At 36.5% G+C, this 72,089-nt stretch overlaps 3 long non-coding RNA genes and 1 other non-coding gene across 5 annotated transcripts; 2 read left to right on the forward strand and 2 right to left on the reverse strand.

Moving 5' to 3' along the window:
* The first annotated feature begins 9,795 nt into the window (after positions 1 to 9,795).
* Positions 9,796 to 11,152, forward strand: LOC113691467 (uncharacterized). 2 transcript variants are annotated; one of them, XR_011816241.1, is made up of 3 exons: positions 9,796 to 9,810; positions 9,927 to 10,139; positions 10,706 to 11,152. It is a non-coding gene; the product is annotated as an uncharacterized lncRNA (long non-coding RNA). The 2 variants fall into 2 exon arrangements; XR_011816240.1 differs by lacking the exon at positions 9,796 to 9,810 and having other exon boundaries at positions 9,837 to 10,139.
* Positions 11,153 to 14,039: 2,887 nt separating this feature from the next.
* LOC140008925 (uncharacterized) lies at positions 14,040 to 34,527 on the reverse strand. The gene is made up of 2 exons (XR_011816242.1): positions 34,290 to 34,527; positions 14,040 to 14,291 (listed from the first exon to the last, which is right to left on the reverse strand). It is a non-coding gene; the product is annotated as an uncharacterized lncRNA (long non-coding RNA).
* Positions 30,114 to 33,176, forward strand: LOC140008927 (uncharacterized). The gene is made up of 2 exons (XR_011816243.1): positions 30,114 to 30,359; positions 32,970 to 33,176. It is a non-coding gene; the product is annotated as an uncharacterized lncRNA (long non-coding RNA).
* A 23,296-nt stretch (positions 34,528 to 57,823) lies between the features above and the next one.
* Positions 57,824 to 57,930, reverse strand: LOC113694404 (small nucleolar RNA R71). The gene has a single exon (XR_003449356.2). It is a non-coding gene; the product is annotated as a small nucleolar RNA R71 (small nucleolar RNA).
* Between the last annotated feature and the right edge of the window lie 14,159 nt (positions 57,931 to 72,089).

Consider the following 72,089-nt stretch of genomic DNA (forward strand, 5'->3'; position numbering starts at 1 on the left):
AGGAGAAAACGGGACTCAAGGAGATGTCCTTTGCAAAGTCGCGAGGTATTCGTTCAGGTTTCCCTTCTGATAGAACTCTAAGATCTATGGTGAATGCATCAACAAATTCCTTCTCTGTCTTATCTGATGATTAAGTTGCTTTTTTGGAATATAAGGGGAGTGGCTTGAGCTCCTAATTTAAAAAGACTGAGGAAACTTATCAAACTGTACTCATTACAATTGGTGATAATTGTTGAACTAAAGACCGGGTTGGAGAATATTACTGATATTAGACTAAAGTTGGGGATGGACTGTTGCATAACCAATCAATGGGGTTCTGTTTGGGTGTTTTACTGGTCTTTGTTTAACTGTCAGAGTATCGGGAAGTCGCCCCAAAATTTAACTATTCAAGTACAATCTCACCTATTTCCAACTTCCATTAGTTTGTCATGTATTCATACTAAGCACACGGACCAAGAAAGTGAATTCAATGTGATTACAAATGAGAGGGAAAAAAAGTGCGGTTTGCCATTCACACCGACGGAAAAATTGGATTTCTTGAATTTCATGTCAGTGGCGGGAGTGAGTGATGCAGGGTACTCTGGGTCGAGGTATACTTGGTATAATAATCACTCGGGTGCAGCTCGGATTTGGAAGCGCCTTGACAGACTACTAATAAGTGAGTTAGCTTTGGAGATGCAGCAACAAGTCATGGTCCAGCATTTGAGGCATGATCCATCAGATCACTCCCCATTACTACTCTCAGGGGTTACGAGGTTGGACAATAAACCTAGGCCATTTCGCTTTTTGAATGTTTGGACCACACATAAGGACTTGTTGGGGTGGTTAAAGATTGCTGGTCTCAATCGGTCAGTGGGTGTCCCCTGCATATACTGGCAACGAAGCTTCGGAATGTTAAACAATTCCTCAAATAATGGTCTAAGAATTTGTTTGGTTATATTTTTGAGGTAGCTCGATGCACAAAGTGCAAGGTAGTGGATGCCGAGATGAAATATGACCTGAATTCCACGGATCAACTGTGCTGTGAGCTGCATCATGCTCGAGGGCGGCTGCGGAGCGCGCTGACACTCGAGGAAGGTTTTTGGAGGCAGAAAGCACGGGTGAAATGGCTTTTGGACGGGGATAGGAACTCCAAATTCTTTCACTCAGTGGTAGCAGAAAGTAGACGTCGGGCGGTGATTCATCGGATTAGGAAGGCAGATGGAGAGTGGATCGAGGAGGAGCCACAGATTGGTGATGCGGCGGTAAGCTTCTTCCAGGAGCTTTTCACGACAGAGGGAGGCTCGACATCCAATGAAATTTTGAAGTTCATTCCAGAACTGGTCACTGCCCAGGACAATTCGCTGTTAATGGATTCCTTCTCTTCAAGACATCAAGGACACAATCTTTGCACTGGATGAGGAGAGCGCAGCGGGCCTAGACGGATTCACAGGGAAATTCTTCACCTCCGCATGGGAGATGGTAGCCACGGATGTGTACATGGCGGTAGTGAGCTTTTTCTGCGGTGCTGAGCTCCCTCGGAGTATCACAGCTACCTCAATTGTTCTACTGCCAAAGGTGGAAAACCCACAAGACTTTACTCAGTTTCAGCCCATAAGGCTGTGCAATTTTGCTAACAAAATCATCTCCAAGTTTCTATCGGAGAGATTGGCTAAGATATTACTCCGGATCATATCTCCACAGCAGAACGGTTTTGTGCAAGGGCGATAGATTGCGGATAATTTTTTGCTAGCTCAGGAGTTATTAACAAATATCAAGAAGACAAATCAAGGTGGTAACGTGGTGATTAAATTAAACATGATGAAAGCATACGATAGAGTCTCATGGTATTTTCTTCTGCAAGTGCTTCGTCACTTCGGGTTCAGTGAGACCTAGATAGACATGATATGGCACCTGGTCTCTAATGTCTGGTTTTAGGTATTGGTTAATGGCTCTCCACAAGATTTTTTCAAGTCTTCATGGGGCTTACGACAAGTGGATCCCATATCGCCAGCCTTATTCGTTATTGGAGCAGAAGTGTTGTCTCGAGCCCTAAATGCTTTAGTCACACAGAGGCTATTCACCCCTTTTAAACTACCTCTTCCTTGCCCTGTAGTATCGTACTTGGCGTATGATGATGATGTTATCATATTCTCCAGTGGTATGAGATCTTCTCTAAAATTGATTAAAAGGGTACTGGAGGAATATAGCGTTGCATCAGGCCAATGGATCAATCCCCAAAAAAGTTGCTTCTTGACTCATCCGCGGTTTCCGTCACAGAGAGCAGCATTGATTGGATAGGTACTTGGGTTTCCAAAGCAAGCTTTCCCGATACAATATCTAGGATGTCTGTTGTACGTAGGAAGGTGAAAAAAGGTTTACTTTGCAGATATATATAATGCAGTGGCGGCTGATATCCTATCATGGAAGAATCAGGTTTTGTTAGCCGGAGATAGAGTGGTATTGATTAAGATTGTGTTATCCTCAATGCCGAATCATTTGCTCACAGTTTCTTCTCCTCCAAAGGGGATATTCATGGCATTGGAGAAGTTATTTGGAGAAGTTCCTTGAGGGGGTCATCTGATTTTGGTACTAAATTCCACTAGATGCGGTTGAAAGATTTGTGTCGGCTGCGGGAAGAGGGGAGTATTGGTCTACGTGGTATTAGGGAGGTCTACGACTTAATTTCGATTAAACTCTGGTGGAAATTTAGACAACAGCAGTCGCTATGGGCAGAGTTTATGTCAAGAAATTATTGCGCGGGGTTGCATCCTTGTCTAGCTGAGGATAGCCATTGGAGTTCCCATACGTGGAGAAGGATGGTTGCGGTGCAGCAAGTAGGGGAGGACCACATTAGCTGGATCGTACAGCAAGGATCGATGGATTTTTGGCATGACAACTGGATGAGATCAGGAGTCTTATGCAACAAGGTGGAGATCTTTCATGACCATTTGGTGGCTGATTTTGTCGATCAGCGGGGGCTGGAATGTCGTCATGCTTAGTCAGTATTTGGATGCGGCTCTGGTAGGGTGAGTTCTGGAGGTTGCACCCCCATCCTTTCTGGGCAATGATAGAATGGTTTGGACCTTGACAAATTCTGGCACCTTTTCCACATCATCGGCCTACTCACTTGTCGAACGGGTTACTAACAGCTCATGGCTTTCTGCCTTTGTCTGGCAGCAGTCTTCCAATTAAAATCTCTTTCTTTATGCTATGACAGCTGCAGGGCGGGCTCTCTCTTACGGACCAATTGAGGAGATTTGGGATAAGCGGCCCTTCTAGGTGTTGGTATTGCCAGGATCCACAGGAGGAGGACCTGAATCATGTTTTTTGTTCAGGAGAAGGGGCAAGATTGGTTTGGCATCATTTCGAGATTAATATTGGTGAAATGAGGGAGTGAATACGGTGCGACATATGGTATGGTTTTGGTGGTTAAGGAGAGGGGATAACATATTTTTGAAGTTTTTGAATAGTGTTCTCCCGTCGGTGATTTGCTGGGAATTATGGAGGACAAAGAACAGGAGGGTTTTTGAAGGACGGAGAATGAGGGTCAGGGAGACTGTGAGTCGGATAGTCCAACTACTAAGTGACATCTTTCATGTACAGTTCCCGAGGATTCAGTGGTCAGATTCCTAGTGGGAAGGGATGCTTCGAGAGTTGGTTAACCGACAAAAGAGGATGATCATTCAGTCGGTCAGCTGGGTATCCCCGCAGGGGGGTACAAGTTAAATTCGGATGGATGTTCTCTGGGGAACCCAGGATTGAGTGGAGAAGGTGGTCTAGTGCGTGACTGTCTAGGTAATTTTGTATTTGGTTACTCGGAGCACTTTGGGACAATGACTAGTCTGCATGCGGAGCTTCGGGCACTGCTACTTGGCATTAGATACTGTATTGCTCGAGAATACTTGGAGTTACACTTAGAGGCGGATTCTCTTACCCTTATTTGGATCGTTCAAGGGGTTAGTGCTTGCCCATGGCAGTTGTAAAGGGAGCTAGATGAGTTGCTTATATTTAAACAACATTTTCAAATGATTTCACATTGTTACAGGGAAGCGAATGCTCCAGCTGACCGTCTTGCAAATTTGGGTGCTGATTCTAACGCAGGTCAGGTGTTTAATAGGTTTTCAGATCTACCACGGTTGGTCAGGGGGGATATTAGAATGGATAAGTTAAGGTTTCCATCATTTCGTAGACAGGTAATTGGTTATCTGTGAATGTATCCAGCCAGTGTAAGCATGATTACAACTTTAATGGAAAGTTCAATTTTTTCAAAAAAAAAAAAAACGGACAAAAGCACTCTTCATGTCCGGTTTGGCCATTGTATTGAATGGAGTGAGATGTGATCGTACATGAAGTATCTAAATAATTTTGGGATATGATGTATGTGAAAAAAACTATTTTTTGGAATATTATTTATATATCAATTATGTTTGGTACTTTTTTCTTTACTCTTTACTTTGTTCCATTTTACATTTTTCTTATTCTTTTCTGTCTTGTATGACTACTTATTTTAATTTTTTAGTATTATTATTCGTATAGTATTTTTAATGAACTTCAACTTATTCTCTTTTCATCTCTTTTCTATGTTCAATTATTAGTAGTAACAATAATTGCAAAGCATATTTTGTATGGTATTCAAATTATTTAGGTACATTTAAAACAAATGAGCTCATAACAAATCTAATTACTAGTAGTAAAGTGGCAATTAATAAGATTAAAATAAAAACAAAAATATTAGTAGCAGTATATTATTCGTTAACGACACTTTTTTAGAAATTTTTTACTCATTTGAGAAGATAAAATTTTTGTACTTTTTGTTTTCTTTTTGGAAAACAAAATTATTCTAAATAATATTTTGCTTACATTACAAACACAATTTGCAATCAACTTTTTATTTTTCCAATCATCTTTTTTTTTACATACATCACATCCCAAAAAATACTACAATAGTTATTTCAAATAATTTTCTTCTTGGATTGTGAATAGTCCATGAAGTGCATAGAGGTGCTATTCTTCCACACCTACATCTTGAATAGAAGTTTGTTGCTTCATATGCATTGCTTGAGCTACAACTGTTAGGATTGTGCTCCATGTGTGTAGAAGACTGTGCAGCATCTGTGAAGAAAAGGAAATAAAGGATGTGATGAAGATGATAATAAATGAGCAGAAGGGACAAGTGATGGTAGGTGGAGATAGCCATTTATACTCATTTGGAAGGAGGGCAATTTTGTCAGGAAATTTCAACAGACAGAGCTTGCAAGACACGCGCTTTGTTTGACCATGAAATTTGTGAATGATATTTTCTTAGGGTGCAAAGTGCCTATAAACATACTTTGGGATGTATTGTGCAATAGTTATAAAAGTTCATGACAGTTTTTTGCATTTAACCTTTATTTTTATCTTCTGCACAAGAACTGTATTGATCAAAACTTTAAAACATGGAGGTTTTTGACTTAATGGGAATTAGGTTGTTTGTTAGAAAGAAGATGCAAAATGGACTAGAGAAAGGTGGAGGCGGTTTGGGATGTTAAGATTGGTCGTTGATGGAAATTTGTTTTGAGAAAGCATTGAGGTTGAATTTCTTTGAAAGATTAGTGTCTGTTTAGGGTGATAGTTTTGGGGCAAGGTGAAGAGCCCTGGTTGGGATTTTTTGGCCGCTGGATTGGTTTGATTATATTGGATCGAATTTGGGTTTTCTATACCGGCAGAAGTGTGGGCCTTCCAACCTACTTACTTTAATCCTTAAAGGATTCCCTTGATTGGGAATATATTATAATTAAGATTTAATATTAGCAATTAGGAGTGATCTTTACCTATAACTATCCATTTAATAATAGAAGAAAAGGGCAGCTTCCACACCACATTAAAAAAAAATGCAAGCTTTAGTTGGCGAAGCGCTTGAGCACTTATGAAGCTTGGGTTGACAATTGGATATCCAGCACTGAAAACCGTCTTTACATTGGATGGTTTGATCTTTTGATGATCTGTAGGTTGTTTGGAACATAAATGGTTCAAGGAGTCGAGGAAGGAATTAGGAAAATTTGTTTTCTCCTTTTTTCTTTTCAATGTAAAAAAGGTAATTTATGATATTTGAAAAAAATTTTAGTTTGACATTAAAAGTCAGGGAGGTTTGTGCAATTTTAAAAATTTGAGATGAGCAACATGAAATTTTTAGAAACCACAAGGAAGGTTCTGAAATTATTCCCTAATAATAAGCTTGTGGTCTGTACTTTTTGAGAAATTTTATTCAATGTAGTAGGGGGCAGGGTCAGAGCTATTTACATTTGAGGGTGGGTAATTGCTCCCTCAAATTTTTAAAATTCCCTTTTATACCTTACAATTATTGTCAATTGTATTTTTATTTAGTTATAGTTTAACAGTTTGTACCCTCTCAAACTACAGAAATTGTGTATTGCACCCCCACAAACAAAATAATAGTGGGTACTTACTAAAATTTAAATTAATCAAAACCCCATTATAATAAGAAACAAGTGAAGCAAAATCCAAAAAATATGAAATAAGATAATACATGTATAAAAAGTCAAATGATATGATATTAGATTGAAAGAAATATTAAAGGGATAGCCAATTATATTTATTGTATTGAAGAGATAAAAGAGCTAATTATGGGGAAAGAAGAACAAAAAAAAATACACGTAGAATATTTCTACGTTACAAAAGATTTCTCAGAATATTTCTTTGTTTGCTAAATTTGAATTATGCTATACTATTACTTCTTTATTTGGTTGATTTATTAACTCACTCTCTGATTATTTGTAATTGTATAACTTATTTGGGTATTAAATACACTGCAATTTAATACTCACTGATTGTGCATATAATTTTGTAAAACACAAATACTAGTTATTCAACTAACTAATAAAACACGAAGAAATGCTAATTCTAATTTTGCTTTTCAAGAAAACATTTCTTAAGATTAGTCGCATTATGCTAACTATCAATTAATAGTACAATATATTACCCATCATATAAGAAATTAGGCGTTTTCGCATCTTGTAGTTGTCCATACCATCAAGATAGTTGTTTTGAGCCTTGACCAATTCCAACTACCATCAATATTGTTGGCTCTCAATTCAATCCTTATATTGACCAACAACAAACAATTGTCCCTCGTGATTTTGGTCATGACTCCACCATTTTGGTCGTGACTCCGCCATGCTTTGTTTCACTTACGAGTTACAAAGGAGGAAACAAAGAAAGGAAATACAAAAAATTTCTCATCCTTTTGTTTTTTATGCATGCATACGTACAATCGTGCCATTCCTTGGAAATTTGCTCATACCACACTATTGTGCTATTTTCTCTGAAATTTTCAACAATCATGCGAGCAGTAAGAAACTATTTCTAAAGAAATGGCACTATCAAAGATATATTGACTTATATATTATAATCATGCTGAAGCTCCAAGGAAGATTACTTGACAAAGAAACGTTGGGGAAGAATAATTTTATCTGAACGACTTTTTTAGTGGCATATATTATGTCTTGCACACAGGCAATTAAAATTTGAATATGGAAGTTGAAGATTAATACCTAATTACCCCGTGTGCTTTTGAATTAAAAGGATGAAAGTTTTGTTTCCAAGAATGGCATTTACACAAGGAGGCGTCACCTAATATTTACATCCAGCTACAATATTTCAGTTTTACTCTAATAGTATCTCGAGGCATCCTTTTAGAGCAAAACTAGAGAAAGTATTTTTTTATATATAAAATATCATCATTCATTAAATCTGTACTAATAATAGAAATTACATCAACTATACACAGATACAAATAGATTTGAAGAAGAAAATTAGATACTACAGATGTGAAAAGTCAAGAGAATATTATAGGGTGAAATTCAGAAAATCTTTAAAAGATAAAGGGCTTGTACTCCCATGATCATCTATCTGTGCTTCCAATTGCACCACTTACTTTCTCCTAAATCTGCTAATAAACTGATTCAAATTCAAATGTTAATGTGAAATCTGACAAGATTAATTAAGGAATCTCAATTCGACAATAGAATCTGAGAAAATTTAGATCAATAAGAGAAATATAAACTAACAAAACTCTCATTAGAAATTCTTAGAAAAGAATAGACTTCGTTAGAAAACTCTACGAGAGAAAGTGTCTGTTTCTTGTTGTAAATGTTTCACGCAACTTGATAATTTGACTCTCATTTATTATAACAGCCTGATGTGTGTTGCGTATTGGTGTTGTGTGAACATTACTATGGATGCAAAGTTTGATTTGGTAGAGCTAATATAATACATGCGTGGATCGAAATGAAGGACACTATATTACCATTAGTCAACTATCCAAACTTATTACTAATTAGCGTACAGGTTTGGTGTAGTTGGCAGGCTACCTCTAATATTATATTGTCTGCGACTTTGTCTCCTCAAGATAATCGAGACGGGATCAAATAATAGTTATTATATCAGGGTTAAGAACTATTTCCAATTATTTACCAAACTAGGTTTTCAAGATTACCAGTGAATACTATTTCTTTTTTCTTTTTCTTTTGCATTGGAGAGCTAAAATCCATAATGACGTAACCAAACTCTTAGAGTCAGAATCAACTAATTAAAAAAAAAATATTCAAAGTTCCAAAAACTCTAATACATGTCAAAGTTACACAAGATTTTTTTTCCATCTCTCTCCACACCTTTTCCATCTCCAATTGGCAGGCATGATATTTGAACCCTGAATCTAACAGTAGAAAAGATTTTGAGTGCAGTGAGTAGACTAATCTCTCAAACAATCGATCAAAACAAGATTCTTCAGTGGTAAGCCTTCAAGTAATTGATGAAATAAGCACCAGATCTCACAAGATCTTTCTCAAGAAACAAAATTTTAAAGAGTTTTTCCTGTAGTTTAATTTTTAGTAACAAGTAATGGCATATTTTACGAACACAAGGCGTTTGAAGAAGTGAAAGACATTGAACTAAAGTAATTACGTGCAATAAACTGTGAAAATTAGGGGCTGAAATTAGAAAACGATTCTTTCGAAGGAAGACAAAAGTATGCGTTAATCCTTAACAGGACACTGACAGCGATTTAGAATAACACTATGCGGCGAAGGATGTCCAAATTTAGTTCCCCACAATTATTAAGACGGTAGGAAATTAAGCTATCTTTTGATCTGTTCAAATTTTGTACCGGTCCTAATGCTATTAATTATGTCCTTGGATAAGTGATGTTTGCTGAATGTACCGGTCCTTATTCTATTCGTACATTTCCTTTTGTTTGATCTTCCACGGATATGAATGATTCAAATTTCAACGTATATCAAGTTGTTGAAAAGCTCGCTATATGTGCCCTGCTATAAATTCTTATCATCCTTGATTTTTTTATTCCACGCGCTTGGTAAAATACAAATAATGGACATGGTTAAATCTCAAGAAAACTTAAATAGATCATAGGTAAAAAGAATTCTAAAAGCTTATATTTCATCTTCCTTTACTAGATAGTCTTGGTTGTCAGAAAATAAAGCACAAGAATGTCCATTGAAAACTTGAGGGATATGGGGTTCAAGTTTCAATCCTCAATATAAATTTTGGACAATGTACATATGTATGTATACATTTATATGTGTGTGCAAACTGTATATGTATCATGCATGCAATAGCTCAATTATCAGCATTCCATTGCTGCCGTCCTTCCTGCCTTGTGGCTTCTACATTCGAAATTGATGTACCAAAATTCGGCATGCGTCCATCGATTGTATGTGAAAATGATGTAACCGTCGATCCCGCAACCAGATGAGTTTATACTTAAGCTTTGCGACATTATGCTAATGTTCATTATCTTTTCCACTAAAAGAGGTTAGAAATTGCTGGACTTAAAAATTTCAAATCTTAATGATGTTGATGCTCTATTTAAACTCCTTTCGTAAGCTAATTCTGACTTAGACTTTGTCTTAATTCTTTGATATTTGTAGCTTTCTCTTAACAACTCAGCGATAAGAAGTTTCAACACAACTACCGATTAGGTTTTGGCAAATTGCACCATCTCTTGCTATAAATAGTTATCATCATTAACTTGTGTTCTCACAAGCATAGCTAACATAAGATATCGGAGATGGCTAAATCTCAATTCAGCTGCGCAACCTTCTTTGCCCTGCTCATCTGCTTCCTCCTCCTCGTACCAAATAGTAAGTTGTAGCTAGTCTTTAGTAAGAGAGTTTACACTTCTATAGTCTTAAATGGTGAACACGTGCATAGAATGGCGTATATTTGTACATTCCCAAAGTTTTAATTATTTGTCTCTACCTCTCTCTTAGTTAGAGAACTTCGAGTAGAACAAACAGAAATGGTTGTCACTAGCAACGAATTAGAATAGTTATAAGTGTGTATCATGTATATGTACACTCACAATCAAAATTTTACGAACTAATTTGTATTACATATGCGCCGTATGCTTTTCAATAAATGTTTTTGCTTAAAGTTTAGCCCTGTACTCTGCTTTTGAATTTTCTCTCGCGCTTTCTAATTTCTCGTGACATGTAATTATACTGCAAGTATACATGTATAGTGTTGCGAATAACAATACATGTGGCATAAAAATAGAAAATGGGATAAAGATTGACACAAAAAATGACATAGAGGAACCATGCCCTGTAATACTAACAAACACCTATCCCTTAGGTGGACGGGCTAGATCCCTGATATATACCATACACTTTGGACTAACTCTAATGTTTTGCTTTGTTTCATGCAGAGATGCCAATGGCTGAAGCTTCATTTTGCAAGAGGCTTGCCAAGAACTGGTCCGGGGATTGTTCCTCTGACAGGTGCTACAATTATTGCAAGTATACAGAGCATGTTTACTCCGGAGAATGTAATTGGAATGGCAATGGTCAGCATCGTTATTATGCTTGCTACTGTGTCTACAACTGTTGAAAGCCTACTATTTTCTGCAATTTGCAACGTACTTTGTATTCAAATAAAGGCGAACAATTCACTAGAATTGCATATGTGCCGCCAATAGTTGTTGTTCCTATGTCAGTTGCTAATAACGTACGGTGCTGTCTGTGTTATCATTGAAAAATCACTGCTCAGTGATAACTTAATCAGTCTATCCATGTGTGTCTGTTGCGATCTGTCTTGTATTCATTTAAATATAAATGGACTACCTCTGTCCAAGTATAAGGGTCATCTTCTGTGATTTCAACTTGTTATGAGTACATGTGATTATTATGTTTGGACTCTGATAAACACCAAAAATATCTGCTAAAGAATTGGATGCAAAAAAAAAAGTCTAATGAAAAAAAAAAGAAAGAAAGTCATATGCACAACCAATATTCTCCATGAAAAACAAAAAATAAACACTGATTGAAATATAAAAATTGGCCTTGAAAATCTTGCACTCCCTATGTGCCATATTTGAGGTTTTTTTTTTTGTTTTTTGAAAATCAAACTTTTTAAGAAAAAAAATGTAATTATTAAGTTTGAATGTACTGATTTTGGATGAACCTTAAACATGGCCCTCACATGGAGTGTAGTGGCACGCAAAAGGTAATTTTTTCAAATGGTAAAATGGAAAGTTGTGTTGATTTTGAAAAGATGACCCTTTGTTTGGAATATCCAAAAGGCGAAAACATGACACTAAAAAAGGATGGTTATTTTACCATTTTACTGCTTTATTTTCCTTTTTTTTTTTTTTTTGAAGGTTTCCGTTGACTCTGACTTAGCTTCCTATAGTTTAGTTGAATAGGAAACCGAAGACCATGTACTTTATTTGTTTTCCATTAATTGACATCAATAGGGTGGGACACATTATAAAAATTCATAATTTTTTCAAAGAGTGAGTTTGTAGGAGTTTTTGGTGAGGCACGGGCCCCAAGTGTGATTTTTTTTAAAAACTGGAAGTTGGGAAAATGTAAGGGAATAATAAATATTACTGCATGCTAAAGAAATACAAAATAAAAATTAATCAAAGCCATAAATAGGTATAATTATTCTATAATTAAAAGATTGTATTGTCTTGGTTATAGGGACTGTTTTCATTTTCTTTTACATCTAGATTTTAAATTTTTTTTTAAACCAAAAAGGTCAAAATCTAGAATATACCTAGGACTTAACTTAATTGATTCTGAATTTTTTTCTCCATAATTACATTCTATGATCAACTATTGCAAAATTTACAACAAACAAGAATAAGCTAAAAGAAGCATGAATACCAAAAAAATAAAATGCGGAAAATTTTTCTATATTGGGAATAAAAGTTGAAACATCTTAACTGACTCCATAAAGTTTTGATTCCAAATTACTCCCTAAAAAGATGCTTATCTTAAGTGAATATCAGCTCATAACAATAGGTAACATTGAAGATGTGCGATTGGTTTTATTAGAACAAATTTATGTTGATGTTCAACGGATTCCTAGAGAAGCAAATAAGGTTACACAAACTTTAGCAAACTATGCTAAATCTACCAATCTAATTGAATCTTTTTGGAATTCCCCCTGACTTTGTCAAATAAATTGTGTTGTATGATTTTCGGCTAACTTATTAATAACGTTGGTTTTGCATTTTCTATATATATATATATATATACACACACACGCGCGCAATCCTCCCCACATATATATTCCGTGTAGATATGGGTCTTTATGAAATTATTGAAATTGTTATGGCCAGGCTGAATTCCTAATTTCAACCTAAGCTGATATCATATCCTATCCAATGAAGGAAAAAAATCCTGAAAATGACAATAGCTGACTTATGAATTAATGAAAAGAACACTTAAGAAATTAATTAATCTCCACCAAAATTAATGACGTGGAATCTATATTAATTTTTGTAAAGAATTCAATCCTGTGTTTTTGTTATGAGAAAGCAACAATAGCTGACTTATTCATATGTTGTACGGATATTCTTGAGAAATACTTGTTGCTTTTCTGGCCAAAGAGTCTTTTGGCTGAACAAGAAAAGAAATTAAATCCCACCACAAAGCCGTACCACTGTAAAGCTGATCCGTGTTGAATTGCCCAAGTTGGGATGGACGAGCGGCCAATGACAATGACCAAGTCACCGGCAAATGAAAGAGACACCGTCAATTAACGCCAGACTTGATTGATCCTCCAGTTAATTTCACGGACAAATAAATCTTGTCATTTCTTTGAATACTCAAGTAGAAATTTTGTAAGCATGTGTCTTGGCATATCGAAGAGATGGTTGCTGTTGGTTGTTAGTAGAATTTCAAGTACTTTCACCTGTTAAAGGTCATATAGCTGCGCAAGTATCTTTGAGTGACAAATTGGGATTTAATGTCTCCATATAGACTCAAGGCTCCAAAATTGGTTCAGCCCAATGTTGTCCTTCGGTTCGATAAATTTTTGAGAATTAAGAGTCAAGCCACTTTATTTTCAAGTTGGGCAGTAGGTTCGAAAACTCTCTCACGTTACAGCATTAATATTTCATATTTGTGTCACCAAACAGAGCAATTGATTATTGAATTTTTCATTTGGCATTCGTTAAAACATTTAAATCATACCTAAGTTATTATGTAAATACATACATCATATTTATTATACCTCTGAATTGGGATACTTTCATATTCATACCTAAGTTATTATGTAAATACATACATCATATTTATTATACCTCTGAATTGGGATACTTTCAGATTGCCAAGGAAAGATCCTTTAAACTCTCCTGTGCACTAGGTCAAAAGTTCAAACACCCGTTTAGTGTATCACACAAGAAATATAGTACTTCTTGTTTTAAAAAATTCAGAGAGTGCAACAGTGTACTTGTCCGGTTTGATTCTTCGCGTTCCTAACTCCCACACATGCCTCTTTAGACTCCGCCCAATAAAGTAGGAGTAGGAGTAAGTTAAATATTTTAGCAGATAAAAAAAGAAAAAAAAATTGTAATACTTTTTCAAATTAATTATACTTTTCCAAAAAACTAACACTTGAGCCCCCTTTAATCAATTGCCAATAGGTATCCATTACCCAAATTGTGATGGCCCGGTCTCCTCCTAGGGCATATCCTAGAAGTTAGCGGACCACCCGCCTGGCTCTCGCAAGGACTCATTCACTAACATTAATTTCAGAGATAACAATTCTCATTAATCATCCAAGCATCCATTCTTAATACTTCTTAGTAAGACAAAAGCTTTATCCACTACAAATTACAAAAGTGAATCATCCAAACGTTCATTTTTAAGTACATCACCAAGTAGCATGAAATATAAATCTATCCGTTAAGAGATACAAAATGCAGGTCTTAACATCAATATATAACATTAGGCCTCTCAAAACACTCTAACTCTACTTGATCATCCTTCAGACTCCAACCCCTGTAAGAAAAACAAAACTAAAGGGCTGAGCTAAAACTCAGTGAGGTTTGCCCAGCAAGTTACATTTAATAAACACTTAAATCAGTACAATTAAGCAAGTAGTGCACATTTCACTGTGCAATCACTTTCATTAAGTAATTGAGAAAACACATCAGTAAACAATCACTTTTAAAAGGATACGGTTCTCGCATTAGAGCTACTTCAATGTCATTGAGCATTCATTTCTGTGTCAAGAGACACTCATTTCATTGTTATTGTACATTCATTTCAATATCACTGCAAATTCCGCCAATTCGCCTCCTTATGTCCTCCAAAACAATAAACAATCCACTACATTCAATAATCAGTTCAATAATCTCCCAACCTCATGGTAATACTCAAGTATATTGAAACATTTACCCAAAGCTACCGTCCTACCCGACCAAGCCCTTTGCTGGCTCGAATAGTCCGTTGAATAGAGGGTTTTGGGGCCCAGTTCAGCCGATGCGGCGAGGCACACATACGGCTTACATTCATGCACACTTACAGTAACATTCAGTCAATTATCGACCTTCAAGCTCAACTAAGTCGAGTGCGATAAAGTACACCCTCGACTTAGAAGACAAGGGACAATTGAGATACACTTCACAAGGAATCATTTAGTAATAATTCATAATAAGCACATTTGTCACATAATTTCATTTAGATACACATAAACAGTTAAACACATAAATTCGAAAAGCACTCACAAATTATCCAAATAATTTACTCTCAAGTCTCGGGTTTGTTTCCTGACTCGCAGCTACTTCCTAAGATAAATATATAATTCCATGGTAAATTTATAATTTGTAGATGTTCAACTATTATTTAAATCATTTGAATTAGGTTTGACTTTAAAATAAAAAATATAACATATTCAATATTTATTCTACCTTATTGTTTAAACTATTAAAATCAAGTCTGACCTTAAAATACAAAATATACGCAATATTTATTCCCCAATTTATTTCGAGACTTATTGACTTTATTATCTTAAATCAAGAAATATACATACTTTCCAAAATTAATAATTTATAAAATGTTTACATTAGGATTAAATCATTTTCTACTCCAGATTCTAAGTTTAAAACTTAGGAATATTCCATTGGTTCCCTTTTTAAATTAGTTAAACTCTAAGTTATTTGTAAATTAAATTTTATTCCACTACAGTCGGCCCTCAAATTTATAGTTTTTAACATATGTGTAAAGACAATATTAAGTGATTAGAAGCCAATTTAGGTATATAACTATCATGAGTTTTCTTCTCATTTGCTTTAATTTAACTCTACTCGTGGAACTAGATATAGTCGTTAAATCTCAGAGCAACCTTAGCTATCATTTATGAAAGCTTACAGGGTTGGAAATTAGATGAAATACTGTTCAAAAATAGGTTTCCTCACGGCCACCATTGTGAGGACCCGAAAATTTTCTTATTTTTATAGAATATTACTGGAATATTTAAATGATTATTCACTCATTTTCTTCGAATTATTTATTTCGACCATTTTAAATCCATTTATATGGAATGACGCCTCTTTATAATTTTAAAGCGTTTTGTTGAAAAATTCGCTTTTCGAAAATTTGATTAGTCCGGAACGACGGGTGCATGTTTTTCTAGGCTATACTTGAATAGGGAGTGTATTAATATTGAAGAATTAAGAACGATCAATAATAGATTAAGAAAGGTTAATGGAGGAATTAATACTCAATTCACGTGAGAACTCGTAAAATTATTATTGTTAAAACCCCTAATTTTGGCTCAATTAATTATCTATTTGGATTTTTGCCCCGAATATTATTTTCTATTCTTATTAGACCTAAGTACATGGTTTTATAGCTTCGTTATATTTTTAAAGTATCTCGTTTCAAAAAAAAATTATTTTCTTAGAAACTTGTTTAGTGAAAAAGGGAAAACGTGTCTGAAAACTTTAGCCATTTGGGAGTACAATAAGCTCAAATATTTGAGACATATACAATGGTCCTAAAATACGCAATTTTAGGCTTAAAGACTCAAGTGATAGTTAGTGGTATGATCGTTACAAGAATTTCTCAAAGGTTTCATTTTATTGCGCCTAAATTGGAAATACGTGTGCGCGCTTAATTGAGGGACTTTGAACCATTATTTTGGGACAATTAAGAATGAATAATATTTATATGAATAAATGTGCCCTAGAGGTTTAGTGCTATGTTTTCAGACTCGGACCGGATATTGACTCGGCTGAGCTCAGGGGTCAGGGGTCAATGGGTTCGACCGGGTTCAACCGGGGTCAAATTAAATGACATCATAAATATGTCATAAATATTTATTAATAATATTTAATCAAAATAAGATATAAAATTTATCTTTAAATTGGTGGTTTACAACTTCATAAGTTTAGATTTGTCATAACTTCAATGTTATTAATAAAAATTATTTTGAAATTAAAATATTATGTAAAATATCTAAAAGCATGCTAATATCAATAAAGGTGTATACATATGTGTTTGATGTTTCAAAGCTGTTTAACAAGAAAGTGCAAAGAAATTAGAACAATCAAATAGTAATTCATATAATTTAATGCATATTTACAAGTTCAAAGTTAAATTTGTGGAGAATATTTATAGACTATGAAACATTTTTAGGTATGTTAATAGTTTTTCAATATCCAAGGGGTTAGAATACAATATTGAAAAAGCTTTTTGAACCCTACATTAATATTCCCCCAATTCCTTCCTCCTTTACCTCTAACCGCCGACAAAGGCTTTTCTAAACTAGTGCAACCTTTTCTTGTTCCTGTTCTCCGTTCATTCCACTCTTCCTTTTTCTTTTTCTTTTTTTTTTAAAAAAAAAATCCAAAGAAGGATAGAACATAGAAGGCCGCATAAGCTCTCAAGTCTCAAGGCCATCGGTGGCAAAAGCTCTTAGGCAGCCACTCCGAATGTTTTGAGAAACATTTCCCCTGTGTTTTGAGATGGACGAATTCGAAGAGGTTGAGCAATCTTTAAGTTTTTCCAGCGAATTTTTGACAATGCTGTTGATTTTTTAGTTCTCTTGATATGGATTCAGTGCAAGAGTAAGCTTTACAATAGACATTGAAGTCTTGTCTGTTCTGGGTTCTGACTACAACTTCAAGAACAAAGTGGACAAGCTAGTCTTGTCCATTCTTTCTGCTTTTCGTTTTTTTTTTTGAGTTTTTTTTTCCATTCTTATTTCTTATTTCTTTTCAGGATTTCCATTCTTATATCCTTAGGTATTTATTTTCAAAACTAACAAATAATCAAACTTTTATCTTTTTTCTTCAATCTGCTCTTTTCTTCATCTCTCTTTTTTTTTTTTTTTGGTATTTTCCCCATATCTAAGATTAAATCTTATTTAGAAAACGATATCAAGCACTGATTGTGGTGGCTAAATTGAAGGAGCTGAGGAGGTGAAAATGGGTTTTAGAGAGGTGAGAGATCAGGAGGATTTTAGATGGGCAAAGAAAAAAAAAAAAAAGGCAACAAAAAGGGCAAACAAAAAAACCGGGTTCTTATCGGTTTTACCGGTTTCCGGTCAAACCCGGTTTTGACCCGGGCTTGACCGAGTTTCTGTCATCCGAGTTTTTAGAGCAGCTCGGACCGGACACTTGACCGGTTCCCGGTTGAACCGGTCGGACCGGCCGGTCCGGTCCGAGTTTAAAAACATGGGTTTAGTGCACTAGTGCAACAAACTTAAGAGAAATCGAGTACAAAACGCGCGCGTAGGCGCACTAGTTGCAATCGATTTTACGTACTTAAAATATTTGACGGCAAGCTTTCTTTATACGCAAAGGAATCAGATCAAAACATTCCTCTTTTCTTCTCATTCTGGCCGAGCTGCAGCTGAGGCAAAACATCTTCAAATTTCACAAACTTCACCTCAAAAATCTTGCTCAAACCTCCATAGATTCACACCAAATTTCACATACACTTAGCTCTACACTTGGACAACACTTTGAGCTGTAAAAGGGAGGAGCTTTCACGGTTTTCTTCAGGCTTCAAAGGGACCGAAAATTCTGTTTAGACAAACCATCAAAGTAGGTAATGATCTAATACCTTAAACTTGTCCTATGGAAGTTAAATTACACTTATGAGCTTGAATTTGCATATAGATTGTGGTTGTTGTTGGAGAAATTGGAAAAGTGGACTCTATGAATTCCCATTCTTGGGTTGCTGCTGATTTTGTTCTTAATGATGTTTATAATGTGGAATTAGTGTTTAAATCAGTGGTTTGTTGATGGAAAAGTGATAGAAACTCACGTTAGGTGCAAAAGGCCAAATCTGACCATTTTACCCCTGCTCTGTTCAGTCACTTTAATGCCGAAATTTGAGAATTTAATGGCTTGATTGTGTTGTTTATATGTTGTAGTAGTTGTGTAAAAATTTTCATTGAAAAATACTGAGTTTTGGTTGGTCAAACGAATTTATTCCCAAAGCTAGTAATCTGGAAAACAGTTTCGTCGTAATCCAGACCAGTGTTCGTATTTCGTCCATAACTCCGTACTCCGACGTCGAAATCAAGTGCCGTTAGCGGCATTTGAAACTATACATTCCCATTTTTCCAACGGTATATAATGAACGTTCTGGTTCCATGTGTGTGAACCGCACCACTCATCTGAATTCAGCTGCCCTGTTTCGCCGTTCTGCCGAAATGATTTGATGATACTGCAACTTTAGGCTTAATTTCGAGCTTGTTGCATGCTGAAACTTAAAATGATTTCTTCTGTGAAATTATAGTCCTATGCATGTATTTTCTAACACTATCAACCATGCTCAAATCCGAGTTAAATTGAGTGAGTTATGATCAAAATACGGTGACTGTTTTGTTCTTGAAAGCCTTGGATTTGGACAGATTTGACGTGACATTTGTGGTGGTCTTACTAAATGAATTTCTTGATACTAAATGTAAGGCCCAAAACAACCAATGCAAAGATCATAAACGAAACAATAAGTAAATAAAAAGGAAAGGATTGCAAACCAATTAACTACCCAACTCCTCTTGAGCTTGTAGATTAATTGAAACAAGCTACTTCAAGTTGATGAATTACAATCACTCTTGTGTACAATGGAAGGTTCACCTCCTCCTTGCCCCAAGCAGCACTCGGTCAAGCCAGGACGTTTTACTATCCCTCAGGACAACCCTCACAAAGTTACACTCATGAAAGATTCACTCACAAATGAAAAGCTTACAATGAACCTCACACCACTAAAACTACAAATATTCTTTTTGGAGTATTTTCTCACTAAAATCTCTCTAGATCTTTTGTATCTTCAGTGTGCCAAAGTTGTTTTAAGTGTCTGACCAACCACTATTTATATAGGACCAAAAAAGTGCCTCATTAATGCTTCCAACGGATAGAAAGTAGCTGAACAGTCAACTAGCCGTTGGCAGTGTCGGACGTCCGATAGCTCTGTTTTATGCGTCCGACAGCAGGCAGAGAGTTTAAGACTTTTTCTTCAATTCTTTCGGACGTCCGATAGGCTGGTTTTCTGCGTCCGAAGGTATGATGTAGAACTGGAAATTTTTCTTCAATTCCTTAGGACGTCCGATAGGCTAGTTTTCTGCGTCCGAAGATACTCAATGGTTGTCGGACGTCCGATGCAGTCTTTTTGAGCGTCCGACAGTTTCAGCATACTTTGTCTTCTTCCAATTGCACTTGTTCATGGAATCAAATAATTTCATAACTGAAAATATATCTTGAAGAAATATTAGTATCATCCATTTGTTTTGTAAACATCAAAAGATAGGGATCAAAATCAACAATCTCCCCCTTTTTGATGATGACAAAACAATGGATGGAAAGAAACAAAAATAAGTATAAGCTCCCCCTCAATCATTGCAACCAAAACTTTTAAGAGCCAAACTCATAATCTCAAAATAACTTCCCCTTACAAATTGCATCCATTTCTCCCCCTTTTTGTCATCATAAGACTAAAAATCAACTACTATAATCCAGCAACAATAACAGAGAATTCAATATTCCAAGAAAAAATAGAGAAATGACAGCAATCACAGCAAATCATCATGAGATCAGCATTATTCTTTTATCTCTCTTTTTGACATCATATAGATTCAGTAGTATTCAAAGATATCAGCGAAAACTCAGATCAAAGTATCAAAAGAAAAAATATTCTGAACAAGAATCACTGCAATGATTAGACAAAACCTCCTACTTGTTAAAATTAGCATCATGTCTAACTATCCGCATGCATTTCATGCCTTTTTTTATATTCTTTCTCACATAGCAATCACTTTTCATATGACCTTTTTGACAACAGAAATTACACATAATCAGGGAATTATTCATATGAACAGGTTTAATAAATCTTACTTGTCTTCTCCTATGGAAAGCAAACTCATTTGCAGCAGAATTTATCTTAAAATGAGGTTTTGATTTATTACTTTGAAAACAGTCCTGTTTTTTATGTTGAAGCAACTCATTTAAATCATCCATTCTTCTTTTCAAATCATCTTGTCCCCTTTTGAACATTTCACAAAAACTTGTTTTTCTATCAAGATCCAAGTGTAAAGCAGTCTCACTTTTTTTGAAGTAATCATTTTCAGCTTTCAACTTTTTGTTTTGTTGAAAAAGATTTGCATTATCTCGAAGCAAAAAACTAATTTTCTATTTTAATTCCTTGTTTCTAACATAAGATTCTTTCAAACTATCATGCAATTTTATAATGAAAGATTCAAGATCATCATCATCTTCATCATCACTTTCAAATTGAGAGCTAGAAGATGTTACCTCATCATCTCCAATGGCCATGAAAGCCAATTGAGCAGATTGATCTTCCTCTTCAATTTCACCATCGGAATTGCATTCATTCCATGTGAATTGAAATTTGTTTATTCTTGGTTTTCTTCCTTCTTGCTTCTTCATCACTGGACAGTCACTTGCATAGTGTCCAGATTGGCCGCATTCAAAGCACTGATCAGTTTGCTTTTTGTTGAACTCTAGCTTCCCTTTGTTTCTCGAGTTGTTGAACTGATTTGGGAATGAATTGCTAGGTCCACCATTTCTGAATCTCCTCTTGTTGAGTATTCGTTTGAAACTTTTTGTGATGAGAGTGATATCATTGTCATCACCTTCCACATCTTCTTCATCTAGGGAGGCAGAATCATCTTCATCTTGTGAGGCTTTTAGAGCAATATTCTTTCGCACTTTTGCATCCTCTTCCTCTTGCACCTTAGTCTTAAGTTTCAACTCATAAGAGGTAAGAGAATTAATAAGAGATTCAATAGGCATAGTATTCAAATCTCTAGCCTCCTCAATAGCAGTCACTTTATTTTCCCAATCATTGGACAAGGCATTCAGGATTTTTCTATTTTTCTCACCAAGAGAATATTCTTTTTCCAGCACCTCTAAATCTTTAATGAGATCATTGAATCTACAATACATTTGATCAACATTTTCATGAGGTTCCATCTTGAAAGATTCATACTTTGTAACTAGAATGGACTTCTTTTGTTCTCTAACATTCTCACTACCTTCATGAATTTCTTTCAGTTTGTCCCATATTTCTTTAGCTGACTTGCAACCCTTGACTCTAATAGATTCATTTGAGTCTAATGCACAATATAACACATTCATGGCTTTTGCATTTAAGGTGAGATGAGCTCTATCCACAGCAGTCAGTTCACTTCTTGTTTTCGGTCTAGATGCATGAGTATTTTCATCTATAAGAGATGGCATCATATGGACCTTCACTAACAATAAACCACAATTCGATATCAATAGATTGCAAAAAGATAATCATTCTTTCTTTCCAACTCATATAATTTGACCCATTAAACACAGGTGGTCTAATAACAGAATGTCCTTCAAAAAATATAGCATTATTGGTTGTCATCTTTACTCCAAAGCCGATTGAGCTTAATCTCTAGGAGACCAAGCTCTGATACCAATTGTAAGGCCCAAAACAACCAATGCAAAGATCATAAACGAAACAATAAGTAAATAAAAAGGAAAGGATTGCAAACCAATTAACTACCCAACTCCTCTTGAGCTTGTAGATTAATTGAAACAAGCTACTTCAAGTTGATGAATTACAATCACTCTTGTGTACAAAGGAAGGTTCACCTCCTCCTTGCCCCAAGCAGCACTCGGTCAAGCCAGGACGTTTTACTATCCCTCAGGACAACCCTCACAAAGCTACACTCATGAAAGATTCACTCACAAATGAAAAGCTTACAATGAACCTCACACCACTAAAACTACAAATATTCTTTTTGGAGTATTTTCTCACTAAAATCTCTCTAGATCTTTTGTATCTTCAGTGTGCCAAAGTTGTTTTAAGTGTCTGACCAACCACTATTTATATAGGACCAAGAAAGTGCCTCATTAATGCTTCCAACGGATAGAAAGTAGCTGAACAGTCAACTAGCCGTTGGCAGTGTCGGACGTCCGATAGCTCTGTTTTATGCGTCCGACAGCAGGCAGAGAGTTTAAGACTTTTTCTTCAATTCTTTCGGACGTCCGATAGGCTGGTTTTCTGCGTCCGAAGGTATGATATAGAACTGGAAATTTTTCTTCAATTCCTTAGGACGTCCGATAGGCTAGTTTTCTGCGTCCGAAGATACTCAATGGTTGTCGGACGTCCGATGCAGTCTTTTTGAGCGTCCGACAGTTTCAGCATACTTTGTTTTCTTCCAATTGCACTTGTTCATGGAATCAAATAATTTCATAACTGAAAATATATCTTGAAGAAATATTAGTATCATCCATTTGTTTTGTAAACATCAAAAGATAGGGATCAAGATCAACACTAAACACCTACCAAATGTACCATGAATGTTTCTTAAACTTTCCTTTCACATATGAACCATGATTGGAGGATTTTCTTAGCCAAACGATTGGATTTGGGAAGAAAAGGATTAAGGGCAGATTGCCTTGAGAATTTTTCCAAACTTTGGTTGATTGGTTAACCACCTTTCCGAAGGTATTTTTTCACGAAATTTGATAGAGAGATATCCTTCATATACGAGTACCATACTACAAAATTTGGTGTCAATTCAAGTCCGTTTCGACACTTAACAAAAGGTCCAAAGTCGGAACCAAATCTGAAAATTTTGTAACAGTCTTGAATTTTTCCCAAGTTTGAGCTATCATATCTTGGTGCTCGAAACTCCGATTCTTGATCCGTTTGTTCTGCCCTAAACCTTACTTGTACCTCTAATTGATCTATAAATTTCAAGGGCTGGTTTGCAACGAGTGAATTCTGCCAAATTTCCAAAGTTAGCGAAAAATCAACCCGACTCAATCCTGGGTGATCTGGGACAGCAACTTTAAACTCATTTTTGAATACCTTCCATTTAGATTCGTGGAACAGTGTCTTCTAAGAACTTTTAGTAATTTCCAAGAGGTTTCTAACGGTATAAATTTTTCCAATTGTAGACTTGTATCGAGTAAGATACGATTTTTCAAAGATCCATATCAAAACTGAAATTTTCCAACTTTCAAGGAAATAGAGATTTCCAAGAACTTTTTATTCTTTCGACATTATGCAAACATTTTAACCTCGATTTCCAAGATAAAAACCCAAATGCTCCTGTACTTGAAGAAACTCTAATTGAACCTCGATTTACAAGTAATTGAGGTTCGATTTCGTGGAATTTCCTTAGATTGTACTAGTGTACAATCTTCCTTGATAATTGGGATATATGAATGATAATACGTTATTATTTGTCCAGGCGCACACGAGGACCTTCAAGAGGATCCTACCGTGCACACTTGAACTTCTAGAAAATATTTCTTCTTGATTTGCTCGGTGAGTGTCAAGTGTATGACTACTTGAACTCTATGGACTTGATTCATGCTTGGCTTACCTGATTACATGCTTAGCCTACTTGGTTTTGAAAAATGGAGTCGAGTGTGTACTTTATCGCACTCGTTCTCATTTGAAACAAATAACTCATGCTTAACATGGTTTGCCTGATTTACATGACCTGAAATACATGCTTAGACCTTTCAAATGCTTGAATACATGATATGGTATGCTATGGCTGCATACGTCGTTGGAGTGAATCTCCTCGACACTTACATGACACATGGGGGACGCCCAAACTCATAGGCCGACCTTGGAACTCGAGCCAGCATTGGCTTGGTCGGGAACCTCGGTGAGCCATGAGATTCATATGATAAGCTTGATCTATTGGAGAGATCTTGCTTGGCATACTTGTGGAGTATCGCCTCATAAATGTCGTGCGGGTCCGAAGCGGTGTATGGTGGATGGATGAGAAGTAAGTGGTGAACTACGGATATGAAATATCAACCCGGTTGACGGAGAGTCATCGCGGGAAGATATACGAATGACATCGGCAAAATGTGGAACTTAGCTCCTGAGAGCTACCATATCCTTGAATTGTTTCTGGTTACATTTTTATTGGCGTTATTAATTACTTGCAAGCTATTACTTGAATTGTTATTTGGGTTTGTTACCTGAACTATGTGCCTGCATGTGTGTTCTTGGCCTCACGAGCGTTTTTGCTCACCCTATAGATTTGTTTTCCTTAACAGGTTTGAACCCGGAGGCGTACTGGAGAAACCCTCCTGATGAGCTTTTGTTTAGGATTTCTATTATATTTTGGCTATGCCCTTGGTTTTAGGTGGTACTTTTGGAATTGAAATGTAACTTTTGGGGCGTGATGTATATTTGGGGATTATGATGTACTTTGAACACCCAACGTGCGGGCTGGATAATGGATGACTATTGTTAAGTTTGAACGCTTTCGCATTTACTGTATTTAAATTATTTACGTGTGCTGTGAAGATCGTTAATAAGTTTGAATGGAATTACTTGAGTCCTGGCGAGAGCTAGGCAAGCGTCCCGCGGATACCCTTTGGTTCACCTTAGGGAGAAGTGGGGGCGTCACAGTTGGTATTAGAGCATAGGCTTTAGATCTTGTAGTGTATCCTAGGATTAAAGTTTAGGATGCCTGACTGTGGGATGAATTTGAATATTATGTGAACTAGAGGGTCTATTGTATCCTACGGGTTAAAGAAATTGGTTACTTGAGAGTTTCTTACTTGGGACTTGTAGAAATAAAAATTGAGGAATTAGCTGATGTTATATTGAAGGAAAATATGGGATGAGAGATTAGTAATGAAAGATTGGACGAATTTGAATTATTATTATACTTGTAAGTATGGAAAGAAGTGAGACAATTATTAGTGCTGGCTAAAGCAGATAAGAGACCGAGATTTGATGGTCAAACTCCATGTATCGTGATTGTGAACCCAGATGAAAGAGTTTCAAAGGTATAAAATGCATTTTCCTGCTCATTTACCTCCTAGAGAAATTATGCTTTGAAATTCTAAAAGAAAAATGGGGATGTACTAGTTTTATTTTCAAACGATAATTGGAAATAATATATATATGCTTTAAGTATGTGTAATTCTTCGATTTTGGTAAATATGTGAATTTTACTTGAATTTCAATTTAAAAATTTGTGAATAACTGATGAGTTTGTTGAAATTTTGTATGTGATGGGTTGATACAAGGTTAAAATTTTCTAAACTAGATTTTCCCCCTTGATTGTATACTGGTGTATTCTCACACTTGAATTCATCTATGCTTTACAAAATAATAATAATAATAATAATAATAATAAAAATATCTTGAATTTTCGGAAGAACGGCGAACTTATGTTTTTATAATGAAAATCTTGAACTTGATAAGATTTTTGTTACTTTAAATACTCTTCTTATCTTTTAAAATTCTTGGTTTTCAAGAAGGGTGAGCCTATCTTTAGGTGTACGGATTGAGGGAACTTTGAGATATAGAGTAACCGCATTCAAGAACACGCAGTTAGTGTGAATTGACTTGGTTTCCATTTGACACGTAAGTTAGCAAGTTGTACTTATTTCTTGGGTTTGAACTTGGAGCTTGAGGCTTTAACTATAAAACCCTAAGACTAGTTATTCTTGGAGATGATGGTGCTCTGGTTGGTGGCTTGCTTATTAAAGATTTTGAACTTCGAATGGATAACCTTTGGTTTCCACTTGTGTTATGGTTTGATTGGATCTAATTTCATAAAGGCATGTGATCTGATTGGAATTAGTGATATTCGGACCCATTGGTTTAATTAAGGACTTAGGAAGGGTGGTGCACGCCATGAGACCTTTTGTATCCCGCTTGCATATACTTCTACATTTTGTGACCCTTAATTGCCTATATACAGTATTTGACATATTGGTCTTGTTTTGTGACTTCTTAACTCGTACTATAACCTTCGATACATGTAAAGAATCATGTCTTGATTCTAAATATTTTTGCAACTTGTATATGCATTAAGTTCTTTTATGATTAATTATTCCTTTTCTTGCGCTTATAGACTCCTATTAAGTATGGTAGCAGGAATAGGAAAAAGGGGTCGTGGCCGAGAGCTTAGACAACCCTGTACTCGTGAGAAAAATTGATGGATGGCCTTATATAATTTAATGAGATCCTAGTACTGAATATGAATCGAGAATAAACCAGAAGATTAGATCTACCAGTGTATAATGGATTAACCTAGTTGGGAACTTAGTGAGATTTTCCTGTGTGAAATTTTAATAACTGCTTTATACGTATATTATGATTGGTCCTGTGGCCATATTTCAACTTTTGTCAAAGTTTGAACTCCAAAAGTATTTCGTGGGTTTGGTGAGATGACCTGAACTCATTACCAATTTGTTCTACTTGAACAAAAGCGCTTTCAATTTTACTTGACTAATACTATACCCAGATTCACTTGTTTTACTTTTCACAAAATTTATATATATATATATATATATATATATATATATATGTATGTATACAAATTTTGAACTCGTTTGAGACTCGAAATCAGATAGAGTTCAAGTTCGAATCTTTCTTAGGAACATGAATGCCTATTTGTTATGAATCAGATATTAGAAATGATCGGGTTTTATGTACCAGTAGAGTTAACTCTTGGTTGGATAAAAGGGTGGTAAAGGTATTGGATCACAGGTTATGCGAAAATGAACCTACATGTTTACCTATCTTTCTTAAAGGTATTTTCTAAAATATACGCCTTACTCGAACATAGATTTAACTCGAAACTTTGAGAAAAAGTGTTGGAACACCCTTCATGTATATGTTATGATTATTATGTATATGTTTTAAAAATCATGCATTAAGTTGCATGATTAATATTCTTAAATCTATTTGAGAGATTTTAAATATGTATTGATGATTGTGGTTAAACATTATTTGAAATCTCTTACTAAGAAAATTTAGTTTTGGGTCATGAAGAAAAATTTGTATCTTTAACTCTAATTTTGAAAATTTTGAATCGTATTTTGCCACAGATACATTCAAAATAGATCAAAAGTCTTGACCTTATCTTGTAAGTCATGATTGGTTTGATTTAGACAAAATTTTGAGGAAACGGATTTTGGTCCTGCTAGTGCGTAACAGTTTTTTTGTTAGGATTTGGAACTTGTTTCATATGGCGTATAATTTATGGTTTTTTGGTTTCACTACACACGGGAGTAAGACCTTAGAATGGAAGTACATATCATTATATCAAGAGGTATTACTTTAGTCGTGTGTGTGGATTTTCTTAAGTATCATTCGAGGAGAGGGAAGAGTAAATATACCTGGATGACTTAGATGCGTGAGAATTTACAGGTTGTGGATAGTTGAGTTTCAAATTCTGATTTGCTACTTATTTAGATGCTTGAGCTGATAGGCTAACAGTCAGGATTAAGAAAATGGATGAATGAAAAGTTTGGAAGAGATGCGAATAGAAATAGAAATTTTTCACAAGGAGTTGGAATTCCAAACTAAATTGGCTGAATTCTGGGAAGAAAAAAAAAAGTCGAGAACTTAGGGTTGAGATGGGATCCAATGTTTAATCGCCAATTTGAGATATTAAAAGTTGTGAGATTTGGGTGAGTGAAAGGAAATATTTGATGGCTTGAATGAGCCTAACGATTAGGGACCGGATGGTATATTTGGAATGGACGCTTGAGGCTATATATACATAGATTATTGAGAGTTGAACGATGAGACTATTAAGAACAAATGCTCCATAACCTCACATAAACGAGAATTATAATCAAGGGTCAGGAGCAGCGAATAAGGGATTTAAAGTAGAGTTACTACCAACCGGGAATCCTAGAAACTGATGTGCTTAACCACTTCCAATTTAAGATGGGGATGCTTGAATTTTCAGTTATGCCAATTGGGTTGACTAATGTATTAGCAGCAATTATTGCATTAATGCATCAAGGTTTTAAATCGTAATAGGATTAATCTGTGATGGCATTTATTGATGATGTATTGATATACCCTAAAGTTTGAGAAGATCATGAAAAAATACCTGATGGTAGTTTTACAAACCCCGAGAGAACGCTAACTTTTGTTAAGTCCAATAAAGGTGAGATCGATGGGAAGAAATAGCCTTTCTAAGTTATATAATATCTAAGGAAGAAATTGTTGTTAACTCAGCTTAAGTGGAAGCTGTTTAAGAGGAAATGACTAGAAAATCCTACCGAAATTTGAAGTTCTTAGAGGTAGTCGAATATTACCTTGGTTTGATCAGGGACTTCTAAGGATACGAAACTTGGCAAGTTATTTGAGATTTTAAATGTGAGGAAGAATTTGAAGGTGAAAATCGTTTAACCAGTGCACTTGTGTTGGCTTTACCGAGCGGATAAGGTGATTTTGTGATTTATACAGATGGTTCAAAGGATGGTTTAGAATGTATATTAATAATATATGATGAGGTGATTGTATATGCCTTCTGAAAGTTAAAATCTTCCGGAAGAAAGCAATCAACTCATGATTTGGGGTGAGTTGGAAAACGTAAGTCAATGATTGATCTGATAGGCTTAACCATGAAGGGAATGATATTGTTCTAAGTATGAATTTCAAGGACGAAATTCCTTTCAAGAAGGGGAGGATGTGAGGATCCGAAAATTTTCTTATTTTTATAGAATATTACTGGAATATTTAAATGATTATTCACTCATTTTCTTCGAATTATTTATTTCGACCATTTTAAATCCATTTATATGGAATGACGCCTCTTTATAATTTTAAAGCGTTTTGTTGAAAAATTCGCTTTTCGAAAATTTGATTAGTCCGGAACGACGGGTGCATGTTTTTCTAGGCTATACTTGAATAGGGAGTGTATTAATATTGAAGAATTAAGAACAATCAATAATAGATTAAGAAAGGTTAATGGAGGAATTAATACTCAATTCACGTGAGGACTCGTAAAATTATTATTGTTAAAACCCCTAATTTTGGCTCAATTAATTATCTATTTGGATTTTTGCCCCGAATATTATTTTCTATTCTTATTAGACCTAAGTACATGGTTTTATAGCTTCGTTATATTTTTAAAGTATCTCGTTTCAAAAAAAAATTATTTTCTTAGAAACTTGTTTAGTGAAAAAGGGAAAACGTGTCTGAAAACTTTAGCCATTTGGGAGTACAATAAGCTCAAATATTTGAGACATATACAATGGTCCTAAAATACGCAATTTTAGGCTTAAAGACTCAAGTGATAGTTAGTGGTATGATCGTTACAAGAATTTCTCAAAGGTTTCATTTTATTGCGCCTAAATTGGAAATACGTGTGCGCGCTTAATTGAGGGACTTTGAACCATTATTTTGGGACAATTAAGAATGAATAATATTTATATGAATAAATGTGCCCTAGAGGTTTAGTGCACTAGTGCAACAAACTTAAGAGAAATCGAGTACAAAACGCGCGCGTAGGCGCACTAGTTGCAATCGATTTTACGTACTTAAAATATTTGACGGCAAGCTTTCTTTATACGCAAAGGAATCAGATCAAAACATTCCTCTTTTCTTCTCATTCTGGCCGAGCTGCAGCTGAGGCAAAACATCTTCAAATTTCACAAACTTCACCTCAAAAATCTTGCTCAAACCTCCATAGATTCACACCAAATTTCACATACACTTAGCTCTACACTTGGACAACACTTTGAGCTGTAAAAGGGAGGAGCTTTCACGGTTTTCTTCAGGCTTCAAAGGGACCGAAAATTCTGTTTAGACAAACCATCAAAGTAGGTAATGATCTAATACCTTAAACTTGTCCTATGGAAGTTAAATTACACTTATGAGCTTGAATTTGCATATAGATTGTGGTTGTTGTTGGAGAAATTGGAAAAGTGGACTCTATGAATTCCCACTCTTGGGTTGCTGCTGATTTTGTTCTTAATGATGTTTATAATGTGGAATTAGTGTTTAAATCAGTGGTTTGTTGATGGAAAAGTGATAGAAACTCACGTTAGGTGCAAAAGGCCAAATCTGACCATTTTACCCCTGCTCTGTTCGGTCACTTTAATGCCGAAATTTGAGGATTTAATGGCTTGATTGTGTTGTTTATATGTTGTAGTAGTTGTGTAAAAATTTTCATTGAAAAATACTGAGTTTTGGTTGGTCAAACGAATTTATTCCCAAAGCTAGTAATCTGGAAAACGGTTTCGTCGTAATCCAGACCAGTGTTCGTATTTCATCCATAACTCCGTACTCCGACGTCGAAATCAAGTTCCGTTAGCTGCATTTGAAACTAGACGTTCCAATCTTTCCAACGGTGTATAATGAACGTTCTGGTTCTATGTGTGTGAACCGGACCACTCATCTGAATTCAGCTGCCCTGTTTCGCCATTCTGCCGAAATGATTTGATGATACTGCAACTTTAGGCTTAATTTCAAGCTAGTTGCATGCTGAAACTTAGAACGATTTCTTCTGTGAAATTATAGTCCTATGCATGTATTTTCTAACACTATCAACCATGCTCAAATCCGAGTTAAATTGAGTGAGTTATGATCAAAATACGGTGACTGTTTTGTTCTTGAAAGCCTTGGATTTGGACAGATTTGACGTGACATTTGTGGTGGTCTTACTAAATGAATTTCTTGATACTAAACACCTACCAAATGTACCATGAATGTTTCTTAAACTTTCCTTTCACATATGAACCATGATTGGAGGATTTTCTTAGCCAAACGATTGGATTTGGGAAGAAAAGGATTAAGGGCATATTGCCTTGAGAATTTTTCCAAACTTTGGTTGATTGGTTAACCACCTTTCCGAAGGTATTTTTCCACGAAATTTGATAGAGAAATACCCTTCATATAGGAGTACCATACTACAAAATTTGGTATCAATTCAAGTCCGTTTCGACACTTAACAAAAGGTCCAAATTCGGAACCAAATCTGGAAATTTTGTAACAGTCTTGAATTTTTCCCAACTTTGAGCTATCATATCTTGGTTCTCGAAACTCCGATTCTTGATCCGTTTGTTCTGCCCTAAACCTTACTTGCACCTCTAATTGATCTATAAATTTCAAGGGCTGGTTTGCAACGAGTGAATTCTGCCAAATTTCCAAAGTTAGCGAAAAACCAACCCCGGCTCAATCCTGGGTGATCTGGGACAGCAACTTTAAACTCATTTTTGAATACCTTCCATTTAGATTCGTGGAATAGTGTCTTGTAAGAACTTTTAGTAATTTTCAAGAGGTTTCCAACGGTATAAAGTTTTCCAATTTTAGACTTGTATCGAGTGAGATACGATTTTTCAAAGATCCATATCAAAACTGAAATTTTCCAACTTTCAAGGAAATAGAGATTTCCAAGAACTTTTTATTCTTTCGACATTATGCAAACATTTTAACCTCGATTTCCAAGATAAAAATCCAAATGCTCCTGTACTTGAAGAAACTCTAATTGAACCTCGATTTACGAGTAATTGAGGTTCGATTTCGTGGAATTTCCTTAGATTGTACTAGTGTACAATCTTCCTTGATAATTGGGATATATGAATGATAATACGTTATTATTTGCCCAGGCGCACACGAGAACCTTCAAGAGGATTCTACCGTGCACACTTGAACTTCCAGAAAATATTTCTTCTTGATTTGCTCGGTGAGTGTCAAGTGTATGACTACTTGAACTCTATGGACTTGATTCATGCTTGGCTTACCTGATTACATGCTTAGCCTACTTGGTTTTGAAAAATGGAGTCGAGTGTGTACTTTCTCGCACTCGTTCTCATTTGAAACAAATGACTCATGCTTAACATGGTTTGCCTGATTTACATGACCTGAAATACATGCTTAGACCTGTCAAATGCTTGAATACATGATATGGTATGCTATGGCTGCATACGTCGTTGGAGTGAATCTCCTCGACACTTACATGACACATGGGGGACGCCCAAACTCATAGGCCGACCTTGGAACTCGAGCCGGCATTGGCTTGGTCGGGAACCTCGGTGAGCCATGAGATTCATATGATAAGCTTGATCTATTGGAGAGATCTTGCTTGGCATACTCGTGGAGTATCGCCTCATAAATGTCGTGCGAGTCCGAAGCGGTGTATGGTGGATGGATGAGAAGTAAGTGGTGAACTACGGATATGAAATATCAACCCGGTTGACGGAGAGTCATCGCGGGAAGATATAGGAATGACATCGGCAAAATGTGGAACTTAGCTCCTGAGAACTACCATATCCTTGAATTGTTTCTGGTTACATTTTTGTTGGCGTTATTAATTACTTGCAAGCTATTATTTGAATTGTTATTTGGGTTTGTTACCTGAACTATGTGCCTGCATGTGTGTTCTTGGCCTCACGAGCGTTTTTGCTCACCCTATAGATTTGTTTTTCTTAACAGGTTTGAACCCGGAGGCGTACTGGAGAAACCCTCCTGATGAGCTTTTGTTTAGGATTTCTATTATATTTTGGCTATGCCCTTGGTTTTGGGTGGTACTTTTGGAATTGAAATGTAACTTTTGGGGTGTGATGTATATTTGGGGATTATGATGTACTTTGAACACCCGACGTGCGGGCTGGATAATGGATGACTATTGTTAAGCTTGAACGCTTTCGCATTTACTGTATTTAAGTTATTTACGTGTGCTGTGAAGATCGTTAATAAGTTTGAATGGAATTACTTGAGTCCTGGCGAGAGCTAGGCAAGCGTCCCGCGGATATCCTTTGGTTCGCCATAGGGAGAAGTGGGTGCGTCACAACCATCAAGTAGAATGCATTCGGAAAAACAAGAGAGAGGCAACGAGAAATGTAGCTTTGCCAATCTCTGGTGTTTTGATCATAACTGAAGCTACACTTATGGGATTGAGGTGAATTTTATAGCGTCAACCATTCTTATGAAGACATCGACACCCAGTTCTCACATTTTCAGGATCAAAAATGGCCGGACAAAAGCACATTCTGCTTCACTCCCTCGGCCAACCAACCTGCACTCATTTCTACTTTAGCATTTAGTTGAGTTTCTACTGGTTCCAATCTTCCTTGTTGAGGTTTAAGGTCCGTATGACATGTTACATTTACTGCACAGGTTTAGAAGTTAAAGTTTATAGAGGATCACCAAAGTTTCTTTCTTCCCCCCCCCCCCCCTCGGTTGCAGCAAATACTTTTTCCAGTAAAACAGTGGCTTATCTTTTGACATTTTCTCGCCTTTACTTCCTCAGTTTCTGGTCTCAATCACTTATGCAGAGGACACTCAATCTACTGCAGGTTATCTTAAGCTAAGCAGAGTCGTTCATGACCAAAATTCAGAGGAATGCTGGGCTAAATCCCGTGCCTGAGCTTAGCAGCAAAACCTGATGCATGGCAGCATGCATCAGACTCCATCGAATTCAGTTTTATGTCCCAACTGAACGTATAGAGGGTAATGACTTAGCTAAAAATTATCCTAAAGAAAGGATGACAGCTTATGATTAGAATTCACGAGAATACTGAAGAAATATCTGTTGCATGCACTTCTTAATGTTATCATCCCAAGAAAAATTTGATAACAGTTGCAGGTTCAGGCTTTAATCTCAGTTTTCTGCAATTTCCCTTTTCCTGCAATTTTACAGTTGCTGCCCGACATTTACTTCAGCCACAAGCTCAAATTCCTAGCTAAATTCGACATGCAGCTGGTGTTTATCCATTTATACCAACTAAACAGCGAGTTGTTATAAAATCTTACCTGTTCCCCTTAAAGTTCGATGTTGCAGGCTGCTCAAGTTTCGGTTTCAGCTCCTCAATTCCTAGCACTCGATTCTCCCGTTCCTTGCAGTCCCTTCCTCAGCTCTGGCTAATTGATTATGATGCTTACCTAAGTTGTAACTGGTTTCTCTTAACCGTGCTCTCTCTCTTTTCTCACTCACTCGAGTCTGTTTTTGAAAGAAAGTAAGAAAGGACGACAGCTTTGGTTTTGCTCTCAGCCACCGCCAATTTTTGTTTCTTTACGCTGTTCTCATCCGGTTATTGCTTATTCAGCAATTTGGTGATGCATTCCCTCCTGACAGCTTTCTCAATTCACCACCCAATCTCAGTTAGATCCTAACCTCCCACCGCTTGGATTTAGCAGATAATTGCCTAGCTTCCATTCGGTTCCATTTGTTATTGTGAAATTCTGATAGCTCAAGTGATGGCCGCATGGTAATTAGTCTAGAATTTTAAGGTTAGTTTGGTCTTTTGGTTGTAGTTTAATTACTCTCTAAGTCCTGAAATTTTTATGATTTTATGCATGAACTCCTAACTTCATTTGTATTTTCGTGGGAAATTTCTTACATTGATTTTTAACACATTTAGCTTTAAGAAAAACTTATTAGACATGTTCTTGTTACACTTTTAGTATAGGTTACGTGTCTAATAATATTTGTAATTAACACAATTTATGATATGCATGTCATATATTTATTTAATTCGTAAAATTTTCTACACTTCTAGACATGTACTTATTGAATTTATTTTCAAAATTCTCAATTTATAGGGATTCAATTAGACATTTAAGTTAACCGTTTATTCGTTATATAATTTTTCTCATATCAATGTAAATAAAATAAAATAATTTCAAGGTATACACATAATTTTCTCGGGTTCTCACATCCTTCCCCCCTTAAAGAAATTTCGCCCTCGAAATTCATACCTTCCATTATAAAGAGTTTCAAATATTCTTTTCGCATCTTATCTTCTAGTTCCTGGATTGCTTCCTATATCTCTTAAATGCAACCCTTCTATAATTCGTAAGGAAAAATCGTTCAAAACGTCCCTCACATTTTGTAAAATGACTTTTTTCGTCCCTTACTTTTAAAAGTGTACTTTTACATCCCTTACAAATTCACGTTGGTCAAATTTGGTCTCTATCTAGGTTTCCGACTAGTTTTGGCTGGAATTCATCACATGACTTGCATGTGATCATTTTTTAGGGGCAAAATTTACATAATCCATCTATAGTCCCTTACATTTCACAAAATGAATCGTTTCGTTCCTTACATTTCACAAAATTAATTTTTTCGTCCCTCAGATTTCTCAAAATGAATTTTTTTTATCTCTCATTGACCACGTGTACGAATAGTTTTTATTTTTTTTAAATTCATGAATATATCTATTTGATTTTATCTAAACAGTACAAATAATATATAAATATCTCTATTTGATTGCACCTAAACAGATCAATATGTACATGGGTTTAAATCTAATAATTTTGTTTTAAACCTATATATATAAATATATATATATATGTGATTTCACTATGTGAATCTATTCAATATTTGTAATCTTTTCTATTTTAGTAATAATTCATTTATTGAATTGTTTAATAAGAGTATCTAATTAATTGGTGTTAATTTGAATTCTATAGTCATGCTAACAAATTACAATTTAAATCTAAAATTTTTACTCGCTACCTTTAAGTCCAACAATTGAATTTCTTACCTTATGATTATTTTAAAATTTGAAAGTGTCAATTACTTACTTCTTTTTGTGATACTTTTGCTTTGTTTATTTTTTCTGTCTAAATTTAATTCGATATAAATACTTGATAATGTTTAGAATTAAATGTCTTCTTGGTTTTTAATTTTCGAGTAAAAGGATTGAATATGAGTGAAAAACTAACAATTTTTTTAAACCCCTACATATATATATATATATATATCTATTTTAATTTCACATAAACAGTATGTTTAAGCAAAAATTAAATAGATGTTTATTCAGGGGAAGATTAGATGTCCTTGGCGATTGCAGAAGGAGCTACGAGAACTGCAACAATATGGACGGTATGTTGAAGCCGTGTCTCATTGCTATCGGGAGGCAAACAAGTCGGCGGACAGGTTGTCTAACGCTGGAGTGGAGGATGGGCATACTATCATTTATGAGGGTTATAGTGCTTTACCGAGGTTGGTGAGGGGGGACATTACCTTGGATGTGTATGGGTTCCCAAGCTTTCATAGGTGCCGGTGGTAGGGGGTGGTGGGTTTGGTCAGGGTTTTGAATTTGTACTCCTGGAAATGGGTTGGACCCGATCTGGGTATGTTTGTTGGTTGCAGCAATAAAATTTTTATTTTAAAAAAAATAGAGATATATTACATGCTATTTGTATTGTCCATATAAGATCAAATAGATATATAAATTAGTTTAAAAAAAAGTTATTCATACACATGAACAATGAGAAATGAAAAAATTTATTTTGTAAAATATGAGGGATGAAAAAATTCATTTTTGTGAAATGTGAGGGACAAAATAATTCATATTGTGAAATGTGAGAGACTATGGATTGAATTATGTAAATTTTGATTTGACAATTTTGCCCTTAAAAAATGATCATGTGCAAGGCACGTGGTGGATTCCGATAAAAAACTAGTCAGAAACCTAGATAGGGACCAAATTTAATCAATATAAATTTGTAAGGGACGTAAAAGTACACTTTTAAAAGTAAGGGACAAAAAAAGTCATTTTGTAAAATGTGAGGGATATTTTGAACGATTTTCCCAATTCGTAATGGATAATTTTACCTCCCATTCCCTAGGTTGATTTACAATCCCAACCCCTTGATCCTGTCGGGGTGCTATACACTCTAAAAGGTCGGTCATCCGATTTAAAGCAGTAGCTACTAGATCACTTATATGGGTTCCTTGTTCCTGGTTCTAGTTAACTGCAGATTCCTGCTCTTCCCCTTGCTCTTGGGTTTGCCTATGTTTACGGCTTCGTCGTCGTGGTCCGACTTCTATATCTCACTACCAATTTATATACATAATTGAAAATTAACAACATATACTTAGGTTAACAAGCAATCTCAATCCAAAAGCTAGCAAATCCATCAAAGCAATCCAAAAGCTACATATACATATCCATCCGTCAAGTTAATTTGGGATTTTTTTTTCATGGGGTGATTTAGACAAAGTTGAAAGATAAATTACTCAATACTTGAATCGAAATCCGATTGGTAAAAATTCGTTCGATCTTAGTTTCCCAATTAATCAAGCTAAATTTGAACAGCGTTTTATGTTCTATAACAGTCAAATTTGATATAAAACTTGTTCAAACTCGATTTGACAAATAAACAAACCAAACTCTAAGGATAATAGCCAATATAATTTTGGAATGATAGTGGACTCTAATTAAAATCCATCCTTCAAGTTAATCTAGGATGTTTCTTTCCATGGAGTGATTTAGGAACTCTAGGATCCAACCGCAAACGCGATATCAAACTTTGAGAGACAAACTTCACTAAACGCAACCAATAATTGAATAAAAAAACAAATGCGTTGGATATATTTAAGAAAAACTTATTAATTAGGATTTCCAGTCACAGAGCTGCAACTATTTCCGCCATAACATTAGTGTCTTTCCCTTATATATGATGTATTTATTTCATCATTGCTTTCAGCATCTATTTCATCTTTGTTTCCTACTTTTCTTTCAAAATATTTTACCATATGTCGCGCCCCACTTTTTGAAATGAGTGTGGAAGTAGTGTGTGTAGTGTGTGTGAACGTGTGTAGAAGTGAAAGCAAAGACCGTGGGATTGTAAAATGCGACGGTTTTGGTCAAGTAAAGTTCAAAAGGGTTTTATGTATGTAAAATGGAGTCGCCACTTGGTATAGAGTTAGGGTGTACCAAGTCACCCAAAAATGATTTTTGTTTTTGAATGAAAAAGTAAACAAACCCTTTTTGAAAACTTTTAGGTCTACGTAACCAAAGAAAGGGATCGGGGGTCACGTTTGGTAAGGGAGAAGGCAAAGGCGGAGCCTAAGGCACTCCCTTACCCTAGCCAAAGCTAGTTGCGTGAATTAGCCCCACTTTTCCTAATTTTCTACCAAAGGCATGTATCGCATGTTGGATATGACTAGATGAATGCGAAATGGAAAGGAAAATGTAAACCTAAATCTAAATGTCTCTTATGAGATTTTTGGTCCCAATCACATGGGTTTGTGATGGCCAATAGGAAGAATCTCATAGAGGTCATAGGAAAATGCAAATGAAGACTCAAATATGTGCAAGTGTGAAAATGTATGAAGGATGCGAAATGTAAAAAAAAGGTAAGTGCAAGTGTGAAAATGTGATAAAATAAAGGTGTTCGTGTGTAAATGGATGAAAAATAGAATAGTAGATACATATAAGTGTAATTTTCAGTGCCATTTGTGAGGAGAGAAATAAATAAGTGATAAAAAGATGTTGAGAAAGTGTGGATTGAGAAAAATGAGAAAATGTGGTTAAAAGGTGAAGAGGTGATATAAAAAGAATTCAAGTGTATGACCCTAAGGGGATACATCAAGTCGGGCACGGGAAGGACTCCTAATTTTACGACTTCGATTTTTCCTTGGATTAGAAGGAAGAACTAGCGTGCTAAGGCTATTTTGTAGTCAAACTCGCTCGTTTCCCTTATCGAAAGGGGACTCTCAAGCAAATGTACCCTATAACTAGCATGAGATGCAAAAATCTAAAGTAAAGGGAAAAGGGTTCGAGGAGCATGCCAAATGATAAAAACTAAGAAAAATGCATGAAATGTAATGAAACATGCAAGTATGGACTCACGATAGGAGATGGCCTATTGGGTCTAGCATTGGACTAGCCCATTCTATGAATTCCTAACGGATTAATGAGCCACAATTAGCATTGGACTAGTGTGGTGACGTACATTCATCCATCACATTCATCTACGACTATAGAAAGCAAGTAGACATGCCAAACACTCATAAACACATAGCACATAACACTTAGCATGCTCGACTAGATGCAAGAACCTAATAAAGCAAGTTAACACGTAGCAACAAAAGCAAACAATCAATCTAATGAACCTATTATATTTGCTAGCTAGGCACACGTCTTCAATAGGTCTTCATCGAATGCTCTCCAAACCCTATCTATTACAAGCCAAGAGGTGTACACATACCCCATAAGAAATAACTTAATGAAAGTAAAAGTAAATGAAGTAAATGAAAGGAATTAAAGAAAAACAAAGGAAACAAGTAGACATGCAATTCTCACGTAGCACGTTGGATCACATAAGAGAGACAAAAAAAGATAAAAGAAATTATACCTCCCTTGAAATGGAGTTCCAATGGGGTGAAGTCACTTATTTATCCTCCAAAATAAAAGAAATGGTCAAGGTACCAATTTATTTGGGAAAATAAAAGAAAATGTGCAAAACAAATCTCACTTGGTCATGAACCCCCTAAAGTCATGACTTAAGTGCAATTAAAACAAAGCATAGTAGTTAATTGAAGCAAACAAGCAATGAAGTTGTAAAATTGAAACTACCAAGGACCAAATTGAGGAGATTATTCAATTGGTTGGGTCATAGTGGCATAAAGGGAAACTTGAGGGGTTAAAGTGCAAACTTTAGAACACATTTCATGCATGCTACGTAAAAACCATCTTTATCATTGTTGGTTTCTGCAATTTCCGCTGCTGTGACTTCCATATCAGAATGCGAATGATAAAGTCCCAACAACAACAATCTTTTGAACCCCAAAACAATATTTCATGCATCCTATCATCAAAAAACAACTGTATACTATGCATTCCCCAAAGATTTTCTTATCCAGATCATGCACAAAAGAAACCGAAGGACACGGCCTTCTACAAATTCTGGGTTCATGCAACTTTATTGCAGGATTGAAGCAAAGGAAATGAAGCTGATCATCAAGGATATAAGCAAACAGCAAAACAGCAATAGAGGAAAAAAGGAAAAAGTGCCGCAAGTTTTTTGCCACCTAAAGTGAGGCCTGCTACATTCTTGTTTTCCACTCAGACCTTGGACCCATATACGCAGCTGTGCGCGAAGATTTCTCGACCAAAAATCACAACTTTGAGGCTAATCAACAAGGCACATCACTCCAGCATCCAACAAGCAAGAAACATAGAAAGATTTGATACAAATTCTTGGAAAAATCATGCATAAGAGTACAGCAGCAAGCTCACAACACAGCTTTCACAGTTTCTGATGTAATTTCTTTTCATTCGAATACCGCTAATGATTTAAACAACAAAAACTTGAATTAAAGCAACAAGATTCATGGGCAAAGAAAATCATCTGGAAGCCAGCATAGCAAAGGAATGATATAATGCAGTTCCCAATTTGTCCAAGGCCAGAAATGAGAGAATATGAGGCAAAGGAGAGGGGAAGGCACCCAACAAACACCCTCGGACACAAAATGCAGCAAAGTAATGGGAACTTGCTGCTCAAATATGCAAATTTCGAAACCAGAAAGGCCAACCCATCTCCAAACCAACAACAACCATGTTATCTAAGTCTTTCATTGCTAAAGCCCATCAACATCGCAAAAACATAAAAGACACAGCGACCAGGGAAACATTAAGAATCAAAACATGATGAAAATCATGAAATCAAAACAGCAGCAAAAGGTTTGACAGTTCATACAAGAAAGCTCTGATTTTTACCCAAAGAAAAATGTTGAATCGACACAAATAGGGAGGAAGAGATTACCTGAGAAAGCCTTTTGGATCAAAATCAGGGTAGGAAAACGCGTGAAGAAGAGACTGCTGGAATCGTTTGCGGCTTCGAACATGTAACAGGGAGTTGAGACCGACCAATTCAGGGCCAAATTCGAGGGTCTTTCTAATGTTTTCTCTCCGAGATTTCTGAACAAGAATTCTTCCCCTGACTTCGTAATTTGTGCAGAAACCAAAATCCAATCGGATTGAACAACAAGACAGGAGATAATCATGCCGCAAGGTGTGCCGAAAATCAGCCCATTCTGTCGAAAATTTTGCAGAAATTTCTTCTTCCTTTTCTTGTTTTCTGTCCGCCGCCCCCAGCTCTTCACTCAACCGTGGCTCCTCCTCTCCATCTTTTTATCTCCCGTTCAGCTGTCAGCAATCTCTCCTCAGCCCGTAGGTTCTAGTTCCTTACTCTCAGCCGCCACTCAGCCGTAACTCTCTCTCTCGGTTGTTTTCAGCCGTCGTTTTTCTGGTTCCTCTCTATCCCTCCGCCGTATCCTTTCTTCCCTCTAGCCGTTCCAGATTTTTCAATTCTTCTCAGCCGCCCCCTTTGAACCCTTAGCCTCTCCCCGTAACCTTTTTCTTTCCTCAGCCTGTTTTCTTCCTTTTTTCTCCTCTAGATTTTGCGGCCGTCTATCACTTCCTTTTCCTTATGGTCACTCTTTTCTCAGCCCTCAAGCTCTCGCTCGCTCTCGGCTCTCTCTCTTTCACTCTCAATCTCTCTCAGTCTTGGTTTCGCTCTTCCCGTTTCCGTTTTCCAGCCCTCCTTAGCCGTCACTGGATTCTACCTCTTCTCCCAAAACTCCCTCTCTTGCGGCTGCTGCCCCAAAATGCAACCTCTCTCGTTGGTTTTTTCCTAGCCGTCATTCTCCCTCCCCAGCTGCGGCTGTTTCTTTTCCCTTTTATATGGGGACCTCCATCCCCTAAACCCTCATCTCAACGTTGAGGATGAGGGGCTTGTTACTACCGTAAAATCTAGCCCTCCAATCCACCTGAAAAAACCATGAAAATGATATCATTTCCTACGCTGCATGCGCGGCCTATATATATATATTTTTTAATAATTTAACAAAATTGATAATAAAACTAAATAAAACAACAATTTTAAGTAAAATAAAAAATAAACAAACTAAAACAACAAAGTTGCCATTTTCAATCTTTTTCTTCCATTTTCATTTTTCATCATTTTCTTCTCTTTTTTTTTTCAAGAAAACATTGAATTTAAATAAAAAACAACTAAAGTATATTTTTGAATGCTTTTTTTCTTTTCTTTCTTTTCGAGAAATTTTATGCTAGAAACCTAAAAAATAAAAATAATAAAACACTAAAAAACTAAAAAGCTAAAAAGTGAATAAAACTTATCACGACAAATAAAAACTAAGAAATAAATAGCAAATGAAATTACGCTAAAAATTGGTGTCTACAGTTTGCCCCTCTTTGTCTGAGTTTTGAAAAAACTTGAGACAAAGAAGTAGACACCAAATACTCACCTGTGTTATTTGGCTGTGAACGACTCGAATGATGGGGACTGACCCCTTTTGATGAGATTAACTGGGACGAGAAATTTTTAATGGACTATATGAACAAGAAATTTAAAATGGGACTGACCCGAACAAGAATTTAAAACGGGACTGGCCCGAACAGGAATTTTAAAATGGGACTGGCCCGAACAGGAAATTTAAAACGGGATAGACCCGAATAGGAAATTTAAAACGGGACTGACCCGAACAGGAAATTAAAACGGGACTGACCCGAACAAGAAATTTAAAATCATGGGACTGGCCCAAATAAAATAAAATCATGGAATGCTCACTAGTGGGACTGACCCACGGCTAGTGGCGGTGCAAAAAGGAAATGCTCACTAGTGGGACTGACCCACGGCTAGCGGCGAAATAAAAGAAAATGCTCACTGGCGGGACTAACCCACGCTCCAGTAGCGATGTAAATGAAATGTCTTGACAATCAGACAGTGGGATCAAACCCGAACCTACCGTGATGAACTTGATTTGATTTTTGATTTTTTGATTTTTTGATTTTTTTTATTTTTTGATTTTTTTGATTTTTTTGATTTTTTGATTTTTTGATTTTTGATTTTTCTTGACTGAGAGAGACTTGTCGAAATAATTTGCCCCAGTATGATGAATTGGTCAGTGGGATTAAACCCGAACCTGTCTTGAAAATCGGAAATAGAAAGGCACGTTAGTGGGATGAACCCAATGCTAACGGAGATAGACTAAAAAATAACACACACGTTAGTGAGATAGACTCGATGCTAACGGTGGTGGAATGAAAACGCACGCGTTAGTGAGATAGACTCAATGCTAACGGTGGTGAAAGAAAAACGCACGCGTTAGTGAGATAGACTCGATGCGTTAGTGAGATAGACTCGATGCTAACGGTGGTGGAATTAAAACACAGGCGTTAGTGAGATAGACTCGATGCTAACGGTGGTGGGGTGAAAACGCACGCGTTAGTGAGATAGACTCGATGCTAACGGTGGTTGCTAACGGTGGTGGGGTGAAAACGCACGCGTTAGTGAGATAGACTCGATGCTAACGGTGGTGAAAGAAAAACGCACGCGTTAGTGAGATAGACTCGATGCTAACGGTGGTGAAAGAGAAACGCACGCGTTAGTGAGATAGACTCGATGCTAATAGACTCGATGCTAACGGTAGTGAAAGAAAAACGCACGCGTTAGTGAGATAGACTCGATGCTAACGGTGATAGGGTGAAAATGCACGCGTTAGTGAGATAGACTCGATGCTAACGGTGGTGAAATGAAAACGCACGCGTTAGTGAGATAGAGTCGATGCTAACGGTGGTTAAAGTTAGTGAATTAAAAGTGGTTGTCAAAAATAGGGAAATGGAAGGGTGCGCGGCGGGCGTTGAGACTCGCCAACAAGAAATTAAAATCTGACATTGAAAATGATTTTTATTTTTCCCGTTTTTTCCTTTTCGTTTGGGAGAAACTTTTCAAGAAATAATTTTTGCCCCAGTCTCCACCAATTATTAAACTGATCAATTGATTTACCTTACGGCGTGGTTGCTCCTCCTTGAGGCCTTGATTCATAAGATTTTGACTTACGCTCCTTCGTCGATTTTAACCATGGATACCTGCACAGGGGCTTACCAAAGTACACATGCACTTAAATTATTTTAAAAATTAATGCAACTACTACTCATAGAAAGAGTAGCGTGATTGATTTGAAAGTCTTGCTTGAATCTTTGACGAAATCCTCAAATGGACTATAAAAAATTTGCCCCTGTGTGGGCTTATTCTCACGAAATCTCATAAACAAAAATTTGCCCCAGTATGGGCCATTTAATTGCAAAAACTTGTTTGGATGACTTTCCATTTATTCGAACACTGTAAGAAACTATGTTTCCAAAAAGAAAATTTCATGATGAATTTCTTGAAATAATACCAAATTACAGAAGATTTCTTCCTCACTTTTAGCATCTGTGTTTTGGGTAATGGGTCACCATTTCCAGTTGGCTCATCTTCAGGACCAATCAAGTGACTTTATTTCTGATTTTGAGGTGGCTAAGGAAAATGAGAGGTCAGGATTTGTCTTATTTTTGTGCTCAAATTGTATGTAATCCCTTCAATACCACATCTTACTGAAAGCAAAGAGTTTGTCACCCTTATTTCTTAAGAAAACTTAGTCAACGCATAAGCTTTATAGGCTTGCAACAAAATGGGTAGAAGCGATAACTAAACCTGTGAAAACTGGTTATACCCCCATCATCACAAATGATTGATGGATTTCTTACGAGTATAATCCTCACTTTGGATTGTCATGAAGGAATAAGTCAACGATGGACTTTATTAGCTTGTAATGTGGCTTGAAACGATTGTTGAATGATAAGACTTTCAAGGACATTGCACCGTAGATCGCCTTTTTCCCAAAATTGCCCCTATTTTGAACTCAAAGATCTTAGACTTGGTTTGCATTTTTCTCATCATTCACAAGGGACTTCAGCGTCGAATTTTTGTGCATTTTCTTGCATTTACTTCTCTTGCTTTGCTTTTTGCCTCTTTTCCTTTCCCTCAACTTGGTGGGTTTTCACATGGTGAGTAGCGTCAACCCCATACCCAAGCAATTCAGAAATACAGCTAAAATTTTCCGGCATCAGAAATTTTCTTGACAGGGCCATTGCAAAGAACAGAAGTCAGGACTTTCGGCTTTCGTAATGGGGTCAGGTGGGGTGCTTAGAAAAAGTTAAGGCTTGAAAGCAGATTTCAAAAGTGGTTTAAAGAATCTGAGATCGCATTGTTGCGCCATCCCTATTTTAGGGCTAAATCAGAATTTGCCCCAGTTTATGCTCAATTGAGGCTTTTTCTCTTTCATTTTCTTTCTTTTTTTTTTGATTTTTCTGCCTTCTGCCATTCTTTTGAACCTTCACAAAATTTGCCCCAGTTTATTTCTGAACTGAGGTTCTCTTTTCTCTTTTTTTTTTGATTTTGCGGCATTATCACTTTTCACCTCTTGAAATTTTTCCTTTTTCAACTCAAACTTGCCCCCAGTGTGGGGTTTGCGATTCTCAGGGGTTGCCAAACGAAATAATTTATTCTGATGGCTCAAAAGGGAAAACTAAGGATAGAACGTTTGATTGGAAAAGAAGAGGGCCTGACTTTTATTCCATTCCTTACAATAACTCTGAAAGGAAACTTTCATTAATGAAAAATTTCTGGCATGTATCTGAATTAACTGACTGAGGAAGATCCTTGTTCATCCATATTTGTGAAACATAGGCGGTCCGTGCGGACAAATCTCCTCTTTTTTTTTTTTTAAGAAAAAATTGGACCCTAAGTGGAATCAAATTACCCCAATTTGCGGTTCCCTCCTTATTCTAGCATTTTTGCTTTTCCCCTTTTTGGAAAATTCTCCAATCTCCCTCTCCAATGTGGGGTACGATCGTAAGTGCTTTGAAAAGAACCACCAATTTTAGCTCAAATGAGGATGCAAGGGATGATCAGTGTTTAGGTTTTAGAAATGACGGTCAAAGTATCATTCTTACACCTCATGACAACCAAGGTAACGAAATGTCATTGAAAATCCATTCCCTTTTTGATATTTGAAAATTTTCCAATGAAGGGTAGTGATCATTAGGGCTCTTATTTGAAACGAAATTATTCGTTTAAAGGCTCAAATGGGAGAGCAAATGATAAAATGTGTATAGGTAGAGAAAAGAATGCTCAAAATATCATTCCAAATTTTCAAAACAAACAAGAATAATGCACATTTTTGCTTTCACTTAGATGTGAATTGAATCGGTTAAACACAATGGATATTTTCAAGCAAAGATGACCCCAATTTGCAATTTATCAATCAATGTGACTGATTTTATTCTGGGGTTAAGTGAAGGAGAAAAGGTATTTCATTGGGTCTTTTGAGTGACTGTTCACCCTTTTCTGAGCACTCTTATTGTATAGCTCGGATCACCAATCTAGTGTACATGAGGATTTTAGAGAGTATACACTTGCGAAATTCAGGCTATAGGTTGAAAAAATCTCAATTTGGTCTTATTTCTCAAAATTCATCATGAAATCTCTAATGAGTAAGAATAAAGAATGAAATGTACATATACACAAGACAATAATTGTCCAAAAATTTTATTGCTGAAAAAGTTTGAAACAAAAATTCCTGTTCAATTACGATACAAATGAGAAGGGAGAAACTTGTAAAGAGCTCCACATATACACTTTTTGTCTCATTTTCTTTTGGAACAAAATGTATTAACAAATCAAATATACAAAATTTTCCTTTGAAACAATTATGAAATCTCTTAGAAGCTCTTAGCCTAGAGCTTTCAGATGGATCTTTCAGGTTTCCATTGTTGGATCTGCCCAAGAATCAAATAATACTTTCCAAACTTTATCGGATCAAAAATTGTTATCCAATATAGGGAAATATTTTCATCTTATTGAAACCTTTTTTGTGAATGCAGGGGAGAGGGGAAACAAAAGAAAAACACCCCGAGTTAGTAAACAAGAATATAAAATCGGTATGCATGTCCTATGGGGGAACCCTTTTATGCCAAGGGTAGGCCTATCATGAAAATACAATCTTTTAGAGTAGGCACTATACCATACCTGATGGATCTGATCAACTTATTGAGTGAAAAAAATAATTTTTGAAAAATTTGGTCAATTGGAGTGACGAGAGACATTTGTCAAAATAAGGTCAACGTCCGAATGGATTGATCACTTTTGATCGATATAAGAACTTGCAAAAACGCTCGGGTTTGACCTTGACGAACTTCCTATCGAAGAGATTGGAATTCGTTTTGACAACTTTTCTCAGTGAAGCACGGGTCAAAACTCCAACTGATCAAATGGCTGGATGCAATGGATGTTTTTCTCAAAATCGACTAGGTTTTCCATTTTGAAATTCGACATTGAAATCCTAATTGGTCAAATGAAATTGACAATTTATTAAAAATCGACCGAATTACCCTAAAAAGGGAAACAGGTCAAATGAATTGAATGAAATTTAATTTATCCAAAATTAATCAGATCACCCTAAAAAGGGTAAATTGATCAAATAGATTGAACGAAACTTGATTTATTCAAAATCGGCTCGGTTGCCCTAAAATGGGTAAATTGGCCAAATGAATGAAATTGAATTAGTGATTTATTAAAAAATCGGCCGAATGACCCTAAAAAGGGTAAATTGGTCAAATAAATTGACGATTTATTCACAATCGACCGGATGACCCTAAAATGGGTAAATTTGACAATTTATTCAAAAATCGACCGGATGACCCTAAAATGGGTAAATTGGTCAAATGAATTGATGATTTATTCAAAAATCGACCAGGTGACCCTAAAAAGGGTAAATTGATCAAATGAATTGATGATTTATTGAATGAATTGGCAAAATGGATTGGTTGAATTGTCCGGCCATTGGTTATTTCAAAATTATTGAGGTGCATTAGTCTATGACCTTCTAAAAATCAAATTTTGGTCTCAATTTATTTATCGTCTCAATATGAGGAATCATTTGTGAATTTCTTCAAATTAATGTCCTTCACGCAAGGGATTTTTACCAATTTTTGATAAAATGGCCAAAAAATGATTATTAGATGCTCATATTCCAAAGATCACTCTATGAAAATGATCGGATCCTACCTTACTTTGTGTACTACCCCTTTGGATGGTACAAAATGTAAACGTGCAAGTCTCACTGGATTAAGTATCCGAGACACAAGGTGGCTTATTCCTAAACACGGGATTCCCTAAATGGCATTCCCTTTCTAGGGTTTAATGTATGATGCCATTTATTAAAGCGATGTAAATATGTGACAAGTATGGCCTAAAGGACATAAATAATGCATCGAGGGGAAAAGGTCTAAAATGAAATGTACTTATTGAAAATTAAGTGCAATAACTGAAATTTAAACATGCGAGTTATCTAGTGGGTAAGTCACTAAAAGAGTGCCAAAGAGGCCTCTTATTGCAAAGGCATATGGATGCAAGCCAAGAAAACAAAAGAATGGTTAGTGCAATTGATAGTACACATAACATATTGGGAGCAATTAAGAAAAGAAATACAATAAAAGCAAGTAAAAGGGGTGGAACCCCTTCCCTCGTGCCTAATGTGCTTAAAAAGGGTGAGGCTGACTCTAACCTAGGAAAATTCTAACATGGATGCATGAAGCTGGGGCTCATTAATGCAACTAGACTCGATAAGGCTTAAAAGGTCCCCAAGCCTTCAGACCTAAAGGCAAAGGGTCATCACTCCCAAGGCCTTCGATCGGTGGCTCGAGTGATCCCTTAGGTAGCGCTATGGGCGCAGTGCACAACATCTGCCTGCCCAAGACAATCGATCCTAATCCTACAAGGCGGTGTGGGATAGCGCCCACGAAAAATAAAATAAAATGGGATAACAATAAGTAAACGTGCACGTATGAAGTGTTCCCTATTTTGAGGGAAAGGGTTGAGAACCACGCGAGACTCTAAAGGTGATACACCCCCCCCAAAATGCAATGCAAAGCGCGAGATAAGTAAGTAAAACATACATCCAAACAACCAATCATACATTCGTGAGCGAGGAAGTAGTTTGATGCGTACGTGAGACAAAAGGTCCTAAAAAGGGAAAATGCAACCCTAATATCCAAATGCTATGCATAAAAAGGGTAGAAAAGGAAAAGAATGGCTAAATCAAATGCTTGGACCCACTTAGGAAGTCCAAAGTGGAGTCGCCAAGTTGTCGCGCCCCACTTTTTGAACTGAGTGTGGAAGTAGTGTGTGTAGTGTGTGTGAACGTGTGTAGAAGTGAAAGCAAACACCGTGGGATTGTAAAATGCGACGGTTTTGGTCAAGTAAAGTTCAAAAGAGTTTTATGCATGAAAAATGGAGTCGCCACTTGGTATAGAGTTAGGGTGTACCAAGTCACCCAAAAATGATTTTTGTTTTTGAATGAAAAAGTAAACAAACCCTTTTTGAAAACTTTTAGATCTACGTAACCAAAGAAAGGGATCGGGGGTCACGTTTGGTAAGGGAGAAGGCAAAGGCGGAGCCTAAGGTACTCCCTTACCCTAGCCAAAGCTAGTTGCGTGAATTAGCCCCACTTTTCCTAATTTTCTACCCAAGGCATGTATCGCATGTTGGATATGACTAGATGAATGCGAAATGGAAAGGAAAATGTAAACCTAAATCTAAATGTCTCTTATGAGATTTTTGGTCCCAATCACATGGGTTTGTGATGGCCAATAAGAAGAATCTCATAGAGGTCATAGCAAAATGCAAATGAAGACTCAAATATGTGCAAGTGTGAAAATGTATGAAGGATGCGAAATGTAAAAAAAAGGTAAGTGCAAGTGTGAAAATGTGATAAAATAAAGGTGTTCGTGTGTAAATGGATGAAAAATAGAATAGTAGATACATATAAGTGTAATTTTGAGTGCCATTTGTGAGGTGAGAAATAAATAAGTGATAAAAAGATGTTGAGAAAGTGTGGATTGAGAAAAATGAGAAAATATGGTTAAAAGGTGAAGAGGTGATATAAAAAAGAATGCAAGTGTATGACCCTAAGGGGATACATCAAATCGGGCACGGGAAGGACTCCTAATTTTACGACTTCGATTTTCCCTTGGATTAGAAGGAAGAACTAGCGTGCTAAGGCTATTTTGTAGTCAAACTCGCTCGTTTCCCTTATCGAAAGGGGACTCTCAAACAAATGTACCCTATAACTAGAATGAGATGCAAAAACCTAAAGTGAAGGGAAAAGGGTTCGAGGAGCATGCCAACTGATAAAAACTAAGAAAAATGCATGAAATGTAATGAAACAAGCAAGTATGGACTCACGATAGGAGATGGCCTATTGGGCCTAGCATTGGACTAGCACATTCTATGAATTTCTAACGGATTAATGAGCCACAACTAGCATTGGACTAGTGTGGTGACGTACATTCATCCATCACATTCATCTACAACTATAGAAAGCAAGTAGACATGCCAAACACTCATAAACACATAACACATAACACTTAGCATGCTCGACTAGATGCAAGAACCTAATAAAGCAAGTTAACACGTAGCAACAAAAGCAAACAATCAATCTAATGAACCTATTACATTTGCTAGCTAGGCACACGTCTTCAATAGGTCTTCATCGAATGCTCTCCAAACCCTATCTATTACTAGCCAAGAGGTGTACACATACCCCATAAGAAATAACTTAATGAAAGTAAAAGTAAATGAAGTAAATGAAAGGAATTAAAGAAAAACAAAGGAAACAAGTAGACATGCAATTCTCACGTAGCACGTTGGATCACATAAGAGAGACAAAAAAAGATAAAAGAAATTATACTTCCCTTGAAATGGAGTTCCAATGGGGTGAAGTCACTTATTTATCCTCCAAAATAAAAGAAATGGTCAAGGTACCAATTTATTTGAGAAAATTAAAGAAAATGTGCAAAACAAATCTCACTTGGTCATGAACCCCCTAAAGTCATGACTTAAGTGCAATTAAAACAAAGCATAGTAGTTAATTGAAGCAAACAAGCAATGAAGTTGTAAAATTGAAACTACCAAGGACCAAATTGAGGAGATTATTCAATTGGTTGGGTCATAGTGGCATAAAGGGAAACTTGAGGGGTTAAAGTGCAAACTTTAGAACACATTTCATGCATGCTACGTAAAAACCATCTTTATCATTGTTGGTTTCTGCAATTTCCGCTGCTGTGACTTCCATATCAGAATGCGAATGATAAAGTCCCAACAACAACAATCTTTTGAACCCCAAAACAATATTTCATGCATCCTATCATCAAAAAACAACTGTATACTATGCATTCCCCAAAGATTTTCTTATCCAGATCATGCACAAAAGAAACCGAAGGACACGGCCTTCTACAAATTCTGGGTTCATGCAACTTTATTGCAGGATTGAAGCAAAGGAAATGAAGCTGATCATCAAGGATATAAGCAAACAGCAAAACAGCAATAGAGGAAAAAAGGAAAAAGTGCCGCAAGTTTTTTGCCACCTAAAGTGAGGCCTGCTACATTCTTGTTTTCCACTCAGACCTTGGACCCATATACGCAGCTGTGCGCGAAGATTTCTCGACCAAAAATCACAACTTTGAGGCTAATCAACAAGGCACATCACTCCAGCATCCAACAAGCAAGAAACATAGAAAGATTTGATACAAATTCTTGGAAAAATCATGCATAAGAGTACAGCAGCAAGCTCACAACACAGCTTTCACAGTTTCTGATGTAATTTCTTTTCATTCGAATACCGCTAATGATTTAAACAACAAAAACTTGAATTAAAGCAACAAGATTCATGGGCAAAGAAAATCATCTGGAAGCCAGCATAGCAAAGGAATGATATAATGCAGTTCCCAATTTGTCCAAGGCCAGAAATGAGAGAATATGAGGCAAAGGAGAGGGGAAGGCACCCAACAAACACCCTCGGACACAAAATGCAGCAAAGTAATGGGAACTTGCTGCTCAAATATGCAAATTTCGAAACCAGAAAGGCCAACCCATCTCCAAACCAACAACAACCATGTTATCTAAGTCTTTCATTGCTAAAGCCCATCAACATCGCAAAAACATAAAAGACACAGCGACCAGGGAAACATTAAGAATCAAAACATGATGAAAATCATGAAATCAAAACAGCAGCAAAAGGTTTGACAGTTCATACAAGAAAGCTCTGATTTTTACCCAAAGAAAAATGTTGAATCGACACAAATAGGGAGGAAGAGATTACCTGAGAAAGCCTTTTGGATCAAAATCAGGGTAGGAAAACGCGTGAAGAAGAGACTGCTGGAATCGTTTGCGGCTTCGAACATGTAACAGGGATTTGAGACCGACCAATTCAGGGCCAAATTCGAGGGTCTTTCTAATGTTTTCTCTCCGAGATTTCTGAACAAGAATTCTTCCCCTGACTTCGTAATTTGTGCAGAAACCAAAATCCAATCGGATTGAACAACAAGACAGGAGATAATCATGCCGCAAGGTGTGCCGAAAATCAGCCCATTCTGCCGAAAATTTTGCAGAAATTTCTTCTTCCTTTTCTTGTTTTCTGTCCGCCGCCCCCAGCTCTTCACTCAACCGTGGCTCCTCCTCTCCATCTTTTTATCTCCCGTTCAGCTGTCAGCAATCTCTCCTCAGCCCGTAGGTTCTAGTTCCTTACTCTCAGCCGCCACTCAGCCGTAACTCTCTCTCTCGGTTGTTTTCAGCCGTCGTTTTTCTGGTTCCTCTCTATCCCTCCGCCGTATCCTTTCTTCCCTCTAGCCGTTCCAGATTTTTCTTCTCAGCCGCCCCCTTTGAACCCTTAGCCTCTCCCCGTAACCTTTTTCTTTCCTCAGCCTGTTTTCTTCCTTTTTTTCTCCTCTAGATTTTGCGGCCGTCCATCACTTCCTTTTCCTTTTGGTCTCTCTTTTCTCAGCCCTCAAGCTCTCGCTCGCTCTCGGCTCTCTCTCTTTCACTCTCAATCTCTCTCAGTCTCGGTTTCGCTCTTCCCGTTTCCTTTTTCCAGCCCTCCTTAGCCGTCACTGGATTCTACCTCTTCTCCCAAAACTCCCTCTCTTGCGGCTGCTGCCCCAAAATGCAACCTCTCTCGTTGGTTTTTTCCTAGCCGTCATTCTCCCTCCCCAGCTGCGGCTGTTTCTTTTCCCTTTTATATGGGGACCTCCATCCCCTAAACCCTCATCTCAACGTTGAGGATGAGGGGCTTGTTACTACCGTAAAATCTAGCCCTCCAATCCACCAGAAAAAACCATGAAAATGATATCATTTCCTACGCTGCATGCGCGGCCTTTTTTTTTTTTTTAATAATTTAACAAAATTGATAATAAAACTAAATAAAACAACAATTTTAAGTAAAATAAAAAATAAACAAACTAAAACAACAAAGTTGCCATTTTCAATCTTTTTCTTTCATTTTCATTTTTCATCATTTTCTTCTCTTTTTTTTTTCAAGAAAACATTGAATTTAAATAAAAAAACAACTAAAGTATATTTTTGAATGCTTTTTTCTTTTCTTTCTTTTCGAGAAATTTTATGCTAGAAACCTAAAAAATAAAAATAAAAAAAAATAAAAAACTAAAAAGCTAAAAAGTGAATAAAACTTATCACGACAAATAAAAACTAAGAAATAAATAGCAAATGAAATTACGCTAAAAATTGGTGTCTACACCATACAAAAATTTCTTTATTCATACTACAAAATCCATCCTAACTTGAAAAAATATTTGAATTAGGGTTCACACTTTGCGAAAACCTAATAAGCAAAAGATAGTGTATGATCGAAATAACGTAGAAGGAGAAAAGATTAAACAAATCAAATCTGTCTTCCAATTAATTTTGCAGCAAATCAGTGGGGAACCACCAATTTCAGCACAAAATATAATGATAAACAGAGGGAGAAAAGAAGATGAAGTACTTTTTATGATGATTTTGTTACAAACTAAATATTTGTTAATTAAATATTTTGATAATCAATACAGGCTTCAATAAGCTACTCATTTCTAGCAATGAAATGGCACAATATGGTAAGCCATCAATTTAAACTCAGTTTATACTGAAAGTATATAGAAGATTTACTCTTTTAGCTCATTGCATTTGGTGTCATTTGCTCCGTAAAAGAGTTAAAGTGTTTTAGTGTGAACATGTATGCAATTGAAGCAGTCAATAGTAGTTCTATACTTCTCATAATGGCTCCAACCCTCACCTCCAATGTGTTTTCCTTTTCCTTTTCTTTTTGTGCTTTTTATGTGTCTCTATGGCACCCAATTTTTTTTAAAAAAAAACCAAGCACATATTTTAATACTACCAAAAAGAAGGGAAAAAATGCTTGGGTAGAAATAGTTTGTCGACTCATTTGTAGACCATATTGGTATTCAAGAATAATTACTTTTGACATACGATGACATACAAAAAGTGGTAGTTATCATGTCTGAAGATGCAGGAAAATTAATGTATCTCTTAAAAATGTATATGATTCACAAGTAAACTCATATACCAAGAACCTACTAAAGTGTTTTTCAAAGAGAAAAAAAATGAAGAAATAAGTGTCCTGCCAATATAGGACCTAACACTCTACCGACACAACCCCCCCAAAAAAAAAAGGAGAGATTGAAACTTGATTTGCCGATATGTCCAAAATTGTATCCCTCATTTATGCTTGTGTGAGGAACCAAAAAACATTTATAACAAAGAATGTTGATTGAAAAGGAACTAACAAATAAGATATGGAGCACTTTGACATTCAATCAGTAGCAACCATGTCAACTTGTTGCATAATGCGCGCAGTTTTTTGACTTCCAATCCATTGTATTTTGCTTCTTTTGCTCATGACCCTACGCACGTGGTATATTGAACAATCTGACTTGCTTAATCTAGCAAGTGGTGCCTGTCCATATGCATCAATGTCTACTACTTGACCTGTACCACTGAGCACCACTCACTGAGTTCATATTATTGATTGATAAAGTTGATCTCAGAAAAATATTAAAAATAAATCATTAATTTAGGGATCGAGACCTCATAAGTTGAATTTCTATCTAGTTTATGTAGTTCAAACTGACTATTATAATTCTTATAATATTTATTGTAAACTCACGTAGTTTAGATGTAAACTTGAATCTATCAGCTTATACAACTAAATTGATGCGCAGTTTATAATTACTTCAAAATTGAACTAAGTTTATACCAGAAGTTATACAAATTATAATAATCAGTTTGAACTCGACGTATTTCAACTTGTGAGGTCAGATCCCTAACATAGAATGATTTTTTGCTATATATACATGTCATCTTTACTCTTTTCAAACACGAATTGCAAAGAGATTAAAGATTGGAAATGGCTAAATCTCAACTGATCAGCTACAAGACCTTGGTTGCAGTCCTCTTCTGCTTTCTCCTCATTGCTTCAATCGGTTAGTTGTCAAAAACTTCTGATAAGTGAATATTAAACGTACATTTTGTACAAATTTGGCATGAATTTTTGGTATGTTTTTAGAAGATTAAAGCCATATTTGAACTCTTTTGGTGATAATTGCTTAAATATTGTTTAAGGGTTCAAAAATTGATAAATGAGTGGATTAATGCGTTAATTTTGTGAAATTGTGAAGGTAATTGATGTATGAAATTCATGCACAAGCTGAAAGAAATGTAAGGGTCATCCAGAGGACAAAGTACACAAGAAATTGGGAGCAAAAATGTAGAAAAAAGGGAAGAAGTGAAAAAATGGAAAATTGCTCAACACGGATCCGAGCTCGGATCCGTGTGTACAAGAAAGATCCGAGCCCTCGTCTGTACTTCTGGCGAAGTGTATCCGAGGTCAGGAAGATCTGACCTCGGATCAATCATGGAGAGTCCTCGGATCCACAGATCCGAGCTCGGATCAATTTTCACTCCTCGGATCAGTGGCACAGATCTGCCTCTCTCCTCAGCAAATGGCACAGCGTTTTTCTTTACCTTTTTCACAACTTTTCCAGCTATTTTGAGGGACAGAAATCGGTGGCACATGCTTCTGCAACCAAAGAGAAGACTAAATGAGTGTAGACAAAAAGAAACATCATATCTTTGATTTCTTTTTACAAAATTTGAGTGGAGGAAATTATGAAGGAGAAGAATAGACTTTCTACCACCTTTTATGCAGAAACACAGGGGAGAAGCCTGACACACCATATGTAGCTAGTTTTCCTTCTTGTAACTAGTTTTCTCTCTAGCTAGGAGTTCTTGGAGAAGCAATTTTTGGAGTTTTCACTTGTAATCATATTGTACAAGAGCATAGCAGGAATTTGAGAGCTTCACCTTCAATTGGCTAAGCTTTCTTTTATCTTTCTTATACTTGTACTTTATGATGTTTTGCAATAATAAACTTGCGAGTTTGATTGTTAAATCATTCATGAGTAGCTAATTTTCTTTATCTAGGGAGTAGATGAAACTTATGGCTAAATAATATGAATTGAATATGATTTACACTTGTTATATCTTGAATTAACTTGCCTACTTGTGTAGCTGTGATTACTTGTTATTGATTGATCACCAATAGCTTGGTTATAGTTGTTATTGTTCGATGAGAATTGGTAATAACAATGGAAACACATGAGTAGCGCTTGAGTTGTATGTTCATGAAAATAGAGATACACTTAGGTGGATTATTTAGCATTTCATGAAAGAAAACAGAGTAGTAGTAGTATTTCACCATGAAAATAGGGAAATCTATATTGCCTTAGGCCATTTCATCATGAAAATGAGATTTGGAAACTTGGGAAATGAATCTCTGGTTAAACAAAAATAATAGCAAGAAGTAAATCCATTATTTGTGTTGTTTACGCCATAAGTGGAATCTACATCCCTAGAATCTTCCTTAAGTGAAATTTCTCTATTTGCATTCAGCATTTGTTAAACTAGATTTGTATATCAAATTTGTAGACTACAGCATTATATTTTCTCTGCTCAAATTAATTGTAAGTCTAAATAATAGAGAAAACAAGGGCTTAATAATTGTTTAAATTGCTCCTCGTGAGATCGACCCGATACACATCTTGTACTACAATTGCGACCTGTATACTTGCGGTCCAACGGGTGTAAAATCGGAATTAAACTTGCATTGATATAAAAATTCCGTCAAGTTTTTGGCGCCGTTGCCGGGGAGCAGCAATATTAGGGCCTAATCATCTCTATTAATTTAGATATTTTCATTATTTTTTATTCAAGTTGTTGAATTAAAACTGCAAAATTTCTCTTGTTTTTGTTTGTAGTGTATGCACTGATCAAATCGAGAAGTTGCACATTTCGATCCTGAAATTGAAAGAACATTACACAGAAAAAGGAGGAGTACATCACATCAAGAGGAACAAGAGGTTTGGCAGCCAATAGAAGATATCTTGATAGAATTACAATTTGAAGAAGATATGGCAGAAAACGAAGCAAATAGGCGAGTTCTACGAGATTTTGCTCTACCAGGAACACAAGGATCTCAAACGAGTATAGCAAGGCCTTCGGTAAATGCTAACAACTTTGAGATTAAACCATCACTTATCCAAATGGTTCAACAATCTCAATTTGGAGGTAATGCAGTAGAAGATCCTAATATACACTTAGCTACATTCTTGAAAATTTGTGATACAATTAAAATGAATGGAGTTAGTGATGATGCTATAAGGCTAAGATTGTTCCCATTTTCATTGAGAGATAAGGCCAAACTTTAGCTACACTCTCATGCTGCTAATACTTTCACCGGATGGGATGATTTATCAAGAGTATTCTTAAATAAGTATTTTCCACCAAGTAAGACTGCTAAGCTTAGAATGGATATCACTAGTTTTAGCCAATTAGAAGGTGAATCATTATATGAGGCATGGGAAAGGTTTAGAGATTTGGTTCGAAAATGTCCACATCATGGATTGCCGGAGTGGTTAATCATACAAATCTTCTATAATGGTTTAGTTTTTTCTACTAAAACTATGATCGATGCAGCTGCAGGTGGAGCTTTAATGGGTAAATCACCCCAAGAAGCTCATAATTTGATAGAAGAAATGACAGCAAATAACTACTAATGGGCCAATGAGAGAGGTAATACAAGACGTCACGCAGGTATGATAGAAATGGACACTCTCAATATGCTGAGTGCTCAAATGAATAATGTGATGAAGTTGTTAAGTAGACAAGGTGGAGTTGGTCCAAGTTCATCTAATGCACATGTAGCATGTTGTTCTATATGTGGAGGTGAACATGATACTAATGAGTGTGTTGATTCTGAGCAGGTACAATTCGTCAATAATTACAATCGTAATGCTCAAAATAACCCCTACTCGAATACTTACAATCTGGGGTGGAGAAATCATCCAAACTTTGGATGGAAGGATCAAGGAAATCAACCAAGACCAACCAATCCACCGGGATTTCAATCAAGGCAACAACAAGCTGAACTAAACCTGGTTGGGAGATGGCAGTGGAAAAACTCGCAAAAGTTACTTCGGACAGATTTGAGCGAGTAGAAGGAAGATTGGACCAACTCACTACAATGTACAGGAATGTAGAGGTCCAAATTGGTCAAATTGTTAGTTCTTTGAATAATTGTAATCAAGGAGAATTACCTAGCAAAACGGAGGTAAATCCTAAGGAGTATGTCAAAGCCATTACTCTTCGTAGTGGTAGGCAATTAGAAGATCCTCCAGTGATGGAAGTTGAGAAAGATGAGAATGAAAAATAAGAAGAAAAGCAGAGGAACCAAGAGGCGATAGTGGAAGAAAATAGCCGGGAGAAATCAAGAGAAAATCAACCATCATCTTCCGCTACCATTCCAATAGCTCCTGCGGTTCCATTTCCACAAAGATTAAAGCAGAATAAATTTGATAGGGATTTTGAAAAATTTGTTAAACTTTTCAAACAATTGCACATTAACATTCTTTTTGCCGATGCTATTTTGCAGATTCCATCTTATGCAAAATTTCTCAAGGAAATCATGACTAGAAAAAGGAAGTTGGAAGACTGTGAAACAATAGCATTAACTGAGGAGTGTAGTGCAATTATACAAAATAAGCTACCACCGAAATTGAAGGATCCAGGAAGTTTCTCTATACCTTGCACCATAGGTAACATTGATTTTTCTAAAGCATTGTGTGATCTTGGTGCTAGCGTATCATTGATTCCTCTAACGGTGGCTAGACAATTGGGTTTGAAGGAGGTTAAAAGCACTAATATTACTTTGCAACTAGCGGACAGGTCTATTAGATATCCACTGGGAGTGTTGGAAAATGTATTGATAAAAGTTCAAAAATTTATCATTCCAGTGGATTTTGTGGTGTTAGATATGGAAGAAGATGTATCTATGCCAATTATTCTTGGTAGACCATTTTTAACTACTGCAGGTACTATTATTGATGTTAAAAATGGCAAGCTGAAGTTTCAAGTAGGTGAAGAAGAGGTAGAGTTTAATTTGCATGAAATGGGAAAATACCCTTCTTTTACCGATCATGCATATTCTATTGGCACAATTGATAAACTAACTCAAGAAATGAGCCAAGTCAATTTTGACTTTGATCCTCTTGAATATTGTTTAATGAATTTAGGAATGCAAGAAGGGGATTGTGGGGAGATTGAAGAATTGGCCAAATATTTGGATTTTCAAGCACCTTATAAATGGGGTAATTTGTATGAAAGTCTTGGCCAAGGAAAAGGGCTTTTCACCACCTTCAGAAATTGAACCTCCAAAACTAGAGCTCAAACCACTTCCAACTCATCTAAGGTATGAATTTCTTGGAGAAAATAGTACTTTACCTGTAATTGTTAGTGCTGACCTTGATGATGAGCAGTGTACAAAATTGCTAAGAGTTCTAAGGAAGCATAAGAAGGCAATGAGATGGACAATTGCAGACATTAAAGGTACAAGTCCTTCTATATGCATGCATCGTATTTTATTGGAGGACAATTGCAAACCAGTGGTGGAAACACAAAGAAGACTCAATCCAAACATGAAAGAGGTGGTAAGAAATGAAATTCTTAAGTGGCTTGATGCAGGTATAGTCTTTCCTATCTCCGATAGTGTTTGGATTAGTCCAATTCATGTGGTACCAAAGAAAGGTGGAATAACTACAATCGTAGGTAAAAATGATGAATGGATTCCATCTAAACTTGTGGTAGGGTAGAGAGTGTGTATTGATTATCATAAGTTAAATACGGTAACAAGAAAAGATCATTTTTCCCTATCATTTCTTGATCAATTATTGGAGCGAATAGCCGGATATGAATTTTACTGTTTTCTTGATGGTTTTTCAGGATATAATCAAATAGCTATAGCTCCAGAGGATCAAGAGAAGGCCACATTTACATGTCCTTATGGCACTTTTGCCTTTAGAAGGATGCCATTTGGTTTATGCAATGCACCTGCAACTTTTCAACGTTGCATGATGGCTATATTTTCAGATTATATTGAGAAAATTATGGAGATATTTATGGATGATTTTTCTGTGTATGGTTCATCTTTTGACCATTGTCTTCATAATTTGGAATTGATTTTGCAGAGATACGAGGAAACAAATCTTGTACTGAATTGGGAGAAATGCCATTTTATGGTAAAAGAAGGAATTGTCTTAGGACACAAGATTTCCTCCATGGGAATTGAGGTGGATAAAGCAAAAATAGAAGTTATCGAAAAATTACCACCTCCAAGCAATGTCAAGGGGATAAGGAGTTTTTTAGGACATGCTGGCTTTTATAGACGTTTTATTAAAGATTTTTCTAAAATAATAAAGCCATTATGTGATTTATTATGTAAAGATACCCCTTTTCAATTTGATGACAATTGTTTGGTTGCATTTGAAAGGTTGAAGAAGGAATTGATTTCGGCCCCAATTATAACTTCACCCGATTGGTCACTACCATTTGAATTGATGTGTGATGCAAGTGATTATGCGGTTGGAGCAGTTTTGGGACAAAAGAAAGAAGGACGATTGCACGTCATTTACTATGCTAGCAAGTTGCTAAATGAGGCACAACTCAATTATGCAACGACAGAAAAAGAGCTATTGGCAGTGATATTTGCTTTGGATAAATTTAGATCCTATTTAGTAGGATCTAAAGTTATTATATATACTGACCATTCAGCTCTTAAATATTTGCTACATAAGAAGGATGCAAAACCTAGACTAATTCGGTGGATTCTTTTATTGCAGGAATTTGATGTGGAGATAAAAGACAAAAAGGGATCGGAGAATCTAGTTGCAGATCATTTATCATGTTTGGAATATATCCCAATCAAAGATCAGGTTCCAATTCAAGAGAATTTTCCGGATGAGTTTGTCCTAGCACTTAGAAATTCTCTATGGTATGCAGATTTTGCTAACTACTTGGTCAGTGGAGAGATTCAAAAGGGGTTTAATTATCATCAAAAGAAGAAATTCTTACATGATGTCAAAAGTTACTTTTGGGAGGAACCATTGCTATATAGACATTGTGCCGATGGTATGATACGTGGATGTATTCCTGAAGATGAGGTACATAATGTTTTATATCATTGTCATAACCTTGAAACAGGTGGTCATTTCAGTACTTCAAAGACTGTGGCAAAGGTATAGCAATCAGGATTTTATTGGCCAACTATGTACCGAGATGCTAGGGAATATGTTAAAAATTGTGATGCATGCCAAAGAACTGGAAATATATCTCAAAAAAATGAAATGCCCCTGACTACATTCTTGGAAGTTGAGTTATTTGATGTATGGGGTATTGATTTTATGGGACCATTTCCTAGTTCTTTTAATAATAAGTACATCTTAGTAGCAGTGGATTATGTTTCTAAATGGGTAGAAGCAATCGCTTCACCTATTAATGACTCTAAGATTGTACTTAGATTCCTTAAAAAGAATATTTTCAGTAGATTTGGTATACCAAAGGCTATAGTAAGTGATGAAGGGAAACATTTTTGTAACAAACAATTGGATTCCTTATTGTTTAAATATGGTTGTAGGCACAAGACATCACTTCCATATCATCCTCAAGCCAATGGACCAGCAGAGCTAGCTAATAGAGAGATAAAGCTCATCTTGGAGAAAACTGTGAATAAATCACGCAAGGATTGGGCTACAAAACTAGATGATACACTATGGGCTTACCGAACGGCATTTAAGACACCCCTAGGGATGTCGCCGCATCGTTTAGTCTATGGGAAAACTTGTCACCTACCTATAGAGATTGACCACAAAGGTTATTGGGCAATTAAATCTATTAACATGGATTTTAATTTTGCAGGAGAAAAGCGATTACTTGAGCCAAGTGAATTGGAGGAACACCGACTACATGCATATGAAAATGCCAAAATTTATAAAGAAAAGATCAAATATTGGCATGACAAGCATATTATTCCTAAACAATTTCAGGTAGGGCAAAATGTACTTTTATTCAACTCACGCCTGAGGTTATTTCCAGGAAAATTGAAGTCAAGGTGGTCGGGACCATTTGAAGTTACTCAAGTATTTCCTTATGGAGGAGTGGAAATAAAAGGAGAAAATGGTTCTCTATTTAAAGTAAATGGTCAAAGATTGAAACCCTATTTGACCAGAGAAAAGGTTCCTAAAGGAGTAATTTACTCCTTAGGAAACGCAATGGAGAATTAAAGAAGTTATAGGAGAGTCGAGCCAACGACTATAAACAAAAAGCGCTTGTTGGGAGGCAACCCAATAATAAAAGTGTATTTGTGTGTTTTTATGCGTTTCTTACATTTTGATGTAATTTAATTGACTAATTAGATGTATTTCACTTGTTTGTAGGAGGTACGGTAGTTTTATCATCCATCTTGGAGGTGCACTTGAAGAACATGTGTAAAAAGGGAGTTTTCCTTACCAAATTGTGTTTTAAGTGCTTAAAATTCCCATGCATATACATACATTGTGCATTTCAAGTATATTTAAGTGAGTTTTGGTGATATCATGGTTATAAAGGTTCATGGACTCATTTGATATGTATTTAATGCCAAAAAATGCCATTGTAGTGTAAAAGTGCAAAAATGATCAAAGAACCTCACCCCTCGATTTTCAATGTAAATGTGTTTGTTGTGTTTTGAAATGTTGGATATTGTGTTTATGGTATATTACATGTGCGTGGGAGGTTAGAATTGATAAAAAGTTTGTCCAATGTGTGATTTGGAATTGGCCGAGAAAAGGAGAAAAAGTTTGAAAATTTGCAGTTTCTGCAAGTAGTGCAGAGAAATTATGATCCGAGCTCGGATCCGAAAAAGTCCAGAAAGATCCGACCGCGGATCCATTGATCCGAGCACGGATCCATTCCAACCCAGATAGATCCGAGGGATCGTCTACGTTTCTGTTGGGACTGATCCGAGCCCGGTAGGATCCGAGGCCTTCCAGAAACGATCCGTCCTCGGATCAGTTCGCGGATATAATAGAAACGAGGCTTCGTTTCTGCACTTTTCAAAATTCTTCTTCTCTCTTCCCACCGAAACCCTACCCCTTTCCTCCAATTTTCCATTTTGACTATCAAATCTCCAATCTTTCATCATAAACACCTCCACAACCCTTGTATGATCAGAAACCCTAAAATATTTCACCACGACACATCATCAAAAGTGGATTTTGATCTTCAGAAGGGAATTTTGGGCCGCACGGAAATTCTTTGATTTCTGAGTGAAATTGGACTTGTTTCTTCCTCATTCTTCATCATTATCATCCTCTATCATCTTCCCATACATTTGAGATAATAATTTGCGAATTTTTTTGACATTTTATAATTTCTTATTCTACATTTTTCTAGTTTTTGGGAATATTATGATAAATGCATATTTGTTGGAATTTCTTGATACAATTGTGCTACATTGTGCTTCAATAGATTGTTACAACTATTTTCATGCTTATTTTTGAGAAAACTGTGGATTTGGTGATATTTTTTTAAAAATTTTTTCTCAATTTTTGGGTTTGAGCATTTTAGTGATTTAGACTTGTGAATTTTGCTTTCATTGGAAATATGAACTTGTTCCGAGGAGTATAAATCACTGTTATATTAATTTATAATGACATGCTATCATTAGAGCAAAAGCCCATTGGATAAAAGAGTTTGTTCACAATTAAGTTAAGCACATTGAACCACTTTTATTTGAGATAAATTGCATTTATTTGGATGAATTGGAACTCATGTGTATGTAAGCTGAGTGTTATGAATTGGATTGGAGATATTCTCACGTGTTTGAGTGTTCATTCTTTCACATGGATATAATTTTCAATTGTTTGGACTTATTATGCATGCCATGATTTCTTTATTGATAATATTCTTTCTAAATGTGGGAATTGGATTTGAGAATTGTTAGAAAATTTATTTGTTTAAATTTGGGAACATTTTGGCAGGGAGTTTAGCCCTTTTTCAAGGGGAAACTCTGCCGAAATTTTCTTAAATTCTTATTTATTATTTGAGAGCAAGTTTAAAATGTTTCTAATGCATATTCATCTTGTTTGTGTACAGGCATCATGGCTCGCACAAGAAGGACTAGGACTCCCACACCTTCGTCATCGTCAAGTGAGGAACACACCCTCTTTGCATGAGGAGTCACCTGAGGAAGAATCTCCTTCGCCAGAACCGCCACCTCGTTCTCGCCGGAAGACCGCGTCTACTAGCCGTGACGAGCCACCTCTGGACTACGATACCACACGATTCACATCGCTTGAAAACCAACAGTGGTATGAAGCCGGCCTGGACAAAGAAATCATCATTGAGAAACACTTGGCACCGGAGGTGGATGCGCATTACCACATTTCGACAGCATTCAAGCGACTTGGATGGGAGAACATCCTTCAGTTGCCCAAGCACTACTACCCCAACCTGGTCCGGGAGTTCTATGCTAATGTAGAAAACAAGCAGAGCCACAGTGGCAACCTTATCGTCTCGTGGGTGAGATGCAGGAGAGTGACTCTCAATAGAGATACACTGAGACAATTCGTCAAACTCAAAGACGAAGGCGACGATGTCAAATTGACCAAGGAGTTCAAGGCTCGAGACCCTTGGCAAGTGGGAGAGGCTGTGGGACGACTTAAAGGTCAGTACCGTGAGCGAGGAAGTTCGAAAACTCACGGTATATGCCGACTCCTTCGAGAATCGGTACCACCTGATCTTCTATCTTTTTGCCTTTAATGTGGTGCCGAAAAGGAGTGGCAAACGGGAGATCCGAAATAGCGATCTCTATTTTCTGGATAAGATGATACATGGAGTGGGTAGGCAGTTGACTGGTATTCCTCTATCTAGCATTATCATCAGTTATATGCGGATCACAGCTCGTATGAGGGCTGGCGAGACTTGCTTCGGATTTCCTCGACTGCTATCCTTCGTTTTTGAGAAGCTCAAGGTTCCTCTTGGAACCGAGAGAGCAGTGGTAACTAGGTCGGCCGAGGAGGTAAAGGCTTCGATACTCAAATCCTTGGATATTTTTACGGATTTTGGAGCTGCTTTGGTCCGGAATACAGGAGAAGCATCGACTTCCACTCAGCCTCCGCCTCACACTGAACCACAAGTGGAAACTCAAGAGACGAAGGCACAGCAGACTCTTCCTCCTCCGGTTCCGCGACCACCTCCTCAACGCGCTCCAAGTGGCAAGAGATTCTCAATGCTATTTGCTGTATGGAGACGCGAGTCGTCGAGCGCATTGACCAGACGGAGCGGATGATGACTGAGCGCCTCGACTGACATGATCGCCGCCTTCGTGCGATCGAGAATCATTTCCATATCCGACGGTCCCCTACTCCGACACCTCATCAGGAGGAGGGCCATATTGGTACCTCACAGGGTGCTCATTGAGCCGATGAGGCAGTAGGCCCTCGTTCCGAGTAGCCATGACGCTCCTTAGCGGATTGGATCTTTTATTTCCTTATTTTTCTTTTGTTAAGACAAACTTCGTAAATTTTCTTGTTCTTTTATTTGAATCATCTTGTGCTACTTATGGTGTTTGGTACCTTTGTTGTCTCATTTTGAACAGAAATTGGATGATCGTGATGATTAAGGGCTTCAAATTGCATCACCACCTATTTGAGGGAAGTTTCAATTTTTTTTTACCTTCCTCTACAATGAGGACATTGTAGATTTTAAGTGTGGGGGAGGGATTACTTTATCTTATGGGTGATTGTGTCTTGAAATGCATGATTTTAGTTGTTTATGGATTAAAAATGTTGGAATTATATTTGGAGATATCGTCATGAGGATAATTTTTGTGAAATTGAGGATGTTGGCAGGGAGTTTCATCCATTTTTATGGGAAAACTCTGTCAAAATTTTTCTAAAATATTTTTCAATATTTCATTGCAATTCTTCCAATTAAATGGCTAAAATGTTAAAATTTTAAGTGTCTAATTCTTCCATTGGATAAAATGCTATGTGTATTTTAGAAAAGTTTAATTCTTATTTGGCTTGGAATGAATTATTATGCAATTAGGATTTTTACATTTTAGAAAGTATATTTGGTTAAATAAGAAAAATTATGCTTAGAATTTTGCAAGAATAATGATATTTATCATTTTTACTTAATTTTATAAGTAAGCGATTGATATAGTCAAAGACAAGGCCAAATTCTTCCTTTAATTATACTTAGAGGGAAAAAGAAATTATATGTTAAAAAAAAAAGAGAAGAGAAGAGAATAATATTATTACTTTTCTACTCCAATGATTCACATACTGAGTAACCGGGGGTTGGCATTTACAAATGTCGACATTCGCGTAAAAAAGTATTGGAATTAACAGTATGCTTAGCAATTTAAATAAGTGAAATGTTGAGTAACCGGGAATTTTTACCTAAAAGTGTTGATTTTCGCGTAAAAAGACGTTTTCACTATTTAAATAAGATGAAATGTGAATAAATCCCTCTAAATTGATAAGTTTTGGGATGAGGAAGGCCATAAAATTGACTATGTGATTTACTTATTTGTGAAATTAGGATAGAGTGAGAGAATTGATTTGAATTTGTTGAAATTAAGGCATAATTATTTTTATTTAATTGAAGATTATGAGTATTTAGTGTAATCTGAGAAATGGCATAATGATTGGTTTCTAGGATTTTGAGGAATTAAATTTGACAGAAGTACGTATATTGTTTTATCTATTGAATCATTGAAATAAGTTTTGTGTAAAATTGCTTGAGGACAAGCAATGATTCAAGTGTGGGGGAATTTGATAAGTGAATATTTAATGTACATTTTGTACAAATTTGGCATGAATTTTTGGTATGTTTTTAGAAGATCAAAGCCATATTTGAACTCTTTTGGTGATAATTGCTTAAATATTGTTTAAGGGTTCAAAAATTGATAAATGAGTGGATTAATGCATTAATTTTGTGAAATTGTGAAGGTAATTGATGTATGAAATTCATGCACAAGCTGAAAGAAATGTAAGGGTCATCCAGAGGACAGTACACAAGAAATTGGGAGCAAAAATGTAGAAAAAAGGGAAGAAGTGAAAAAATGGAAAATTGCTCAACACGGATCCGAGCTCGGATCCGTGTGTACAAGAAAGATCCGAGCCCTCGTCTGTACTTCTGGCGAAGTGTATCCGAGGTCAGGAAGATCCGACCTCGGATCAATCATGGAGAGTCCTCGGATCCACAGATCCGAGCTCGGATCAATTTTCACTCCTCGGATCAGTGGCTCGGATATGCCTCTCTCCTCAGCAAATGGCACAGCGTTTTTCTTTACCTTTTTCACAACTTTTCCAGCTATTTTGAGGGACAGAAATCGGTGGCACATGCTTCTGCAACCAAAGAGAAGACCAAATGAGTGTAGACAAAAAGAAACATCATATCTTTGACTTCTTTTTACAAAATTTGAGTGGAGGAAATTATGAAGGAGAAGAATAGACTTTCTACCTGTGACGTCCCGAGGCAGAAGAAAAGGGAAAAATTTCTGGTGAATAGTGTTTTGTGGAGAATCCGGCCAGAAGCCGTGCAAATTCCTTATATTTTTCTTTAAAAAAATTCCTTTTCTTTGACAAATACCACTTTATAATGGCCCTACTACTCAATCACCCCACAATAAGTGCCAATGAACCTAGAAAGCAGGATTTCACTTTTGGTTTCAAGATTTGGGCAAAATTAGGGTTTTCGCGATTTTCGCCGGATGAATTTTCGATACGGAGCAAGGATCAAATTTGGTGATTAAAAATGACTTTTAAGTGAGAAATAATATGTGAATAGAAGCAGATACAAGGTTAGTGAATAGGAAGTAAAAACCCTAGTACGTGTGTTTTTAAGAAAAACGGCGCGAACCGACGGGTACCGCGCACTAGCGATTGAACGCACCACTTGACCACCACTTTCTTACTATACAAGCTTATTGATATTTGAGCAAAATATCTTCTCAATTTCCAGCTAGCTTGACCAAAATTTGAGGCTAGAAATGCAAGAAAGAAAGAGAAAAAAATGAAAGGTGGTGGTGGCGACAAGTGTCGCCACCTAAGGGCTTCTTGACCAAGAGAGATGGTCTTCCTTTTTAGCCCAATTTTTTCTCATTTTCCTTCATTATTTCAGCAGCTTGGCTGAACAAGAGAGGAGAGAAAGAGAGAGCAAGAAACAACTTCCTTCTTCTTGATCTTAGCCATCCAAGTGAGAAATCAAACTTCCAAACCGATTAAAGTGCTAGTTGTGAGTTGGGAAGCTAGGGGAACTAGAAATTTCCAAAGGAGGTGGAGTATCACTCTTCCAAACTTTTGCTTTGAGGTATAAGATCTGATCATGGTTCTTGTTCTTTTAAATTTTGGTTTAAGATGTTATCTAGTTCATGTTTTGACTTGATTACAAGATATGCAAGTTGTTGGGATAATTTTGGATGATATATGCAAGTTAGGATTTAATAAATTTCTGCCTAAACTTGTTGTATGGTTAGTATATGTTGTATATAAGATTATATAAGGGGCTTTGGTAGTATTGGAAGCAAGAAATACATAGATTGTCATGAAAACCCAAAAACTCCAGATTTCTGGAATTTTATGTTTACATTCTGCCCGGTTCTAGTACTCATAGTTAGAGGCCGAATTAGGCTTGGCCCTAAACATGAAAGTTGTAGAGAATGGTATTTTATAGGTGCCTACAAAATTTCAGCCCAATCGGAGCTATGTAGACTGTGAAAAGGCCAAAATACTCTTTCTGCTCTAGGATGCATTCCAGTGATCCGTTTTGAACAATTCATCCAGTTAATCGTATTAATTCACTATGGTCTATATTGATTTAGCTATTTGCCAAAACATTATAATTTTATTATTTTGTCTTAGCTTTTAAACGCCTCCTAGAACACCCTAATCGGACCTTGGTAACCTGAGATAGAGTCATTTAAATGTAGTGTGGTTAATTAGCCGACTAGTTGGATTTTGGTTCTGTAAATTGGGAATTTGACTAGGTTACATTGGAAACTGGACTAAGTGATCTTCATAAAAATGGTAGCCCTGTGTCTTAGCTTCGAAAAAATACAAGTTATGCCACAATCTGATAAACGTAGCCTCGGATGTGTTCTTTCCGCAACCACACATCAAATCTGTCTTTTGCTAGGTTACATTTCCGCACTTGTTATCACTTTGATTTTTGTTCTTATGTTGTTATGAGCCTATGGAATGGCTATTTACTTGAATCTATGATATGTATGACTTTGGGATTGGTTGAGGAAAAATAATGAGACCATAAATGGCTGGAAAATTAGGTAAACACAAGGGGCATGCTGCTAAATTTTCACGAGAAAGATAAACTAGCCTTTGGAGTTCTAGTTCTATATTTGGCAAATTTGACTTGGATACACTGAAAACTAGGTTGAGGTGTCTTCATGAAAGTTGTAACTATTTGTCTAAGCTTCGAGACTCTACCTAGTACAATTTGATCTGATAACCACAGCTCCAGTTATGGGCAAAATCGTGTAACCCGTTTTGTACCATTTTCATTTCCGCGCACGCCCGATGCATTCCTTTACTGTTTTTCCGCTTTGATCGTTTTAGTCCTTATTTCCATTTGTGATCTAGGGCTTGGACTTGAGCAAGACAATAATAAATGATGGATGAGGTTCGTGAGTCGTGGTTGGTGAGTGATCCCTCGACTATTTCCAAAGTTACTTTTGAACAAATTCTTGCATTTATGACTCCATTGCATATCATTTGGGTTCAGGTGTGTGCCATGACATAATTTGACTCCAATGAGTTCCTGGAAAGTCTTGTGCTTAGAACCAATGTCTGCACTACTGTTTACACATTCTTTGGAGCACGATGGCTCCTTACTTTTGTTTCACGGTTACCTGATCTAAACGAGCATTGGATATTTGAGTACAAGAACTTCACTGGCTCTCGTGAGCAATAAATGAACATTTGATTACTGCATCACGACATCATATCAATGCTTTATTGTGAAATATACTTGACTGTTGATTTACTGGTCACTTCCTGAGCTTCTAGCTCACCCCCTATTATCTTCTTCTCCCCACAGGGATCGAAGTAAAGGAAGAACTTGTATTTGGATCTCTGTGTGGCTGGATGGCGTACATCTTGTATAGTTTAGATTTAGTTTTGGTTTATGTACTTTTGGGCCTGTATAAATATTTGGAATTGAATCGGTGGTATATCTACATTCTACGCTTAGAACTAGTTTCCGCTTCGCTTATGATATGTAATTTTTGGAGAATTGGATGTATTATTCGAGTTGTACCTTGTAATTTACTTGAAGAATGTAGTAAGTAAGTGAGTCCCGGCGAGAGTTGGGCAGGCGGTCCGCTAAACCCTTTGATTCGCCTTAGGGGAAGGTGGGGCCGTCACAGGTGGTATCAGAGTTTAGGTTTCAGATCTTTGTAGTGTATCCTAGGCTTAAAGTTTAGGATGCCGAACTGTGGGATTGGTTTGTACGTTCAGTGCTCTTTTGGAGCGTCAGTTGTGATCTTGAAAGTGGTACGCGTAAGATATGATTTGGTTGAATTACACTTGAGAGCGTATGGCCTGAGCTGTACAGTTTCTTAGTTTTAGATTCTTGGCTAGGGTTTTGATAGATTATGGTGGTGGCCGGAATTGTTGAGAAAAGTTTTGGTTTGCATTTTTCTTCTAATTTTCCTGTTTGATTAAGGTTATACCACCCGAGTGGTAAATGTTAAGTTTTGAGATATTTGAACTGTCTAAGACCGACTAGACTGAGCTCATTTGAGACTTGAATTTGTATCGGCTAAGTGTACCCTTACGTACACTTGATAGACCTGACCTGACGGAAAATAGGGTATCTCTTTTACTCTTGAGCAAGTATCTTGATTCATATATGATCTGTATGTCGATTTGAGTTTGATGACTGCTTGAGAGTGTGAATTACTGGGCATAAGCTAGGCGAGTGAGTTCCTACTCGTACTCATGTTCTTTGAATCTGAAATAATTGACCCTGCTTTTGAACCGATACACTTGAACCCTGCTTTTGACTCTGTTTCTGAACATTTTCGTACTTGTTTGGTTATAGACCGGCTACTACTCTTCTGCAGCGGTTGAACAGAACCTCTCTGGTGAGGCATTGCTTGTTGTGTTTTCAAGCATCGCCATTCTTCTGGCGAGGCATGCCTGTTGTGTTTCCAAGCACCATCAGGGATTGAAATTCTTGAACAGAACCTCTCTGATGAGGTATGGCCTGTTGTGTTTTCAAGCACCGCCATTCTTCTGGCGAGGCATGCCTGTTGTGTTTTCAAGCACCATCAGGGATGAAACTTTGACTTGAGGCTCTCTGGTGAAGCTTAGCCGTTGTGCTAGCTTGTTGTGTTTCCAAGCACCACCAGGGCCAATTTCTTGAGCTAAGATCCTCTGGTGAAGTTTAGCCGTTGTGCTAACTTGTTGTGTTATCAAACACCACCAAGGATGAAATTTTAAACTGAGGTTCTTTGGCGAGGTATAGCCGTTGTGCTAACCTGTTGTGTTGTCCAGCACCGCCATGGACAAAATCCTGCATCTGAGGCTCTGGTGAAACTTAGCCGTAGTACTAGCTTGTTGTGTTTTCAAGCACCACCGGAGACAAATTCCTGAGACTTTCTGGTGAAGTATAGCTGAGTGCTAGCTTGTTGTGTTTTCAAGCACCACCAGGGATAATTTCTGA

Source organism: Coffea arabica, chromosome 6c (genome assembly GCF_036785885.1).
Source record: "Coffea arabica cultivar ET-39 chromosome 6c, Coffea Arabica ET-39 HiFi, whole genome shotgun sequence".
In the NCBI taxonomy this organism is placed as follows: Eukaryota; Viridiplantae; Streptophyta; class Magnoliopsida; order Gentianales; family Rubiaceae; genus Coffea; species Coffea arabica.